The sequence below is a fragment of the Vitis riparia genome, chromosome 12 (assembly GCF_004353265.1).
Source record: "Vitis riparia cultivar Riparia Gloire de Montpellier isolate 1030 chromosome 12, EGFV_Vit.rip_1.0, whole genome shotgun sequence".
NCBI classification, from domain to species: Eukaryota; Viridiplantae; Streptophyta; class Magnoliopsida; order Vitales; family Vitaceae; genus Vitis; species Vitis riparia.
In genome coordinates, this window is record NC_048442.1 from 16,558,864 (window position 1) to 16,630,558 (window position 71,695).

At 32.9% G+C, this 71,695-nt stretch overlaps 6 protein-coding genes across 12 annotated transcripts in view; 4 read left to right on the plus strand and 2 right to left on the minus strand.

Moving 5' to 3' along the window:
• Positions 1-7,655: 7,655 nt before the first annotated feature.
• LOC117926968 (MYB-like transcription factor ETC3) lies at positions 7,656-8,580 on the plus strand. The gene is made up of 3 exons (XM_034846313.1): positions 7,656-7,943; positions 8,099-8,183; positions 8,268-8,580. Exons 1-3 carry the CDS (start codon positions 7,826-7,828, stop codon positions 8,353-8,355), a joined length of 291 nt encoding a protein of 96 aa, XP_034702204.1. The 5' UTR covers positions 7,656-7,825; the 3' UTR covers positions 8,356-8,580.
• Positions 8,581-13,415: 4,835 nt separating this feature from the next.
• Positions 13,416-16,550, plus strand: LOC117926152 (isocitrate lyase). Its single transcript, XM_034845231.1, has 3 exons — positions 13,416-13,445; positions 14,736-16,338; positions 16,447-16,550. Exons 1-3 carry the CDS (start codon positions 13,416-13,418, stop codon positions 16,548-16,550), a joined length of 1,737 nt encoding a protein of 578 aa, XP_034701122.1.
• A 2,289-nt stretch (positions 16,551-18,839) lies between these two features.
• Positions 18,840-23,781, minus strand: LOC117926334 (syntaxin-132-like). Its single transcript, XM_034845426.1, has 14 exons — positions 22,869-23,781; positions 22,187-22,799; positions 21,389-21,502; positions 21,258-21,314; positions 20,771-20,819; positions 20,437-20,525; positions 20,253-20,326; positions 20,103-20,145; positions 19,964-20,024; positions 19,809-19,834; positions 19,647-19,724; positions 19,477-19,557; positions 19,337-19,402; positions 18,840-19,221 (listed from the first exon to the last, which is right to left on the minus strand). Exons 2-14 carry the CDS (start codon positions 22,202-22,204, stop codon positions 19,063-19,065), a joined length of 915 nt encoding a protein of 304 aa, XP_034701317.1. The 5' UTR covers positions 22,205-22,799; positions 22,869-23,781; the 3' UTR covers positions 18,840-19,062.
• Positions 23,782-29,914: 6,133 nt separating this feature from the next.
• Positions 29,915-31,280, minus strand: LOC117927044 (vascular-related unknown protein 1-like). Its single transcript, XM_034846414.1, has 3 exons — positions 30,585-31,280; positions 30,420-30,485; positions 29,915-30,277 (listed from the first exon to the last, which is right to left on the minus strand). Exons 1-3 carry the CDS (start codon positions 30,930-30,932, stop codon positions 30,116-30,118), a joined length of 576 nt encoding a protein of 191 aa, XP_034702305.1. The 5' UTR covers positions 30,933-31,280; the 3' UTR covers positions 29,915-30,115.
• An 18,305-nt stretch (positions 31,281-49,585) lies between these two features.
• Positions 49,586-56,160, plus strand: LOC117927010 (homeobox-leucine zipper protein HDG2-like). Of its 6 annotated transcripts, none has more exons than XM_034846367.1 (13): positions 49,586-49,812; positions 49,901-50,372; positions 51,155-51,366; positions 51,485-51,602; positions 51,831-52,019; positions 52,150-52,590; positions 52,703-52,804; positions 52,955-53,155; positions 53,275-53,437; positions 53,597-53,868; positions 54,574-54,669; positions 54,764-55,150; positions 55,707-56,160. In XM_034846367.1, the coding sequence occupies exons 2-12, from the start codon at positions 50,268-50,270 to the stop codon at positions 55,127-55,129; spliced, it is 2,265 nt and encodes a 754-aa protein (XP_034702258.1). In that variant the 5' UTR covers positions 49,586-49,812; positions 49,901-50,267; the 3' UTR covers positions 55,130-55,150; positions 55,707-56,160. The 6 variants fall into 6 exon arrangements, with proteins under 6 accessions (XP_034702258.1, XP_034702257.1, XP_034702256.1 ...); XM_034846366.1 differs by having other exon boundaries at positions 49,587-49,812; positions 53,275-53,449; positions 54,574-54,663; XM_034846365.1 differs by having other exon boundaries at positions 49,588-49,812; positions 53,275-53,449.
• Positions 56,161-64,795: 8,635 nt separating this feature from the next.
• Positions 64,796-71,695, plus strand: part of LOC117927012 (FHA domain-containing protein DDL) — a 10,833-nt gene continuing 3,933 nt past the window's right edge. The window contains exons 1-5 of one of the 2 annotated variants that reach the window (XM_034846374.1): positions 64,796-65,181; positions 66,901-67,452; positions 68,784-68,815; positions 69,418-69,478; positions 69,702-69,759. In XM_034846374.1, coding sequence (XP_034702265.1) covers positions 66,910-67,452; positions 68,784-68,815; positions 69,418-69,478; positions 69,702-69,759 — 694 coding nt within the window. In that variant the 5' untranslated portion in view covers positions 64,796-65,181; positions 66,901-66,909. The remainder of the gene's footprint in view (positions 65,182-66,900; positions 67,453-68,783; positions 68,816-69,417; positions 69,479-69,701; positions 69,760-71,695) is intronic. The other variant, XM_034846373.1, reaches the window with a different exon arrangement.

Here is a 71,695-nt window from a genome sequence, read left to right on the forward strand (position 1 = left end):
ATCAAAGCGGTGTTTGAATCCGGTAAGCTAATTTTATCCAAATCGGGGAACTTTGTGGGAAAGGGGTATTCTTGTGATGGGATGATCAAACTTTGTACCAATGACAATATCAATAAAATGGCGTCTACGTCCGCTTATATGTGGGATTCAAATTCTTTATTTTTGTGGCATAATAGGCTTGCACATGTTGGTTTAAGCACTATTAAAAGGATTGTGAAATGTAGTTTGATTGCTTGTGATACCAAGAAATTTGAAATGTGTGAAATATGTGTTAAATCAAAGATGATTAAAAAGCCTTTTCATAGTGTTGAGAGATCATCTAATTTGCTTGATTTAATACATAGTGATATTTGTGAACTTAATGGCATGTTAACAAGAGGTGGAAATAGGTATTTTCTTACATTCATAGATGATTGTTCTAGATTTACCTATGTGTTTTTGTTGAAAAACAAAAGTGAAACTTTCAATGCCTTTAAAGTTTACAAAGCCGAAGTTGAAAATCAACTAGGAAAAAATATTAAGGTGCTTAGAAGTGATATAGGTGGTGAATATTTCTCTAGTGAATTCAATTCTTTTTGTGAAGAATATGGCACAATACATGAGTGCATCACACCCTATACACCTCAACACAATGGCATAGCGGAGAGAAAGAATAGAACATTCTTGGAAATGGTGAATGCTATGTTATTGCATGCTAAATTGAATTTCAATTTGTGGGGTGAAGCTTTGTTGACTGCTTGCCATATTTTGAATAGAATTCCTATGAAGAAAAATTAGATATATCCATATGAGTTATGGAAAGGAAGGAAACCTAATATAGGTTACTTCAAAGTGTGGGGGTGTCTTGCTTATTGCAAGATAACGGATCCAAATAAAACAAAATTGGGTCCAAGAGCCATTAAGTGTGCATTTGTAGGCTATGCCTCAAATAGCAAAGCTTATAGGCTATTAGACTTGGAGTCTAATGTGATAATTGAATCAAGAGAGGTAGAGTTCTTTGAGAATTTGTTGAGTGATAGCAATTCTCAAGTACCTACTAGTGTTGGAGAGTCTCAAGAGGAGACACCTTCAAAGGTTGTTGAGCAACCCATTGTGCCTCGGAAAAGCCAAAGAGCTAGAAAAGAGAAAGTGTTGGGATCGGATGAGATTGACTCTCAAAGAATTTCCTTTTACTTAGTAGAAGGAAATAGAGAAGATATTATAAGAAAAATTCCTATAGTACTTCAAATAGAGGAGGATCCCAAAACATACAAAGAAGTTATGGCTTTTAGAGATGTTGCTTTTTGGAAAGAGGCTATCAATGATGAAATGGATTCAATTATGTCCAACCAAACATGGGAATTGGTAGACCTTCCACCAGGATCTAAACCAATAGGGTGCAAGTGGGTATTTCGAAGGAAATATCACACCGATGGCATGATTCAAACCTTTAAGGCTAGATTAGTAGCTAAGGGGTTTAAACAAAGAGAAGGTATTGATTATTTTGATATCTATGCGCCGGTGGCTAGAACAACATCGATTAGGATATTGTTTGCTTTGACATCAATTCATAATCTATTTGTTCATCAAATGGATGTCAAAACGGCATTCTTGAATGGGGATCTCAATGAGGAGGTCTACATGGAACAACCGGAAGGTTTTGTTCTACTGGGGAATGAAAACAAAATGTGTAAGCTTGTCAAATCATTATATGGTTTAAAACAAGCTCCCAATCAATGGCACGAAAAATTTGATCATGCTATTTTTTCAGATGGATATAGACACAACAATGTGGACAAGTGCTTATATTCTAAGATTTGTGATGACTATATGGTCATAGTGTGTCTATATGTGGATGACATGTTAATCTTGAGTGATGACATGAAAAGAATAATAGAAACGAAAAAGTTTATATCCTCAACCTTCAAGATAAAATATCTTGGAGAAGTTGATACTATATTGGGTATCAAAGTGAAAAGAAATAGTGGGGGTTATGCTTTGAACCAAACCCACTATATTGAGAAAGTAGTTAGCAAATTTAGTCATCTCAAGATTAAAGATGCTAATACTCCATTTGATTCAAGTATAAAACTTGAAAAGAATGATGGTAGATCGGTGGCTCAACTTGAGTATGCAAGTGCAATTGGAAGTCTTATGTATGCTGCTCAGTGTAATAGGGCTGACATTTCATTTGCAGTTAGTAAACTAAGTAGGTTTATTAGCAATCCAAACATGGAACATTGGAAAGCTATTGGTAGAGTTCTTGGTTACTTAAAAAATACCAAAGAACTAAGCCTCCAATATTCAAAGTTTCCTGCTATACTTGAAGGGTATTCAGATGCAAGTTGGATATCGAGTGTGAGAGATAATTTATCTACCACAGGTTGGGTGTTTACACTTGGTGGTGGGGCTGTCTCTTGGGGATCCAAGAAACAGACTTGTATATCACACTCAACCATAGAGGCAGAGTTTATAGCCCTAACTGCAATTGGAAAAGAAGCTGAGTGGCTTAGGGATCTCATGATGGACATCCCTTTTACTGCAAATAATGTGTCAACAGTGTCGATAAATTGTGACAGTCAAGCCATTCTAGCTCGTACGTACAGTGGAGTGTACAATGGGAAGTCTAGACATATAAGCATTAGACATGAGTATGTGAGACAATTGATTCAAAATGGAATCATCTCAATCTCATTTGTGAGGTCAAGTGGAAACTTGACGGATCCTTTTACTAAACCTCTTACAAGAGATTTAGTAAGGATAACATCTAGAGGGATAATACTAAAACTCCTTAAATAAAATTCACCAATGATGGTAACCCAACTTAATACTACGAAATGACTAGTCTTAAGTTCAATAGGTAAAAACAAGTCATTGATAAGTGGGTTGTGGCAGCATTAAAACATGTGAGTTCCATCTGTGATGATTAATGTTGGTTGTTACTGTTGGAGGGTTAAGCTTAAAGCTTTTAATGAAATTCAGTCTATGTGTGACAAGCATCTTAAAGGTAACAAGGATGCTGGAAGAATTTCACCTATGTGAACTTAGGGGTGGTGCCGCCTCTCATGAGAGTTGGAGTTTCTTTCAAGAAAGTTCATGAATGGATTGAGCACATGGTCATAAAAGTGCTAAGCAAGAAAATAATGGGCACTCGTGTGGTTAGTGGAAGTGTGTATGTTGTTACCGGTTTCGTTACAAGGAATAACTGGTTCAATGCTATAAGCAACTTGGGATTTCAACGGAGCTTTGTGACAATTACACTAAGGTAAAATTCAAATCGAAAGATATTTTATTTTATGCATTTTCACTGTTGAGGTTATAAGGGTTGATGTTTATTTTTAACCAAATGGGAGATTGTTATATATATATATATATATATTGTTGGTTAAAAATAAAGTGTAAGAAGAGTTACACTTTTGAAAAATAACTTTTGAAAATAAAGTGTAAGAAGGGTTACACTTTTAATGTGTGAATCAAACACATGATTAAGTTTTGGAATGTTACAAAACTTAAGAGGTATTTACACATATGATTAAATTTTGAAATGTTACAAAACTTGAAAGGTTAAGGAAGACAATGAGTCTTCTCATCTTTGTAACTTTATAAAACTTAAAAGGTTAAGTGTAAGAGAGTTACACATTTGAGATTAAATCATGTTTAATGTGTGAATTAAACATATGATTTAATTTTTTGAATGTTACAAAGATGAAGAGATTGAGGAAGACAATGGGTTTTTTCTCATCCTTGTAACCATTTTTCAACCCTAAGAGTGCTTTATATGACTTTTCTTCTTTTTGAAATCTTATGCAGAAAAGTGAAAAGGCTTGATCAATCCCAAGACTATTTCCATTAGTTCCCTAAAAATTTCTAAAGGTGGGAGGAAATAGAGTCTTTGGACAAAGTTCCAAGAACTTGTTTGAGCCTTTCTTGTGTTCTTCTTCTTGTTCTTATTTTGTAACTTTGAGAGTTTTATTGTATCAAAGTGAGTGTTTGAGAGTGTTTCTTTTCTCCATTGTATCCAAATTTTCAATCACCACAGAAACCATCCGAGTGATCAACCGAGAAGCCAACATCGACTGTGGTGCGGCGAATGGGTTTTGATTGGGATGAGAACCAAAAATAGTGGAAACAATGAAAACAAAACAGAGCACCAAAGGTGGAAGAAAAATGGACCAACAAAAGCCACATTTCAAGTTTCAATCCATGGGCTTAAACGAGTAAAAGGTCTTAAGGTGGAATAAAAAAAAATCGATGCTACATAATATGCCACATAATGAAAATGAAAATAGAGATCCATTGAATCCTAACCATGCCAAACAAAACAGAGAATGTATCAACAACAAAGAACATGCAATCAAGTCAGAATCATCAAAGCTCCAGATGGCTAAGCATAGAGAAATCAACAAAAGTAGCCCGAATTGTAGGAAGAAAATATAAAAGACAATGATAATGATGGAAACTCAAGAAAAATAAAGTAACCTTACCTGAAAATCTCTTTTCTCTATCTTCTCTGTTTTTCTTCCTTTTACTTTTTTTTCTTTTCCCCTACACCTTCTATCTCTGTTTTTCTTCTGAAAAATCCCCCTCGAATCCCTCTATCCCCCCTCTGCTATCAACTTCCTTTACCTTCTCTTGCAAGCTTCCAAGAGCTTCACTGCTTCAACTCTCAGCAAGTCCCACTCCTCAACCACCACCATGGCCATGGTCACATCCCTCACCACACGTCCTATGCTGCTCGTTTGTCTCCAGAAAGAGGTCCCCCTCACTTTAGAAAAATGAAAAAATTCAACTCTCCCGGATGTTATGCCAGCGAAAGTTTTGATGCCAACAATGTTAGTTCAAGAACACAAAGATAAAACAATCACACATATGGTACATGAGGTTTTAACGTGGTTCGGCCAACCATGCCTACGTCCACAGATGAAAGATAATGATTCCACTATACAATAGAGAATATTATAGAGGACAAAACTAGATACAACTATTGGGTTCTCGAAACATCCCATGTTTCCCCACTTCTTGTATCCATACCTTACTACAAGCATTTTCGCTCCACCGGGTACCTCCGTTCTTCCTCACATCTCTATCCACCTCGTATAGTCTCTACAAGCCCATCTCCATCTCATATAACTTTTTCCCCTCATGACCTAAAATATTTATAGAGATATTTCCAACAACCTTCCTTATTTTATAAGGAAGTCTAATATTACAATAATATATCAACCTAGAAATATTCTATATAATATTCTTTACAAAAAAAAGAATCTATACTAATTAGGAATTTGAGACACTTCCTAACAATATAAAATATTTTTTACAAAAAAAGAATTTATACTAATTAGGAATTTGGGACACTTCTTAACATCGGATGGTCCCAAAACAAAAGAAAAGCTATTGGTTTTTAAAATGGTATATAAATATGCCCCTTTTTGGTAGAATTCATATGTGTAAGGAACGTGAACATTAGAGTGAAAAGAAAATATGAATAGTAAATGTAACATATTTGACAAAAAAAAAAAAAAAACCTACAAAAAAATTAATAACCTAGGAAGCAAATGGTGGGCCCAACATAAGAAAGGGACATCTTTCTATTTTTTTTTTTATTAGTAAAATTATTTTATGATTCATGTGATGAAAGCTACCCAAAATCATTAATAATGAAGGGGATGTGGGTGAGTGCCTTATCCAATCATAGCTCATGTTTCTTTAGAAAACCATGAGAAGTCAAAGCGGGTTTTCCACCTGTCCCTTTCCACAAATCACAAGGCGGATCAACCTTGGATGATCCTGGCCCTCCATTCATATCCTCATCATCAATCATCATGTTGGTCCTCCACCTCCCCATCTCTCTCAAGCAGGTGTGCTAATTTGTCCACTCACCCTGTGGGAAAAAAAAAGCCCACAAAATTAATATATATTCTTAATTTTATAAAATGAGTTATAATTATAAATACCATAATAATATGCTTGAATGACACTTCATTACTTAGTAAAATAAGTGATGAAAAATACATAGAAGCGATGAAATATATAGCGATATTCTAAAGTATAATTGTCTTATTTTAAAACCGATATTAAAAACAAGAAAATTATTATAATTTTACTTCATCTCAAAATACTCGGGTTTTGAATATAAGATTTTTTTCTTTATTTATCTCTTTTTAACCTAATATATTATAAATAATAATGGACATAACTAATTGTATCGTTCATTTGATTATCATATTAAAGTATTTTACTTTATAAAAATGATTGTCTAATGTTTCTTAAAATGTATTTGAAGATAATTTTAAAAAGCATTTATAATACTTTTATTATTTAAAATTTTTTATGTTTCAAGTATTAAAATATTAGAAATAATTTTTTAAGATTACAATAAAACAAAACGCACCCACCTCTTAAAACTCCATAATTAAATAAAAAAAAAAAGAAATAGAAAATTAAAGAAAGCCCATCTCTGTCCAGTAGTTTATAAGCATTTTTTAACTTTATTATATTATTATTTTAGGCGCGTGAACATCACGCGCTGATGAGGCGCGTAAGTAAGGAGAGAGAGAGAGATCTTTATCTAGCATGTACTTGTCCGCTGTAAATGCTGAATTAGTATAAATTGGGGCAAAGGGCAATTATTAGGGTGTCTCACAGTCACAGCTCCAAGGGCATGTTTGTTGTTTGTTTGATGTTTGGCGTTTACTCAATTACTACTTTCAACTTAAACACCCTTAATTATCTTATCTTACTATTGAATGCACCTACCAACATTTTCCATTTTCCACCCACTCCAACCACTTGGGTACAACACTCATACCCCTACTCACATCCTACCATGCCCTCCTCCCTCCATCAATCCCATCAATCCTAAAATATTCTCTTGGGGTTTTTCTTTTTCCTTTTTTTTAAAAAATTTATTTATTTTTAAATTTACTTTAGAAGTGAAAGTGAAAACCCAAAGTCAAAATCGTAGTCAAGAGAATAAAATTTCATCAAGCATGATTTCTTACATGAGTCAAAAGAGAACAAAATTAACCAAACAAGTGTTGAAATTTTTTTGAACTTCAAAGGAGATGTTTTTGACTTACCAAAAGTTAATGGTTTTGGAACATTCATTTTAATGACTTTATTTAAAAAGTAATCTAGAAGATTATATGGGTTTTTGTAAGGTACCGTATCAATATTTTGAACTTATGGTATTTTGTTACAAAAGACATTTTGTCTGCCTTTTCTGACAAATACTAGCGTATACTTATAGAAAATCCACTTCATCGGAGAGTGGTCATTTTCCTAGGCAGAGGTGTGAGTGGTCATACGTAAGATGATCCTTATCTCCAAACAACTCTACCAACCAATAGTTTAAGTGTTCCCAACTACCTCTCAAACTTGGACTACCCAAGTCCACAACCCCCTCTTCCAACTACCATTCTTCTTTCACTTTAACACCCGTTCTTCCCTGCCCACAAGACCCCCCTTATTTCATAGGAATGTCCCCCTTCCTCTATTAATACTACTTAAGCATTTCATTTCCACCCACATTTACTTCACAGGCCCTCTTCTCTTACAAGCTTCACCTGATAGAATTTTTGTTCTTCTCTGTGTTGTCTTCTGTGTTTTCAAACCTAATGGCTGACTTGGATCACTCCTCTGATGGCAGCTCTCTGGATTCTAGAGGTACCCATCTGAAGGATTTAATGGCTCTTCTGCTCTTCCCCATTTGCATGTCACCTTCTGGTTTTCTGAATGTTTTCTACTAAAGATGTGTTTTTTGCCTTCTGGGTCTTCATGTTTTGGTATTGGGGTTCCTGTTTCATAAATACCCAAATCATTTTTGTGATGTTAGCTCTCTGGATTCATGTGTTTTTATGGGTATTTTCTATCAAAAATGTGGTTTTGCCTTCTGGGTCTCTCTGTTTTTCTATTGGGTGCCCTGCTTCATAAATTCCCACATCATAGCTCTCTGAATTCTAGAGGTACCCGTTTGGAATTAGTGGCTCTTTTGCTGGTAACCTTTGTGTTTTATGGGTATTTTTGGGCTGGTAACCCATATGATATTTTGCTTCTTTTGCTATTATGCCCACAAGATACTAACCAGTTTTTTTCTCTTCCTTGGTGGTTGTTGCTGCAGAGGGAAGCAGTCAAGATTCCAAGCTTGAATTCTCTGAAGATGAGGAAACCCTGATCACTAGGATGTTCAATCTGGTTGGAGAGAGGTGTGTGTCTCTGCTTCTTTTTCTTTTCCTTCTCTGAAACTTTTGAATGAGGCCTTATAATAAGGGAAAATGATGATCCTTTAGGTGGTCTCTGATTGCTGGGAGAATTCCTGGAAGAACGGCAGAGGAAATTGAGAAGTACTGGACTTCAAGATATTCATCAAGTGAATGAAAGGCCAGAAAAGAGGGGGTGGTGTTTTCTTGGTTACGGCAGGAAAATTTTGGGGGTTGTAAGAAAGTTTAGCTGTTTGGTATTTATCACTTTTCTTTGATCAAGAGTAAAAAGAGAAGTGTAGTGTGGAGTTTTAGCTATAATTAGTGCTTGTACAATGTTTTCTTGATATTTCCATGGTGGTTTGGTGTTTGGATTTGCAATCTTACCATCTCTGATGAGCAATGAAATATTCTGATCATCATCATCAACTAAAACCTGAATCCATGGTGAAGTTTCTTAGCTTCCAAACACACATTTTAAGAAGAACACAAAGTTCAATGGTAAAACCCTGAAAGAAAATCTGAGAAAAATGAAAATTCACTGAAAATCAAACCCTTTTGGCTGCACTTTCACTGACAAATTCTGAGTTGATTCCTCTTACAACAATCTGGTCCTGGGTGTTGATATGAAGAAGCCATGTTACCAACTGCTCAGACTGTAGCCTGCAACCGAGAAAATGCACCTGGAATTTTTTTGTCGTTCATTCGGAATCCTAAACATTATTTTATAATCAACTTCAGTATTTTTCAGCCGCACCTTGGTTGTTTCAACGAACCATTTCTTTTATCTTTTCTTTCTGGAATCTTTGGACGGTGGCCGAAAATACTTTTCTACTTTTTCGAAACAGTTTTTTCATTTTTTAAAATTTCAAAATCAAGTTTCATAAATTTTTAATTGAAAACGGTTTTTTTTTTTTTATAATTAATTTCTCCTCGAATTTAGCCTGGAAGCATATCTTTTAGAATAAATTAAGACATCTTTTTGAATAAATTTGAGGTGTTTTAGGTTGTCTTATTTATTTATTTATTTTATAGAATGATTTGAGTAACAAATGAAATATAAAAAGTATTTTATGAATTTTTGTATTGCACATACAACACATCTGGGAAGAATAAGTGGTTAAAATTTCTCCTAGATAGAATTTTGTTTTTAAATAACAATTAAGAACTATTTTTGGGATCTGTTTTGAGAATGTTTTTTACAACTGTTTTCCAAAAAATATATTTTTTTAAAAATTAATTTTTAATTGTTTTACTTGATAAAATTCAATATGAAACTCAAGTATGAAATATTAGAGCCTATTTGATCATATTTTCTAAATCTTATTTTTAAAAATAATTTTTGAAGATAAATTTTAAAAAATGTGATCAAATGGGCCTATATATATATATATATATATATATATATATATATATATATATATATATATATATATATATATATATATATATTATTTTTAAAATCGGGTGAAAACAATTCTCATTTATTATCTATTTTAGTTTGTTTTTAAAATTTATTTTTAAATAATAATGACCAAATAATATTACATTTTAAAAAAAAAAAACTGTTTTTAAATACTAAACAAAAAATATTATTGTTCTGAACACTCTACAAAAAAATATTAAAAAAAAAAATTATTTTAAAACTGTTTCATAACAAATTATTGTAAGCTTGTTCCTATCAAAACTTTATCAAACATATTCTGAGTTAGAAAAATATTTTGTACAAAAAAAATGGTCCATAAAAACATATTTTCAAAAAAAACTATTATAAAATTATTTTTAATCAAAATTTTACTAAACATTTTTGTTGACTTAGAAAAATGTTTTTGTTTTAAATAACGTAAAACTGTTTTCAAATTTCAACAACAGTAACCAAAAAGAGTCCTCTTTCTTTCTTTTTATTTATTTTATTTTTTATTTTTTATTTTTATTTTGGGGTAGATCCAACATCCAATTACTACAATGGGGCCCTTAATTTGGACAGAAAATCTGGGAATAGTTCCCAATGGCCCCAATTTGGATAAACTTTACTAGTACGCAACTGTTGTCTTATTATTATTATTATTTTATTTTTATTTTTTTCCATATAAAATTTAGATGTTGTTTATTGAAAGTTGGACTTTGTGATTGTCGTGGGTCAGTGGGTCAAGGGGAAAAGGGGTCTCATTTCATGCTATATATTACTATAAATTAATATGATTTTTTTTTTTTTTTTTGTATGATTCCAAACTTCATAATGTTCCTCTTAGAAGACCGTGTTTCAAGGGGTTATGGGTCCACATGGGTTTGGTCTTGGGCTCTTGTAGACTTGTAGTGTGCAGTCAAGCTCATTATTTCTTGATAAAATGAACAGGTTTGAGTTCAAGGCCAAGCCCATTCAAAGGAGTTGAGAGCCGAACACATTATGTGCATGGTTTGGATCATGTTCGTGTTGTGTCAAAGTCTAGGCATATGTAGTATAATCTATTTAACTCATTTAATAATTAAATTATTTTGTTTAATAATTGAATTGGATTGGTTCTTATTTAGGTTTATATGATTAGTGATTTAAAAATAAATTAAAAATGGGTCAAATGTGAGGTTAAATAATTGAAAGTTATTATTAGTTTTAATTAATATAATAATTACATGAGTCAATTCAAATTTGTATTATTCAAGTTAACAGAAAAAACCACTTATTTATTAAACAATTTATAGGGGTTAACATTAATTTAGCCTAAACCCGATAATACAAAGAGAAAATAAATATTTTTCATAAAAAAAAAAAGAAAAGGAAAAAGAAAAGAGAGATGAGGAAGTTGTATTTTCTTGAAATGCTCAACACCCAACCACACCTGCATCACAATCAAGAATTGAAAGATCAGTGAGATTCAGAACACAAACCCTCAGTCCCCCACACCCTTAACTGGTGAGCCCATTTTCTTTATATATAGTTTTGAAGATCCCAAGATGAGAGGGACTCCTCTCTCTTCCTCTCTCCAATCCCTTTTGTTTTTTCTTTCAAACCCCCCACCACCACCACCACCTCCACCACAAACCACCTACCTCTTTGGCCACCCAAACCCACCATCACTTTCTAGAAACTCACATAAATGGATATAGTCCAAAACCCACCCTCATCCTCTCATGTATATTGACGGTGGAATAATATACACACCCATGACGTCTCATCCCCATCCTCCCCCCATACCCACAACCAACCCAATTCATACGTTACATATTTCCTTCATTTGTATCACAAAGTGTGACCGTGACTTATTCAAATTATATGTAGGGTTTGCTTTCTTGCTTTACATATGTGAAGGATAAAAGTTTATGATATTATATATATATATGCATTTTTTTAAAATTATATAAACATGTTTTAAAGTCAAAAAAATAATTAAATATAAAAAAGTGAATTATTATAAATAGTATTAGAGTTAATCCTTAATCCCGATATGAGACTTTATTTAATTCTACATTGAAATCTTATAAAATTCCATTCAACACAATCGGAAAATATTCACATGGATCGTTACTTAATATGGAATGACATTGGGTGACATGGAATTCATGAAAATGAGTGGACCGAGAAGGTGTTTATGAGGTGGGCAGTCATGGCAGGGAAAGAGATGAGATTTGGAGAAAAACTTGGAGAGGATATGTGGAAAATATATCATCATATGTAGCTAGCTAGCATGAGAGTGAAATTTGCAGATAGGCTTATCCTTCTTCTGTTCCTTGGGAGTCCAAACTTCAAACTCTTCTAACCATTTCTATCGTCAGCAGTGTAACCACCTTCCCCACAATAAAAGGAGAACACCCACACACAATATATTGAATCAAATCCCCATATAGTAATTCCAAAAAAGAGTTCAAAAACTTAAGCTAAATGGATCAACTTTAGTGTGTGTTTTTCAATAGATAACTATTAGAAATCTTCAAGTACTGTATATCCCATATCCATTTTAGCCTCTACACCATTGTGACACGTAAAACTTCCATCCAAAACCATCCCCACAGGTGTTGGAGCTCTGTGGTGTCCACATGGATTGAGGCTAAGTGTCTTACGTACACATCTTTGCTTTCACCATGCCCTAAATGTATAGAGATTGAGCCATAAACATTTGAGGGCTCAAGGTGAGTGAGCCCATTTCAATGATTTTTGGAGGTTTTGGGGTGAACCCAAATATCAAATGGGAGCCCCAGAGGCTCCAATCATGGTGGAGTGAAGACTGTGAAGTGGGTCAATCAGGAGGCAGAGATTGTGTGGGTCCAACATGGGTGCAGCTCCTATGATTGGACCAATATGGAAAAGTGGCTTGTGGGTCTGCCATTTCTGGCCCCTCTACATCTAGATTTGCCTCTTGGGGCTCGGATCCTTTGCAATCCTAGGCCTTGTGTGGTCTGGATAAGTGAAAAATCTTCTAAAGTGGCTTTACATGGGCTTTTAGTTAACCTAAAGTGATCTTTGGATAAGAACTTAGAATCCGTTAGTTAGAGGATTTTAAAAAGCTAGCATTTTTAACTTTTTTTCTTTTTATATTTAATTTTTTTTTTTTTATCTTTTAAGTATTAAAAATATTAAAAATACTTTTTAAAATCACTCTAACTACTTTTATCAAATGGACTCCTACATAAATGTTTCTTAAAATCATTTTTTAAAAACATTATTAGAATACTTTTGAGATATAAGCACTTTTGCTAGGATTACTCCCAAATCTATCCTACCTAATTCTAGTGGCGCAGAATTTGTGTAATAGTTGTAAAACAAAGAAATGAAGTGGAATCACTTTCTCTTACATGGCCTGAAGGCCCTGAACTCACACAAATCAACCAACTCAAATAAATAAAAGAAATGGAAAAGAAAAATAAACAGAAAAACTGAAGCAGTTAAGCAGATAATAAAAAAGGTGACATCATGGAAAAGAGGAAGACGACAAGCATGGTTGATGGAAAGAAATGCTCAGGATGGTTTGTGAAGCACCATAGTCTACGTGCCTGCAACTGCAGCCCTCAAAGGCCATGTTTCAACCAGATAACAATGGCAAAATTTAATTCCACAGTTAAAGCGTAAATGAGAAACACAGTGGAAATTTCTTGGATTTTGTTTTTTTCTCACCTTAAGGGCATCACTTTGATCTCCTCTCATGTTATAAATAGAACAACTTGGAGGAGCCATTGCCATGAACTTCATCTCCTAGTTGTTTATACTCATCTCTTTCCTTTTCTCTGTCAAATTCAGTTCTTCCCATGGCTGCATCTTTTGGAGTGCCTTCAATGGTAAGCTCAAAGACACCCCTTTCTTCTCAAATTTTGGCTTCATTTTTCTATGTGTAGATGAATTCAAGCACTTCATGTGTGTGTTCAAAGTAGCATGGGTGTTAACATTTTTGGTTCAGAATTATGTTTTACAGTTCTTTTTCTCAATGAGTTCAGGTGAAGTTCTGTTTTGAGGCCAAATTGCAGTGAAACACACCTAGCTATGAAGGGGTGATGATGTACATTTGACATGAAAATTTGACAGTTCTGTGTTGTTTGCAGTGGCATTTTGGTAGTGGTAGGGTTTCATCCAGAGAGACTCAAGAGAGGAGCTCAGACTTTGCTCTGAAAGAACAGTGCATGCACTGGGGTTTTTTCACTTTTCGCATGATTCATGGCTTCCAAACAATGCATTAATTGAGCTCTCCTGATATGTCTAATGAATTGGGATTTCATAAACTATGTGTTCTCAAATCTACTAGATTGTGGCTTACTTTTTTTCTTTCTTCTGTTTTCAAGGGAAGAAAACAAAGAAAAAATTGCTGAAAATAGCTTCAGCAAGGATCCAATATTTTCTAGTGATTTCAACCTTTACTTTTCTCTCATTTTCTTTCTCCAAAATCCAAAGAGGCTGGAGAGAATTTTTCAAGACACAAGAATTTTAGATTTGAAGAGATATGTCTCTCTCAAGACATGAAATGTTGTTTTCAAGAACCAACTAAAAGAATAAGGCATATCTGAAAATTTCTTTCCCTTTTGGGATGGTCTGAAATCTGGATCTTCAACTCAACAACATATTTTGAGAATGTCTCTTCCCCTTTAAGAAAAACCATAGCCTGATGCTTCTTTTTTCAACCATATAAGATGTCTTTTTGTCTAAAAGAAGTGTTCATACGTAATGCATCCACCCCATTTTTAAGCAATATTTGATTTCTTTTTCCATCAGTTCACTTGCTTGTTTGGCCTTTTCTGGGTGATCTAAAGAAGAAATTGCATGTGGGTTTGTCAACATATATATCCATCTAGCTGACATGTGCAGCTCCAAAAATGTCCACTTGGCCACCAAGTCCAACTAGCTGACACTTACCCTTATTTTCAATTCTGATGAAAAATCATTAGATCATGCAAGTAGTGTAATTTCCCTTATCCTATTTTTGCTGAAAAATTAATAAATGGAGTTTGACTTGGGGCATGCCGTTGTGTCTTGGGGTCTGGCCTGCACTCAAATTTGGTCCATAAGCTTTGCCCAAGCCCAGCCCAAGTAAATGTGCAGCCTCCCCAACAGCTAATGATTTAGAATTTTGTGGACAGATACTGGAGGAAGAAGGGAGGTTTGAAGCAGAAGTAGCAGAGGTGCAAGCATGGTGGAACTCTGAGAGGTTCAAGCTAACCAGGAGGCCATACTCAGCCCGAGATGTTGTGGCTCTCCGTGGCAACCTCAAGCAAAGCTATGGCTCCAATGAGATGGCCAAGAAGCTGTGGAGAACTCTCAAGACTCACCAAGCCAATGGCACTGCCTCCAGGACGTTTGGTGCTTTGGACCCAGTTCAAGTTGCCATGATGGCCAAGCACTTGGACACCATCTATGTCTCAGGCTGGCAATGCTCTTCAACACACACCACTACCAATGAGCCAGGCCCTGACTTGGCTGACTACCCTTATGACACTGTCCCAAACAAGGTTGAGCACCTCTACTTTGCTCAGCAGTACCATGACAGGAAGCAGAAAGAGGCTAGGATGAGCATGAGCCGCGAAGAGAGAGCGAGAACGCCTTATGTGGACTACTTGAAGCCCATCATAGCTGATGGGGATACTGGGTTTGGTGGTGCAACTGCCACTGTTAAGCTCTGCAAGCTGTTTGTGGAGCGTGGGGCTGCTGGAGTCCACATTGAGGACCAGTCTTCAATGACAAAGAAATGCGGGCACATGGCCGGGAAAGTTCTTGTTTCAGTCAGTGAGCATATCAATAGGCTTGTGGCAGCAAGGTTGCAGTTTGATGTTATGGGGGTTGAGACAGTGTTGGTGGCCAGGACTGATGCAGTTGCAGCCAATTTGATTCAGACCAATGTGGATTCTAGGGATCATCAATTCATTTTGGGAGCAACCAACCCGAACCTTAAGGGGAAGGGCTTGGCCACTATTCTAGCTGAGGCAATGGCCGCTGGTAAGACTGGGGCTGAACTTCAAGCCATTGAGGATAATTGGCTCTCAGTGGCACAGTTGAAGACATTTTCAGAGTGTGTTGTGGATGCCATCAACAATCTGAACATAAGGGAGGATGAGAAGAGGAGGAGGCTGAATGAGTGGATGAATCATTCAGGGTACGATAAGTGTCTCTCCAATGACCAAGGCCGGGAGATTGCTGAAAGGTTGGGGCTTCGCAATCTGTTCTGGGACTGGGACTTGCCGAGAACCCGAGAAGGGTTCTACAGGTTCAAAGGGTCAGTAATGGCTGCAATTGTCCGTGGCTGGGCTTTTGCTCCTTACGCTGACCTAATCTGGATGGAGACCGCAAGCCCAGACTTGGTTGAGTGCACCAAGTTTGCAGAAGGGGTGAAATCAATGCAGCCAGAGATCATGTTGGCTTACAATCTCTCCCCTTCTTTCAACTGGGATGCATCAGGAATGACGGATGAACAGATGAGGGACTTCATTCCACGGATCGCCCGGTTGGGCTACTGCTGGCAGTTCATTACATTGGCCGGTTTCCACGCCGATGCACTCATTATCGACACGTTTGCGAGGGACTTTGCTCGCAGGGGAATGCAGGCTTATGTGGAGAAGATCCAGAGGGAGGAGAGGAACAATGGAGTTGACACACTTGCACATCAGAAATGGTCTGGTGCAAATTATTATGATAGGGTTCTCAAGACTGTCCAGGGAGGCATCTCCTCCACTGCTGCCATGGGGAAAGGCAAGTCACCCCTTCCCTCAATTCACATACAATATCTACAAATGAACATAGCCCTTCATGATAATTAAAACTTCTGATTATTTTCATGTCAATTATATTGTTTTGCAGGAGTAACAGAAGATCAATTCAAAGAGACATGGACATTGCCAGGAGGGATGGGGATGGGGATGGGGGAAGGCAACACTCTGGTGATTGCCAAGTCAAGAATGTAGGAGAGCTACGGTTTCCAGTGGAATCAAGGGGTGGGGTTTGGGAACTTTTGTCTGGTTCCTAATATTTTATGGAACTGAAGTAAAATAATGTGGCAATAATCCCATATATGACTGGGTTATTTTGGGCAATTTTGGCCACAGATCGCATGTTAGTAGTAGTACCTGTTGGATTAGCTCTCTCAAGTCTGAAGAGAAGAAACTTGTTTATGTTTAACTACTGTCATTTCGTTTGTTTCCATCAGTTAATATCATGGAGTTTTTGTTCTGGTTTCAAGTTCACTTCTAATTAAGCTCATAATGAAAATGTTTGTCCTTGAATTTCATGTATAATGCAGTGCTTTTGTAGTGTTGTTATGGTGGTGGGTTGAATGTCTTTTGTACTACACGATGGTTTTTTAAGACTTAAAAAGATATTAATAGTTGGTGTGACAATGTTTCTACACAAAATGCTTATAATGAAACTGTTTTTTTCGAAAGCGTTTTAAGGAGAATCACGTATAAAATATTTCTTTAAAAAATATTATAAAGTGATTTTTTAACTTTATAAATAATTTTTCAAAATTTTAAAGGCATTTACTTAATATTTTTTTTTTCAAAAATACTTTTTAAGTTAAAAACATTTTTAAAATTATTATTAAATGGGTTTTAAGACTGTGTTTGACAGAAGTATTTTATCTGAAAATATTTTTAAGAGAATCTACTATAAAGTGTTTCTAAAAACACTATATGTGATTTTTCATATTTTTAAAAATATTTCCTAATTTTTATCAAATACTTAACTAAAACTACTTTATAGAATTAGTATTAAATCGTACTCTAAGTTATTATTTAAATTAAAAATTAATAAATTAATTTCAATAACAGAACATATATTTAAATTACAAACCTTAAAATGGGAAAATATGTGAGATAAAAACAAGTATTAATTTAGGAAATTTCTAAACAAATTTTAGCAATTAAAGCATAATTAAAAATGCTAATTATTATCTAATTCCAATTTTCTATTAGTCACATAATTAACTATTATAAAATTTTTATTATGATAATTATAGGGAAACAAGCTAATTAATCCCATGGTGTACACCTAAGAGAGGGGAGGGAAAAAGGGCTAGAATTTGATGTTGGTCTCTAAAAGTTTAGCAATGTTAGATATAAATGATAACATTTAAACTAATTGCATGTAACATAAATAGACAAAGGACATAGAGGAGTAAACAAAGATTTTATAGCGGTTAGAAAACCTTTCCAATAGAAAATAGATCGATTTTAACCTTGGTTTCTTTTTGGAATAGGGATGGCAATAGGATGATTTTTTTTTTTATATTCACCCCACCCTACTCCTAATGGGACGAATTTGAAATTTAAATAAATGGGTTAAGGGTGGGTTTGAGATTTTTTAGAAAACCCGAGATGGGTTTAGGGTAGGTTTAAGTGTTACCTTATCTTGTCTAACCTCGATTATATATAAAATTAATTTTAAAAATTAAATTAATTTAATTTTTATTTTTCTATTTTAATATATAATAATAATAATAATAATAATAATAATAATAAAATGTTTTTCAACAATATAAGTTATAAAAATTATAATATTTTAATTATTTATAAAATATATTTATTTTAATATAATTAAAAAAATTAAAATATAATTTTTAAAAAATTAAAATATTTTCAAACTAGATAGGGGATGTTAGGTATAAGAAATTTGCATATCCACCTCGGCCCCATCCTATTTAATTTTTTTAATAAGATAAAAATAATAATTATTTTGAATAAGTAGGATAAGGATGGGTTGACCCATCGTGAACCCACTCCACTACCGTCCCTACTTTGATACAAGTTTTCATCCAATTTTTTTTTAAAGTAGTTTAATTTCACTTTGATGACTTATAGTGTCTTAAACAAAATGATATGCATTACTAGCCTAGTGCACCTAATCTTGCGTATGGTTAACCTAAATTTAGTTTTCATCTTTGATGAAAACTCTATGAAGCTCACTTTGATTGTCCTTAACTACTGTTGGATTAATATTCTTATAAAAATCGAATAAATTATGCTAAAAATATAATTAGATCAAATTTCTTTGTTTTATAATCATTAAAATTATTTTTAAGAGAAATTTTGGGCTAGCAAAATGTGAAATTTTGGGATTTTATCAGAACACTTGATAAACCTAAGCTTTATTCATATTTAAATCAAATTTAGATCTGTTCTATCTCTTGACAAAAATGAATATTGGATCTAAAGTAATGGGAAGTCTGAGAACATTGTGATAGAGAGAATGAAAAGTAACCCAAGACTCAAAGGTGAGAATGCCTTGCAAAATTGTTATTCTGCATTGTTCATAAATTTTGATTAAGAAAACTGAGCAGGGAAGCAAAAATACAAGGGGATGAAGCAACCGCAACTCTTTAATGGCTGTTATTTGAATGGACACTCTGGTAAATAAATAACAGAAAAGAACTGAGGAAGAAGAAAATCAAATTCACCATTCTTCAAATTCTTCTGCAGACTATTTCCAAGGTTTCAGGACAGAAAGAGTGATAATGGCTGCAATAATCAAGATGAGGATGATGGCAAACATCATGCATTTTCTTGACTTCTTTTGCAAGCTCTTTGCTGTTCTGAGAGCATCTGTTCCCCATTGCACATGGTCCACTGCATTTGTCACCTACAAGCATTGGAGAGGAGCAGAATGAGAATGGAGTTAAGAACAATAATATGCCTCCAATAATAAACCAAGCTCACAACCCAAAGGAAGAATGGATGTAAAAGCAGAAGCAAACCTGGTTTTCAATGTTATTTAACAGGTCTCCTTGGGCTTCCACTAGAACAGCCATATCAAGGTAAATCTAACAAATGAAAACACAAAACAGGATTATACATTGTGGATGTTTCAAGCTTTAGTTTATGGGTGCAAATATACCTGATGCAAGTCAAGGAGCTTCTTCTCAATTTCCTTCACAGTGTCATGTCTTTCCTGAATTTCTTCCAGTGTGGCCAGCACCTGCAACCATGGCTCACATTTAGGACTAAAGGGAAAGATTCAAGGCATCTGTGTATTTGTAAAATTTCAGCTCCCCAAAGCTAACACACCTGTCCTCTACCCATCTCTTGAATTGCCTTCTGGAAGATTTGCTCGCTGTTTCCAGTTTCTATCAGGTTGTCTATTGTCTAGAAAAGTCATTAAATTTTGGCCAATTATGATAACAGCCATGTCCATTATAGCTCAGATTCTAATGGAGGATTCAGACTCACCTCTTCATCTGGTCTGGTTCCAGTAACTGTTCAATCATAAAAACATAACACAAAGTGCAATTTAATGGATGGAAACTAGATCATTGAGAGCCTAAAGTCCTAGAAAGACCATTAATTTGTGGTTTTTTTCATTCTTTGAGAGTTTTCAGGCTAACCTGTCATGACCCTTCTCTCCACAACCTCGCGGTACTCATCTTGCATCTTTTGTCTGAGGGCCTAAATCATAAATACATTGATGAGAGATTGAAAGAAAACTAACAAAAAAAGGTAACCCAGATTACAAAGTAGACAAACCTGAAAGTCTATCATTAGGTCCTTGAACTTCTTTGTCAATGCACTGAGATTCAAGAATTGGTTATGACTAGCAAGTTACTAAAGTTCTACTTTGAAAAAGAAAGGTTGCAGTAATCTAGGAATCAAATTTATTTTGCACTTGCAACATACTTTGTCATGTTTGTCCTTGATCGATCAACACCTGTTCCCTTTTCACAGCCAGGCTTTTTTCGATTGGCTAAGTTCTGGAGAGGGAGAGGAAGGAATCAGAAAACAACAGCACAAGCATAATGACAGGCTGCTTAGCCTCATGGAACATGCTGGTGTATCAAGCTGTAGATGAGTAAAGTAATACATCTCTGTTTATTGCTTCTAGTTTTGCTTTGACATTTTGTGCTATCTTTTGCACTTCATTAACATCTTTCTCCATCCGCTTCTTGATTTCTGTGAATGATTTATCAGTACGTTTAGAGCAATTGAAGTAGCTAAATAAGGAAGTACACAATAAGCATAAAATATGAGTAGCATGCACCCAACAGCACTGAGCACCCAATGTAGCCAACTTGGTTGCGCATGAAGCCATACAACATTTTCATAGCCCATTTATTGGGAATGTAATAGGGTTGAACATCTAATTGAGATTACAAGTTCTCAACAGATGAGTAAGGGTTGAAGGAGAAAAGCTTTACCTTTCATGGCAGACGCTTTGGTAACAGACTTCGACTCCTCGTTAGCATCCTGCAAAGAGCTTACATTTTGAGTTTCTGGAGTTAAATTGTGGCTGTGACTGTAAGCAATAAAACTACCCTGCATCATTGGGTTAGTAATGGGCTTTTGCCCAAAAGTCCTTTTTCAGTTGAAAATTTTTGGTTGTCCTACTGGTCAGTATGATTTTTGAAAGATCCTGTTTCAAATTTGCCATTTTGCCAGAGACAATGAAACAAGGGAGCTAAATGCTGTTTCAGTTATCTTCAACCTCCATAGAGAGAAAGTTAATGACTAGTGACAAGAGAATTTTGAGAGAAAAATCTGTAGGAACTGATGACTTGATCTTCTGATATGACAGTATATATTCTCCATTTACTTGAACCAATACATTGAGATTTCATTTCATCAATCCTTATAAATGCCTCCATGAATCCCTAAACAGAGTCCAGTATCAGCACTATTCCATACCTTAAGTTTCTTGAGTAATAATGTGAGCTTATCCACCTGCTTCTCAACCTCTTGTATCTAACAAATAAAGAGAGAAATGTTTAGTATACAGACATACATATAGAAAAATCAAACAACTCGAGTATCAACACCTGCTTATTGAAAGCTTCCAATCCCAAATCTGAGTTAGTATTCAGAACCCGGGTTCCCATTTCAACGTCTCTTTCTTTGGGAGGCCGAACTTTGGCATCTCCAACAAATGAATCCTGAAAGTGCATGCAGTTGCAGACACAGTAATTATAGTCTTCTGAGTATGAGTTCAAAGAACAAAGCAACTATATGATCATCTTTGAACTAAAAATTGAATCAGTGCCAGAAAATCCCAACAGTCAGAAACAAGACAGCTGCTTCAGTTGAGATGAACCAATTCAATTCATTGAAGTATTCAACTGAAAACTTTCTAGAAAGTTTTCACACCAGGACTAGCATAAACATAGCATCCATTTGGTTGCTGAGAAAAGGTAGGAAATGAAAAGAAATCCCATGTGGACCATCATCTATAAGCTAAGAAAAACTTAGCATTTTAATCATAGCTTCATACAATTGTTTGGCATAGTTTAGAACTTGAGATGATTTTCTCTCTTTTCCTCAATTTTCTCAGTGACCAAACTGGTATGATTCCAGAGAAATCACAGATAGGTAATGGGTTTTCTTAAAAAGGTCCAATTCTACATCAAATTTCACAGAAAAAGGCATCTCCCATCAAAACCATCACAATTTACAGATGCATTTCCATACAACATGAACCACCAACCCCCTTGCAAAAACAACAAATGAATCATTAAATTCAAAAGCAAAACTCAGATAAAGCCAGTCTACCATTCCCATCAACAATCAGGCATCCAAAAAGTACAGAAACGGAACTCCTTAGCAGAATACATCCAACATACCGTGAGCAGGTCGTTCATCTTGATGAAATTACAGAGAGGTTTAGGGAAGAAAGAACAGAGAAAGAGAGCCTAAAAGGGAGACGACGAGAGGATTATGTGATATTGGGAACAGTTTTGATATGTTGATGTTACTATGATGGCCGGCCATTATACTATTTGGAACACCAAAACGACAAGTAACTGCCCACAAAATATCGTTACAAACAATGAAATTGTGTTTATTTCACCACCCATGATTCAACTCAAATGGCAGCTCAAGGTGATTTATGTTTGTATTTGATGGGTTTTCCTTTTTAAAAATGGGGAAGATTTATACCATGTATGTGATTGGAGAAATAAATTCACAGATACTCTATGCTTCCAACACATTCAAAATCCAATTTCCTGCATGGTTTTTTCTTCAACCCAACTAATCTTCTAGCCAAACAAACGGGCCCCCAAGAAAAATTTTCATATGCGAAACCTCAGGCTCCTGCAATGGACTGTTCATGGTGCGAAATCATCGAAGATTTCATCAACTTCCGACCCCCATTTCTGGGTCCACCCTCGTCCACGTAGGCACCGTCTGCTCCGGCGGTCCCTTGAACTACAAAGGAAAGGAATTCTTCCAAGCCTGGAAAACAATTGATCACTTGCTCTTCAAGTTAGGGTTTTCAGCTGCGACGTTGAGAGAGCTGCTTACAGTTTCATTATCGTTGTGAAGGAAAAGGAGGTGGGTCTTCTTTGCTGCAATGTCCAGTGGAAGTGTTTTTGACCTCCGGATGGAGGCTGTTTCCGGTGATTGCGGCGGTGTTGGTAATCGTCCATAAATGAATCAAGTTGATGTTCAGATCAAGAATACGGCGAAGGAAATCAATGCAAGTTGGAGATTTTGGAGGCTTTTCTGAGAGTTGGGCAAACATTTCCCTGAGGGAAGATGTTACTGGTAAAAATACAATGGAGATGAAGATGGGTGGAACCATGGGGAAAAGGGGAGGAGGGGTTTGAGGAAGGAAATTTAATATGTGGGTGTGATGGTTCTAGTGTGGAAAATGATTCTGGGTATCATGATAGGAGAGGAAAGACAATGCTGCTAAGATTACGTTATCGGTCATTGCTAATTCGGGCGTCATAGATGATTTTGCGCTGAACACAGGATGATCTTGACTCTGAAGATCTTGTTATCGAAACCCTCCTTCATCAGGTGAAAGTGGAGCAAATCAAGAAAGCCCATTACAGAACCTTATTCTGTATTCAGTTTTGCTTTTAGCTCTGGGAATCTGTGAGGAGTTCCAGCATGAGGGCTTAGTGGCAACTGCATGGTTGGAGAGATGTTATTCAGCAGGTTTCTTTATTCAAACTCTTTTAATTTCCTCTTGTATTCTAGAGGTTCCGTGAGAAAATGACTGGATATTTACATTGAATTCATCTCATATTAGCATTACAGCATACCGACTTAACAAATCATGGTTTTATATGCCTCAGCCAATGGAGTCAAACAGAAAATATTAGGTTTCAGCTGTAGGTTTTTCAATGGAAGCTCCAGAATTGCTGTTTATCCAATTGTGCTTGTAGTACTTCATATTGACGGTTCATGACACCCTTCTGCTTCTTTATAGCTACCCAAAGGACAGTAGAAGTATGGAGAAATGTAGCTTACAGCCTAGCTTTATCCTGTCCCAGTCTTGGATCAAGAAAATTTGGTAAAAGGTAATAAACTCAACTCCTCATGATTATATAGTTATTTGATTAATTCTTCTTGTTTCCAATTTCTCAGAGAGAAAACATTATAGATGAAGTATTTGCTTTTATGTCCTTTCTTCAAGGCAAGAATTATGCTCTGGCCTACCACCATCTGCGATTCAAATACCTTATCCATGAATCTGTATTTCCTCCTAGAATCCCTTTGAGATATCCTATCAAAGCACACCCTTAATGAGAAATGGTTGACGATTAAAGAGCTGCAGCCAACTCCTGGTGAACCATGAGTACCAAATACTTTAGACACGTTACTGGCCAGCAGCAAATGCCTCAACTGGAGAAGTCTTGGTGATGCCAGCTAGGCTCTTGAGTTGAATTTTGTGGCCATCAACAGTTATCTAATTGACTGGAGACCAGAGCATTAGTTCCCTTCTTGATCTGCTGTAGCCATGTGTTTCACCTTCTTTTCAGGATCCACATGTAGCCGTGCTCCCAAGAACTGTGATTGCCATTCTCATTGCCTCTACATGCCTCTTCTTGACTATTCCTCCTTCCTTCTCTGCCATGACTGACAGAATTCTGAAGTCTTCTTCTTGGAATTTATTTACTTGGACGTAAGCAAAATATTTTATGTTAAGTGACCAGACAGATGAGACAAATTCTATTGGAGAAACCAAAGTGAGTGGCATTATATTAAACACCAAACTTCTGATTGTTTGCTTTGATTTGTCCTCATCTTTGTCTAAAACCTTAACCACTAGTCATGTTTTTTCCCCTGCAAAAAACTTCTAGAACTATAGGGCTACAACTTTTTCAACCATGGGCCATTTGCGTGCATGTTCAAACAAGGCTCTAATATGCAACCTTCTACGCTAAATCAAGCCAAACAAACACTTAAATCCACAAAAATGACTCAAAGAAGGTTCCTATTTTGTCCACAAGTCTTATTAATCATCAACATTCCTTTAATGTTCTGAAACAATGCAATTTTTTAACTCTTCATCTTCGAATTCCAACTATCAGTGAACATGGCTGGTGTCAAATCTTCCTGCAAAGGATTCAAAATCTACTTAGCCACCACCATACTGCTAGTTCTTGTCATTCTAATTGTTTCATTGATCTTGCTCTTCACCATGCTAAAGCCTAAACAACCCCAAGTCACCTTCCACCCTGTAAGCCACACATTAAACTTGAAGTCTTCCCCCAACTTACAACTAAACATCACATTGGGAGTAGTTGTTAGAATAAATAACCCAAACTACGGAAGCTTCAAATTCAAGAATTCATCTTTTGTGAATTGTCATGAGACCATTGTAGCTGAAGTTCCTATTGAACATGAAACTGTCCCTGCACGCGGTACACTTAATATTTACACTTCTGTGGAGATCTTTTGCAGATAAGTTGATATCAAGTCCCTACTTTTTGGGTGGTTTGAAGCTGGATGCTTAAACTTGATTTCCACAGCAACTTTACATGGGAAAGTGGGAGTGCTAAAGATCTTGAAGATGGGTGCACGGGCTTTTAGTTTGTGCAATATCTCTGTTTTTATTCAGACACAGTATGTTGAGTCCAAATGCAAGTCCAAAATCAAGTTATGATTGTTGTTATGTAATCATTTTGCCTTGTATTATGATTCAAATTAGCTCAGATTGCAGAAATTAAATTTTAATGATAACATGAAAATTTTATTTCCTGGAAATGATTGGAACTCTCTCAGGATGATCGGTTAAAGCCCTTGGTCCCTCTCCTTGTTTTTGCTTCCTACGTTCAAATGTATGATGAGTTAGAAGCACAAATATTCTATACCAATGGATCACTTGATGTTCCTGTCTTGTAATTGTTATGATTTCATCTTCTAAAAGGGTGGGAAAAGGAGAAATGCAAAAACTGCATTTCAGCTCAGAGAGCAGAAAGTAGAAAAACAGAAATACTATTTTGATGCAGGAAGGCAGATACAGTTTGTTGTACAATTTTGGGCATATATCTATATATAAATTGTAATGATGTTCTCAAAATGGGTTCCCCTAAATTCTCAGATGGTAAGAAGGATGGTTATCCAATGGGTGGGTTCTCCTCTGACTCCATACTGTTGTAGCCCATGAGTTGTAATCACTTGGTTCTCAATGCAATTGGCTATGGAGCTGCCCAGACTTTCCATGAAGTTGTGAAGGGTTGTTAGATGGCAATTCTACAAGATTCAAAAGATTTTTCCCTGTGGAAACCGCATCTATTGTATCCTAGTTGTGACTTTTAGAGTTGTTTTGATTGCTTGCATGAACTTTCCTATGCAGGTGTTCCACGAGTGATTTCAAATTACTGTTTATAAGCACTCAAACAGCTCTGGCTATGGCCTATTCAAGCAAGACGTTTGCCAAAATGTTGGGCACGTAATTCTTGTGCCGCAATATCCTGATAAACACATGCTGCTGAATGTGCTTCTGATGCAGATGGTACTACTGCAGACCAGAACATTTAACAAGCTGTGGATGGGAGTAGTAGACCTAATGCACTGCATGCAATACAAGTAAATACAAATTTATCTATATTCAATGCCTGGCTTTCTAGTAAAAAGATTATGATGATCTTGAGCCAAACCTTTTTCAAATTCAATGTGATCAACTAATAGTTTCTGGTAAAAGATCATGATCATTCATTCAAAAGAAGAGTGTGTGACTATAAACATAGATGTCCTATTTTCTGAAGCAAAGACCATATATATATATATGCCTATGACTGATATGCATCTAGTCTTCCTATAATCTACATTTTATATGAGATTTAGTCCTTGATTTTATGCTCTTATTAATCAATATTTGTTAGAACTTAGAAGCCTCTGCCCATATGATCATAGTATAAAATATTTTTTTTTTTTGAAAGAAATCAGATTCACCGGCGCCACTAATTGTTCTAATCAAGCAAGAAAGAGCAAGGTTCACCATTAGAAAATGATCAACATTTCTCTATAATTCCCTCATGTCACGGGGTTATTGATAACTTAATTCCTTCTTTATACATCACGGGTATCATGGATTGAATATGTGCTAGTAAAAAATCACCTATTGCTAAAAAGAAATGGTGAATGACTCATCTCAGTACCACGAGGTTTCGCTCATCCATCAATCAATGATCATTTGAGTCCTTGACGGCCATGATTTCAAAGTTCAATCACAACTGTCGCTATCAGTCTGCTACTCTCATTAGGGTGACCATGGCGGTGCTCGAATATTTTGATCGATGACCCATCATCCAGGGCTTGAAATCTTGTAAGATCCTTTACTATTTTAGCCTAGGCATTGTCTTATTTCAGAAACTTGGTGTCAATACTAATCTAGTATTATTTTACCTTTATGTTTAATCACAAATTTTACAACACTCTCCACTCGGTCATGTGTCATGCTATGATTGGACGAAGGATTTGAGTCCTGCCCACCTTGCTCATCATCAAGATATGAATTGGTAAACTGAATCATATCAAACTTTGGCTGTGTTTCATAGCCTAAGTCTATGGATAGAATTGATTTGTGCTCTATTGGGTTGTTGAGAAAAGCCAAAAATGGTAGCAGCAAGATGGAATCTCACAACAACCATTCGATCCAAATAAGATTTGATTTTCTCTCTATATTCCTGGCTACCAAACAGGACCCAGTGGTACTCATTTTCAGCCACAACCCATGGAATTTCTTAGGACCACTAGCAGGGAACTTTATAACATATTGGGGTCCAAAGTGGGCTGTTGATAAGTCCCAAGTTTTTCTATTCTTTTTCCCACAATGCCTTTACCTGAAGCAATGAGGAAATGGGTCGGTGTGAAACCGATAGCATGACAAAATGACGTATGAAATTAATGTTTCAATTATATACACAACTTCCCTATTTGAGGGTCCACTTGACTTGAGGTTGAACAACCCCCTTGTGAGGGCCTACCCTAAAGAAAAGTTCAGTACTCCCACAGTTCATTAGACATTGGTTACCATTCAAAATGCCCCACCTCTGAAAAAAAAAATGAAGGTCATCATTTACCATTAATTTGGCGAGTAACCTCAATTGAATATTCCTCTTTCAAGTCTTCCAATTGTAGACAATTCAAAATTTAACAGTTCATTCAGTAAAGGAGCCAAGCCTCTAGCCCCACCCTTACTGCTGGGTATGTAGAAATGATCAGAAAGTTTCCATTAGAAGGAAGAATTATGAGGGCTAGGACTAATTTTTATACAAGGATTAAGTAATCTAATAAAGTTGCATACCAAAAGCCGACATATGAATGGCAGTATGAATTATATATGATCACTAATCAAACAGTTAACCAGGCCCTTTACATTGGATAATGATGTGATGATACAATATAATGGAGGGCCAATATGTGAACGTGTGGACATGTTTATGTGAAGGAAATACCCCATTAATTAGGATAAGATAGACCCAAATTCATTCTTGTTCAGAAGGTCGATAAGAGTACTGTAATGAGAGACGAGTAATTCGTCGCGATGTAATTGTTTCAAGCTGAGTTTGAGCTAGACCTGTGATCTACCACCTCTAAAATTCATAGAGCATCATTAGAGGTTGTTAACTATTTGATTGATCACCTAACTTTGATTTGCTAGCATCAATCTAAAGACAATGGTTCACAGAAAAATCTAATTATATGCTAATGCCTATCCAATCAAACATGGTTTATCTCATTGGTCTAAAATTCCAACTCTTCATATCATAATTCTTTGATCTATTATTTTGCATTACTGAACATCTGCTACAGCCTTTTCCCCACTTAATCCATTGAATAATTCATGATGCTGATGTGAAAATCTTGACATATGGAGCTTATCCGTAAAACCATCATACTCGAGGTCGATAAATAAGGTACTCATACATTCATTGTCCTGTTCATTAGCGTATAACTCAGTCTATATCTATTGAGACCAATCAATCAGGTGTGGGCCATTTTCAAAATAGTGTACTCCCATTATCTCCTTGCTGCTCTTACAGGCCTCATACATGCATTTCTTCAATTCAATACAACTATCCACTAGGTGTCTTTTTCTCTCAACCTTTTCCCTCACTTTCTTGCAAAACAATCAATGTTGTGTATTAAAAATGTTGGTTGTGCTGAATCTTTAGTACACATGAAAAAAAAATGCAGAAACCCTTCTTCCTTTTTTTTTTTTTTTTTTCTTTCCCAACCTAACAATTATTCCTTTACACCATAGTTGCATATTAGGTTTAGCACTCATTTTCTTGGTATCTTTACGAATATTGAATGGTTGGTGTAAGATTAGTTACAGACTTTGAGCAATATTCTCTTGCACTTTTCATCAATCAGACCGCATATGACGGTATTATGTTTATTGAGCTTTTGTATTTGTTGTATGATTATTATACCAAAAGGAAACAGGTGGTTAAGACTTAGGAGAAGATCTAGAAGAATGTGAGGAAGAGAGTCAACCCCAAGAATTAATTGTGGGATTTCTGCTCAATGCCCTTAACAACTCTGATGGTCTTCTGTGCTCGCCTGCCTTAATGTCATGCACATGGAGGGGTCTTCCATTGCAGTCCTTTCTGAATATTTTAAATGAAAGGCCTGCAAGAGGTTGAAGATGAATTAATTTTTAAATTTATCAATCTACTTTTTTTCTTTGTCATACATATTGTTTTCTTTGTGGGTACAAGGAACTTGTATCCTTATGGATTCTGTAATTATTCTCATACCCCAAATGAATACAATATCAGAAAAAAAAAAAAAATCATAATTAATGTTATCTCCACCAACAATTATTATTCATCTCGTTTGAGGTTTGTTAATTAAACAACATTTACTTTTTCCCTAATTTACGAAGATCAAGGAGTGCCCATCAATAATTGAGTTGTAAAAATGATTTAAATGCATTATTTTGAAGGTACTTTTCTTACTTTTGAAAACAAAAACAAGACGGTGAATCACTCCTCTCATCTTTTTTCCATCTATTATCAATGTATGTGAATTAAGTTAAGCTTTTGGCAGGTTTCTAGCCTCAAAAAAGCTTTATAAATATAGCTCTCTTGCTATTGAAAAGATGATATGAAACTTGTCTTATTTTCTTGTCATTGAATATATTTGGCATATATAGAAGGCTTGAAGTAGATTCATTTTGCAGGCTGAGAAAGATGGTGGGTGTTGATACATTCATCAACATATTATATATCATCAGGAGTTTTTCCTTGATTTTCAACTTTGACAAGTCCTACTACACAGAAGATGAGAAAGAAAACCCAAATTCAACCAAGATAGCTCACTAACATGGATAAAGGAACCAAGCACAGCCCCCTTTTCTTCAAGTCTGTACAATCAATATTGTTCTTCCCATTGAAATCATTCATTTCATTTCTTTCATTTCCCTGCAGTTTTGAATAATGATCAGCACTGCCATCTCCTTTCCCCTACAAAACCATCAGAACCCCGAAAACTGAGTTAGGTAAAATCTCAATTATCAAACACCAAACACCCTCCACTGAACAATTGATGATTCATGGACATCACTCCCCCAACCAAACAGAAAAAGAAAGGGGAAAAAATGTTTACCTGAGAATTTTCCATGTGGGAATCTGTCTTCCTGGGATTCATTTCCATCTTCTGCAAGGTGCTGGTCTAAGATATTTGAAAAGAAGGCATTCAACACAGAAGGCTAAGAAACAATACAAAAGTTGAAGAAAGATGGGGTTCGTATCTATAATATCAATATCAGACCTTGGGACTATTAACAGGAGAGCTTGCAGTATCCTCCAAGGAATCATCATAAGAAATTTCCCGGGCTCTCGTCTTCTTGAAACTCAATTTCCTAGGAATCTGAGGAGAACCCGCGATCGAAGAGCATGCAACCACATGATTACCAGTGGTGGCTTTCCATGCAGCACCAGAAGCAGCATCAGAAACCAAGGAAGAAGTATCACAGGCACTGGAATTTGAACCATGCCCTCTACTGATTGATGACAAATCTTCAAAGTAGGCAGTCCAACCACTCTCTTCAGGGCCGTCTTCTGCTCCTTTAAGGGCAAAACCCTTGTCCACAAAAGAACCCAGAGAATCCTCCATCATCAAAAACCAACCAACCAACAAGAAGAAAAATAAAGAAAAGGAGAAGATATATATACAGGTAGCTAGATTTTTTATTGGTCTTGAGCCTGGCTTTGAGGCAATGGACTACCCCCGTTTCTCAACAGATTTATAAGAGAAGAAAGATGATTGAATATAGAGAAATAGGGAAGCCATCATGTAGAATCTTGGTGTGGGGTATAGGGAGTGGAGGAAGTTAAAAATCAGCCGTTAACAACACAAAAACAAAGAGTGGGAGCTCTGAGAGATAGAGATAGAACGTGCAAGAAGAGAACAAAATGGGAGGGGTCATGGCTTCTTGGGGTTGACCTTTGTGGGGTTTTCACTCAGCAAAGATAGCCATTTTTTTCTTTCTTTGAACCTGAACTTTTCAACCAAAGACTTAATAATCCAAATAAATTTTGGAGACTTTGGCCTTTGCATAATGGCCTGCATTCATTAAGTGAGCTCATAATAAGAGCCCCAACAAGCCCAGTATTTGACTTAACAGACTTTTTCGATTCTTGTGGCATGTGCACTTGTGGAAAAAAAATTGATAGACCCCTTAGTAGTTGATTTATAATTGTTCTGGCCCACCTTCAGTGTAAATACTTTGAAATAATGGTCAAAAACTAGCTTTGATGTGTTTTAATCTTTTCTTGTCATCGATTTTCTTCAAAGGACATATTTGAATCTACTAAAAGCAATTTGAAAATTCTAGCCTTTAATCTGGTACTTGTCCACCAGCCGTTAAATGTACATATGAAATTTAAATCATTAAACAAAGGTATATATAAACAAATGCGACAAAAATATAGAAGAAGAAAAAAAGACTAGATATAAATTAATTGAGTCGAAGTATTAAAGAACAAAATTAAAGTACAAAGAAATGAGATGTTGAATAAAAAGTAATGAAACCAAATTATACACACGACATATTATACTTGGTTCTACTTTAGTTTATTTTCTTCACAAAAATTTCACTCACTTTCCTTAAGGTTTAGACTAAATATATTTAGCCAGTATAAGTTTAAAATTTCAAAAAATATCTCATTTATCATTTTCATTTATTTTCACTCAATTTCACTTTAATTCAAAATCTATTCTTGCTTGTCATTTCCACTTATTCTCATTTAATTAAAAATAAGAGAGATATTTGATAAAATTTCAAAATAATGAAATATATACAATATATTTAACCAAAATTTGAAGGGAGGTAATTGAAATTATATTTTTTCCTTTTTCATTTTCATCTTACCTTTTCTATAAATAATATTTTTGTAAAAAATATAATATTTATATATATTATATTCATAGAAATTAACTTTGATGAGCCCAACTTGGATCTTCTTTAATTTGACAAGCCTATACATGTAAAGCTTGATAAAGTTTAAGTTGGCTGGGCTGGCAGTGCCAACTCCAACAAATGGCTGCTCCTGTGCCTGGTAAACAATCTACTATAGAATCAACTCTGGCCCAGTTACTGGTGGGAATAGAGGTATCTTGCTTCCCATGGTTGTTCTCTTGGGACTTCTGAATTTTCACTGAAAAAAGTGGGTAAATGTCTGTCCAAAAAGTAACATTGGGCTCTTAGATATGGGCTTCTCTTGGCCCATTCAATGGCTACCTGTCACCCTGTCACCTTAGTGGAAGCCCACCCAGTAGAATAGCAGGCCTGCAGTGAGAGAATCCCATAAAAAAAGATGATCATTTCATGAAAACTTCAACCCATTTTACACCATCAATTGTGGATATGGGTCTCAAGTATTTTTTGAAGAAAAATTAAAAATCACTGATAATATTTTGTAAAATGGAGAAGTATACATTGAATCTTGTTAAAGAGTATGGTTTAGAATATTGTGAAGAATGTAGCATTAAACTTTGGTCCACTTTGATTGATGGATTTGATCCTACAAACACCATATAAAAATAATGAAAGGTGCCCTAAATTTTATTCCTTTGTCACAAATACCAAATCCAATGTCTAAAGAAAAGTGTTAACCAATTCACAAACAATGGAATCATGTCCAAGTTCACATGAAAAAGTATCTTCCATCACTTGGAACTTGGAACTTGGAATAGAATAATACCCTTGAAAAGTTGACTACAATGTTTTTATATCATAAAGACAAGATATTCTAAATATGGCAATTATGCATGAACCCAATTACTTCATTACATCTTTGTCCTTTTTCCTTTGTATTTGTTATGTTGGATGTGAGTGGCAATTTCTATTTGGTCATCAAGAAAATAGATAAGAATTAGACAATATAGAGAGAGAGAGAGGAGGAGGAGGGAGAGAGGGAGGGAGAGAGAGAGAGAGAGAGAGAGAGGAGGAGGAGGAGGAGGGAGAGAGGGAGAGAGGGAGAGAGAGAGAGGCATGAGCCCCATTGCAGATTCTATATAGTTTTAGTTGGATTATGTTTGGTCATTCTCTCCCATTTCCTTTGTATTTGGGCCCACTGAAGACTCCAGAAGTTTTCTTGTTCAGGAAGAACAGCATATTGGACTGGTTAAGCCTGAGGCCTAAACCCATCTACCCCTCCTACCAACTGGGCCTATTGTTTTTAGGCTCAAGCTTAGGGTGTACCCACCCCATCCTTAGCCCAAATAATAAATGATCCCATAATACAAATTTTAGCCCAAGTATAATAAATGATCCTGAAGACCAGTTTGACCATAATTAACCACCTAGGGCTATGAGATTTTAAACATGGTTTTTTTTTTTTTTTTTTTCCAATTTTGATAAAAGTTGAAATAAAACAATAATTTTTATAGAATAATATCGTTATTATAAATGTTTCGTTAAAGGCTTAATAACTTATTATATAAAGCAAAATAGAGTTTTCAGGAGAAACAATATTTTTTTTATGTTTATATATATATATATTTTTTAAATTATAAATTTTTTTAATAAAATTAAAGAGAATCAATTCATATCGGCCTATTTCAAATATAACAACTCAATAAATTTTGTGTAGCTACTAATTTGACCTAAAAACTCGAATTTAATTTTAGATGATATACTAACAATATTTAAAATAAAGCCCATTCATGCATCTTATGAATATTCTTTTTTTTTTTTTTTTCCTTGTCTATATGACTTTAATAAAATAAATAAAATAAACATTTGGGTCTCTCAGTATGACCAAGTTATAATACCATATTGAAGTACTGATTGACCCATTAACTTAAATTCTTACATAAAGAATAATATAATATACATCAAGGTTATATAAACTAAAGTCCAAACAAAATTCAATCCAACTTCCCCATCAACTTAATTGTAGGGCACTGGCTAAAATTTTGGCCTATTGGTTGACCTTTTGGGTACCATGAGGTAAGCCGATTGTCCCTTTCCATCTTAGTGTCCATTCATATAATTTAGGACCACATCTGAAAGTGCCCCTAAAATGGCAATTGTGGCTTATTCAAAATGGGGCTGCAAAGCATACAACCCATCTTTTGATTGGATCTGATAATGAATCCAAAAAAAATATTTTTCAAAAAAAAAGAAAAAAAAAGGAAGGAACCAAAAACATCAGCACAATTAATCCATTGGACCCACATATTTTGTAATTTGTGTTTTTTCCTTACTTTTTTTCCTATTGTATGCTAAGGCCCATTTTCCACCAAAAACTGCCCAAGCCCTGTTTTTACTTCAAAATATTTAGTGCATGAAAAGGAAAGCATGAGACCCTACTCCATTAAAGCTAAGGTTGATTCACAAGGTAAGAAATGGTCTGGTTTTCAACCAACTCCACATAATAAAGGAAAAACTTTCAATTCTTTCATATTGACTTATTCGTAGCCAAGAACACCTCCATTTCCATAGAAAGGCTAAGTATGAAAGTTTCTGCATTTTAGAAACTCAATTGACTTCATACCCATATGACCATTTCAAGTCCAAATGGGATAGGATGACATGCAAAAATCCATATAAATGAGGTCAATGCCCTCACCCTAATTACTTTGGCCTTAGTAATAGTTCTTATATTATATTCTTGTTAAACGTTGAACGTGTCTTTTGAAAATGTTTGGATGAAACTCTCAAACCCGAGTCTCATGTTTTTTAATATGATTTATTAGCATTTTGTAAAATTTCATATTTTTACTCGAGTGCATATTTTTATTTTATTAATTTTTAAAAAATATTATAATTATGTTTATCTTTGAAAAAAAATATTTTCAAAATATAACTCCAAAATGTAATATTTAATCCTTGTGTTGCTAATTGGACTTGCTTATGCATACTTCCGTATTTTAAAATGTTGCATGAGAACCTATTTTATTAAAATTTATTTTACAACATCATTTATGGATAATAAAAAAAAAAACCAAATAAGTATTTTGGAGTGTGTTAGATAGTGTTTTTAGTCAAAGTATCTTTAACGAAAGTGTTTCATTTAAAAGTGTTTTTAGAATAATCACTTATCAAATGTTTTTTTAAAGAAAAAAAAAATACTATAAGTGATTTTTTTAGATTTTTAAAGATGTTTCCTAAAATTTATCAAATACCTAACTTTTTAAGTTAAAAGCATTTTTTAGAATCATTTTCAAATGAATTTTAAGAGTATGTTTGATAGTGATTCTAAAAAGTGTTTTTAATATTTCTAACATATAAATTTTTTTATCTTTCAAGTATTAAAAAAATTAAAAACATTTCATAAAATTAATATCAAACTAACTTTTAATTATATAAAAATAAAATGCAGAATATGTGATTCAATCAACTTTATTTTGTTCTATTTTTTTTTTTTCAAAAGTCTTAGCTCTCCTTTTTGACATTTTCAAAAACCACGAGAAGACTAAGTTTTTTCAAAGTTTTCCATTTTTTTTCCTCTTTATTTTATTTATACCCTTGATTATCAAAGTTGATATGATTGACACTTACATAAACAAAAAATATGTATAAATGAAAATTATTATCCTAATTCCCAAGGGGTGACTAGGTGGGCTTGATTTTTAAATCCAAAAATTTAAATTTTTTTTCTCTATTATAAACTCTTTAATCAGAATGTGATATTCAACTATTAAAACAATAATACAATTATACATGGAAAATATGATGTGCATGGAAAATTATTTATAAAATGTATCAAAAACTTTATAAATATAAAAATTATGGGTATTAGTCAATACATATACTTGTCCTTGCGGCCACGACAATGCATCTTGTGCTCCTTAATGAACTCTTACATGACTTACAAAGATGCAGTCAACCATCACAACTCAACCTTGAAAGCGAGTTAGACACTTAAAAGTATTGAGAATATATAAAAGATTAATAACAACGGTAATTTAAGACACATATATGTGAGTTTTCAACATTACAAGGCACCCTAACCAGTCGGTCCAATCAGCTCCGATAGCTTCAATTATGAAAAATGGATTTTCAACATCTAAAGAAAATTTTTCAAAAATCGCCTCACTGCTTGACAGCCCGCAAGGGAGCTTGGAGCACCCCTACACTTGAGTGCTGCTAAAGAAAACTTTATTTTTCCACCTATTAATTCCATACAAGAAAAATAAATCAAATACACGCTTAATCATACTTAAATTATCTTAAATCAAAACTAATGATCATGAGCCTATAAAGATTAAAATAAATTTATTAATCTAAATTTATTAATCTAAGTTATATATATACAAACAAATACTCTAAATCCTTACACTTTTCATGTAAATCTCATAAACTTTAGAGATACCGAGATTCTATGGTGAAAGAGTTAGTAGCATCGGAAGGTATAAAACTTGAACTTGCTCCTTCATCCCGGTAAGTGGATGGGGAAATCGTATGGGCATTGGACCTGAAGATGTTAAGTCTGGGAACATGTTGCTAGTGCTTGCAACGGGTTTTTCTCAATAGTACGGTAATTTAAAAAAATTATGTTTAAATTATTATAGTAGAAGAAGTTATTACAAATATATGATAGTTTTTGCCACCTAGGAGAGAGGAGAGAGTAGGAGAGAGGAGATAGGAGAGAGGAGAGAGAGTAGGAGAGAGGAGATAGGAGAGAGGGTGAACGGATAATTTTTTTTTAAACCAAAATCATCTTTTCAAATTTCAAAAGGCGAAATTAAAAAATTTTCAAAAGGAACTCGTCTCTTCAAGAGACGAGTTCCATGAAAAAAAAATATAGCAAAAAAAAAAATTCCTTAAGGGAACTCGTCTCTTGAAGAAAGGAGTTCCATGAAAAAAAATATATTTTTTTTTTATAAAAAAAATTCCCAAATTAAAATAAAAAAAAAAAAAAAAAACAATTCCAAGAGACGAGTTCCATGAATATATATAAATTCCCAAATTATTAAAAAAAAAAAAAATTCTCAAGGTAACTCGTCTCTTCCCATGGAAAAAAATATATATATTTTAAAAAAATTCCTAAATTAAAAAAAAAAAAAAAAAAAAAAAATCCTCAAGGGAACTCGTCTCTTCAAAAGACAAGTTCCCATGGAAAAAAAAATTCTCAAATTAAAAAAAAAAAAAAAATTCCTAAAACAAAAAAAGAAAAACAATTCCTCGTCTCTTTTTTAAATCTTTTTGTTTTAAATTTTTTTTTTCAAGAGACAAGTTCCTTGAGGAATTGCTTTTTGCTTTTTTTTTTTTTTATAATAATTTGGGAATTTAAAAAAAAAAAATTCATGGAACTCGTCTCTTGAAGACACGAGTTCCTTGAGGAATTGCTTTTTGCTTTTTTTTTTTTTTTTTTTAATTTGGGAAATTTTTTTTTCCATGGGAACTCGTCTCATGAAGAGACGAGTTCCTTGAGGAATTGCTTTTTGTTTTTGTTTTTTTGTTTTTAAAATAATTTGGGAATTTAAAAAAAAAAAATTCATGGAACTCGTCTTTTGAAGAGATGAGTTCCCTTGAGGAGTTGTTTTTTTTTTTTTTTTTTTTTTTTTTAATAATTTGAGAATTTAAAAAAAAAATTATTTTCATGGGAACTCAAGATACGAGTTCCATTGAGGATTTTTTTTTTTTTTTTAATTTGGGAATTTTAAAAAAGAAGGGACGAGTTCCCTTAAGGAATTGTTTTTTTTCCACGGAAAAAAGACGAGTTCTGAAATTTTTTATGGAACTCGTCTCTTCAAGAGACGAGTTCCCTTGAGGAATTTTTTTTTTTTTTTTTTAATTTGAGAAATTTTTTTAATATATATATATATATATATATATATATATATATATATATATATATATATATATATTCATGGAACTCGTCCCTTCAAGAAAGAGACGAGTTCTTGAGGAATTTTTTTTTTTTTAATTTGGGAATTTTTTTATAAAAAATATATATATATTTTTTCATGGAACTCATCTATTGAAGAGACAAGTTCCCTTAGGAATTTTTTTTCCTTATATTTTTTTTTTCATGTTCCCTTTTGAAAAGTTTGAAAAGATGATTTTGGTTTAAAAAAAATTTATCCGTTCACCCTCTCTCCTCTCTCCTATCTGCTATCTCATCTCTCCTACCCTCTCTCCTCTTTTTTATCTCCTCTCTCCTAGGTGGTAAAAATTACCATATATTTGTAATAAATTCTTCTACTACAATAATTTAAGTATAACTTTTTTAAATTACCGTACTGTTGAAAAAAGTCATGCTTGCAACACAAGATGGATCATAATTCAGAGTTGGGTGCTCGAGGAAGGCAAGGAAAAGTTGAAAAGAAGGGAAAGCTTTAATGAGACCGGTGGGGTGTCATAGCATTCCACTGTGAGTCACATGAACATAGGACCCTTGTCTTGGCCTTGCTTGGCATTCTTATTTTGACTTCTCCAATGGACTTCTGTTTACTTGGTATCCACTTGCCTTGGAAATATTAATTCTCTCTTGTGACGTGGCTCTTGGTCAACACGAGGTAGATGCATGGAACTTCCATGAACATTAATTTCAACGACTTTGAAAATATGAAAATGTCATCGGCGAAAAAGTTATCATATTGAAATTTTAATATGAAACATTAAATTTTAGCACATGATATAAATTTTAGTATGTAATATGAGTCAGGATGTGTTATTTGCATTTTATAACATAATCATATTCTTCTTGTACCAATCATATTATTTTATTGGTATGGTATTAAATAGTGATGTTTGATGTTAAAGATTGGTTACCTTATTGAATGTATGGATTCATAGATAACAGATAACATTTAAGAATATCTAATTTAACTCTTTTATGTTATTGTGAAAGTTACTTTAAACTTTCAAATTCTACAAGGATATGTGATTGACTCTTATGTTTAAAACGAATGACATAATGTTCCTCGAGTGGTTAAAAAATGGAATCATTAGATTCCTTGTTTAATGAAAATATCAAATTAAATTTTGATGGTTCAAGAATAGACTATAGAAGTGCATTAAAATGAGTTATTAGAGATTTTAATAACATTTATAAAAATGGTTATAAGTAAGCATATGAATACGTAATACCCAAAATTGTTATTATCCTCCCTAAAAATGACAAGGTTGGACTAATAGGCTAAGAGTTGTATGTGTTAAAAGTTATCCCTTGAACTAAACTATTGGCTCCACAACTGGTAATACGTTAATGATTATTGTAAAATGTATAATTTTTAGAGATGATGGATTAATTGCAAAGAACAATTGGTTCTTAAATATAAAGATCGAAGGTGACTAAAAAATAGTGATAAAATATTATAGTAAAAAAGAAGAAGTAATATTTTTAATTCTATTATATTATTAATAGAGGATATTTGAAAAATAACTCAAAACTTTAATATTTATGTAAAAATGGACTAAAAACAAATAAGAGAGTTTGGGTATAATAAAAACAAAAAATAAATATAATCTATGGTCTCTTAATTGATGGTTGAAACTTTTGCATGTGACCCACTCACCTGCTTGTACATTTCAAGCTATGGTGGTATTAATAGATATCACAAGGATCACAACTTGTTATTATTATTATTATATTATTATTTTTCTTTCGTAAAGTCAATAATTAATTAATGAACACAATAAATATAATAGTTTAGAAAGAATTAATAAGTATAGTTGGTCAAAAAGTTATTCCCTAAAAGAATAAATAAAAGAGACCCACATAAAATTATTGATCACAAAAAACCTAAGAAGCAAAAATTTAAAAAGGTGCAAGTTAAGGAAAGCTTGTTAGGTTGCAAGGACAAGGATTGATGGTGTCAACTGTGGCACGTAGTGTGCCCTAAATGCATGGATAGAGTGAGACATGCTTACATTCTTTCAACCCATCAAAACTTACTTAGGCAAACCAACATTCTTTATTCTAAAAATATAATTTAATTAATTAATTGGTGAGTATAAATATGATTTTAGAAATGCTTCATCATTTCAATGATTTGTTACCTCAATAGAAATAGGAAATTATTATCAAAATTAAATTGCTTTTAACATGAATTAGGATAAAAGTTATTGGGTTGGTAATATAAATATATAAAATCCTTTTCATTTTTATAAAAAAAGTCACATAAAATTCTCAATCTAAAAAGTAATTCTGTCTTTTTTTTTTCTTCTTTATTGCTGAATTCAAAATAAACATATGATATGAAACTTTGAATTTCATGTAGAGTAATTATGGGTTGTTTTCGCAACTGTTTTTTGTCTTTTAAAAAAAAAAAATGTTTAACAATTAAAACTATTTTTTGTTTTCTATTTTTAAAAACAAATAATATAGTATTTTCAAAAAACGTTTTTTAGTTGTTTTATGTTGTTTTCACTTATTTATTGAAAGTTGTTTTAAAATATAATTATATAAACATATAGAATTATTAAAAATAAAATATTAGACATAAAAATTATTTAATTTTTAAAATATATTTTAAAATATTTTTTTTTAGATTTTCAAATAAACTTGTGTTTTACAAAACATCATAAAACAATTTTCAAAAATTGTTCTCAAAAACTGTTTTTGAAAACAATTACCAAAATACCCTATATATTCTACTTAAGTGTGATTCAAATTCTAATCAAGAATTTGTCATAATTTCTAAAAATATATATAATGTGAAGAAACAATGTAATAATGAATAATAAATTTAAAGAATCTATGAGTTTGCAATTCATGAGTAGGACTAAGACATTATTTATTGAGTTCAATAATTATCCGCAGTCACGGTTTTACTTCAACCACTGTGATAAAATTCACAGAAATTAATTGAAATATTTCCAAATAATTCAAAAATATTTAAAAAAAAAAAAAATGAAATGAAAACTTCCATCATATTCAGTAATTAAACAAAAAAACACATGAAATTTATATCTATGTTTGGGTGTACAAGAAATCAATAAATAATCATAGTCACTGTCTAATAGTAATGAATACATCTTGCTTTTTTAGTGTGAAAATTAATTTTCCACAGCCAATTGTGTACCCTCTTTTAAGGAAAAGGATATTCGTGGCCATAGGCCCAGGGTGCCATGGTCGCGTCTCAATCAATTCTACAAAGGGACATTTTTTTTTTTTCCATTCAAAATTGAAATGTCAATTTTTGAATTTACTTATACACAATACTCATATTATTTTAATTTTTTTTTTTTACTCAAAACAATGTTAAAAATTAAACACAACTTTTAAAAATATTCAGACAAAACTTTCGATGATGGATTTTATTTAATTAAAAAAATCAAAATATTATAATTATAATAATATTAAAATAATCAAAATGTTTGGATATGAAATTATTAATGTTAATAGAGATGCAACACTTCAAATTTTAGTTGCTTCAATTCTTTTTGGGAGGTATTGATGGAGGTTAGTCAAAGTAATGTAGGTTTGAAATTAAATTAAAAAGAAGTAAGTTTTGGAAATTAGTCTTAAATTGAGAGAGGGAAAAAGTAATTAACCAACTTGTAATGCCATTAAGCCAATATCTCACTCACATTTAAAATATTTAAAATATAAATAATCTTTATTTTATAAGAATTATTATTTCACATTATCCAATGCATCAATGAAGTTGCTTTATGAATCATTTCTCAATGTGATCTTATTTAAATAATAAACAACATAAAAAGTAGATGGAAAACCAAAAAATAATACTTGAATTAATAGGTAATTAACAAAATGCAAAGCCCATATTCATCTAATTGTATGGTTTTACTATATTTCAATTTTTCTCAAATATTAAATTGTAATTATTTTATTAATTTTTCTCAAATTTACTTAATGGGTATATTAATTGAAAATGCTCTTATTTTATTTAAAAAATGTTTTTTAAATTATCTTCCAATCTAATTTTTTTTTCTATAATAATTTCATATGTTATTATTTTTATAAAATTGCACAAAAAAAAATAATCTCAAGTTAGTTTGCTTTTTGAGTAATGTCATTTAATTTCCTTTCAAAATTTATTTCCACTAAATATTGATTATGGAAGAAAATGGACGTAAGTCAACTTTTAGAAACTAGACATGATCAAACACCCATAGTTCTATTCTACTAGGTCTTACTTTTATGAGAACACAACACCCAAAAAAATTATTCTGGGTTTCTAAAAATAGTTTGGAAATTGATTTTAAAGGTGGGGAAAATTACCCTTTAGGGTGGATTGGGGAAAAATATGACCAAGAAGGGTGAGTAGATTTAATAATTCTTTTGAAGAATAGGGTGAAATTATGATAATTATTTCAAATGTCTTATTTTATTTAAATGTCAAGACTACCCTTAATAAGTGAAAATCAACAAAAATAAAAAATATTCTTTAACTCAGCTGCAGCTTGTCAGTATTGAAGAAGAAAAAAGGGAAAGATGAAAAAGTTCCAACACTTCAAATCATGATCTGAAACCGTCTTCACAAAGCTTGTTTTTTTGTGTGAATTTAACAAGAAATCTATTAAAGGTAAGATTTAAAAAAAATGACAAAAAAACAAAAATACGTTAGTTTATGCAAAATAAATAAATAAATAATTTAAAAATCAGATTGAATGAACGAAATGTTAATATTTTTAATAATGTAGATATAAAATATTAGATTTGAAATATTGAAGGAGGTTTTGAGAAAGAAATTACATTTTTTGTGTAAAATGTTATTTAATTTTTTTTTTTTTATATTATTTTGGTCATATTGAAGATGTGCTTTTATTTTTAATTTATTTTCAAGGTGAGTTGTTTGATATGATTATTATTAATTTCCATTGAAAAGGTTTGTACTTTAGATTTGTTTTTGAGACTTTGACATGGTACAAGAAAAAAATTTCTTAATTGTTTCATACTGGTTTGGGACTACTTTATTTGTGTATTTATGAACATATTTAGATTTTCATTGAAAAATGAAATCCCTTTTGTATGGACCACTTGGTCTTTTATTATGAATTTTGTATAAATATTATTTTGGTATGATGTGTTAAATGCGTAGTAGTTTAAAAGTTGTGTAAAAGAACCATTACTTCAATTATAAAGTACAAGTATAATACAAATGCAATATAGTTACAATGAAAAACATTAACATTATAATACATTATAATATACCAAAATGATAAAATATTGAATTCATTTTTTACTGAACTAGCATTTCTAGGCTATCATGTTGTATTTTTATCATAAAGCTTCCTTACAAGCCAAAATTATAAAAAGACAACAAAAATACAATATTGTAATTTCAATACATGAAGTTGTTGATGGTAATCCAATGATGTATAAAAAAAAATCTATAAAATTAATTTTTTTATATAAAAATATAGAGGTACAATAAAAATACACTACAATTACAATACAAATATAATAACATTACGATAAGGCAAAATTTTGAAAATTTCAAATTTCTTATGAAACTAGGCAATTGTGGGTTTTTTTGGCATATTTCTAACATGTCTAATATACTAAAAATATTGTTCTTTATTATATAAAATATGTTTCAATTAATTATAATTTTTATTTGTTTATTTTGTATTTATTGTAAAAATTTACTTGGTTGTAATATTGTGAAATAGATTGATTCGATTATTGGTGAAAGAATATGTACTTCTCAATTAATAAATGGACTTGGGAAATTCAAGGTAAATTGGTCTAATAAAAATGTTAGGCCTTCAGAAGAATTATCAAATCTACCCACAAATCTTGATAATTTTTTCCCCATCCTAACCTTAAGGGTAATTCTCCCTTAAAAATATCATCAAAAAACATAAAATAGTTTTTGAAATTCTAAAACAAGGTTTGATAAATTTTTAACAAAAACAATTTTTTTTAGAACTTATTATAAAAATAATGTGTTTATAAGAACATATTTTGATTATTTTTTGGGAATTTTTTAAATAATATATAAATATGAAAAATAATTTAAAATAAAATAATATTAGAGATAAAAGTTATTTTTAAGAAATATTTAAAAATATGAAAAATAGATTGAGAATGTTCAAAGCTCTCTAACATAATTTTGTTTTAAAAAAACATAAAACACTGTTTCTAAAAATTGCTATAAAAATTGTTTTTTAAGATGTTGTAAAGCATACCCTTACATATTTCAAATAGGATAAATCCAAAAGCTAAGAAAAGTGTAGTCCTACATGTATTTTCAATGTTAGAAATTGGGAGTTCAATATATGCGTGATTGGTACCATTGTTTTTATTATTAATTAATTGAATATGCAATGTGAAATATTTGTTTGAATATACTCAATATTATCTTGGATTTAATAAAAAAAAAAACATGATAAACACTTCAAAATTTGAGTATTTTTTTAAATTCAAAATATAAGCATTAATAAATATTATTGGTGGTTTAAACTTAATTACAAAAAATGAAAATTTAGGTGGAGGTAAGTAACGTTTTTGCCCATGATTTAACTTTTTTTTTTCTTAAAACTTTTCCTATATAAATACTTTTGATGTTATAGAATGTATTGTGGTATCATGAAATTAAGAAAATTTAATATTTCTAAATTTTAACTACAAGCAAAAAGGTTAAGCAAAAATTGAAATGTAATTAGGTCTTATTCTTAAAGAAGTAAATTTTGGAATTATGGAAGTTTCTTTGCATGAAATTTTTTTCTATATATACTAAAAATCATATTTTTAGCCTTATCGAGTTAACCCAAATGCCACTTCCTAAAAATGTTAGAAAAAGTTAGGTTATGTTTGATTTCTAGAAATCACTAAGGAAAAAAAAGAGCTAAGAAAAATTATTTTCTTATTTTTAGTTTATCTATGGAAAATACAAAAAAGAAAAAAAATTAAGTATAATTAAAATTAGTTTGAAACTTATATATTTTAAAAATATTTAATTTTTATATCAATGAATTAAAATAAGTAAAATGAGTTTGAAATAATATGAAAAATAATTTATTGACTAAAAATCCATTTTTTATTTTCATTCACTTTTTCTTTCTTTTTTACTTTATTTTTATTGCATTTTCCTTCAATTTTTTCGAGAACTAAATATAGTTTTAATTAAAAAAAATATTTTAGAAAATAAAGTACTTTGTTGTTGATTTTGGTTAGAAGTTCTATGTGAAATAAGAGTGGGTGCCCAAGTAAGAGAATGAATATTGTAAATAAATTCTTATTTATTAAAAGGATTTTTGCATAAAATATGGACTCTGGGATTAGGATCTTTTTAATGCCATAATCCATATTATTGAGAATAATAATTAAAAAACCTTACTTTCAAGTGATTTGCAATGTTAAACAAAAACTCTTATCTAATTTTAATCCAAATACCTCCTTAAATTACTATGTTGAATAAGAGGGTTCATATAAGCACTTCAAAAAATCCCCTTAAATATAACTTTTAACTCCACAATTAGCAGCATTATTAGAAATATCAAAACAAAAACAAAAAACAAAGGATCGGTTTGGTTTTCAAAAATGGTTTTATGTTCTTCAAAACAAAAAAATAAGAAAATATTTTTTATTTTTAAAAACAAAAAATAAAATATTTTTAAAAAACATCTTTTAATTGTTTTCAATTGTTTTATGATGACTGTTTTAAAAAAATAATATACAAATATGAAGAATGATTAAAAATAACTCACTACATATAAAAGTTATTTTTAAAAGATATTTAAAAATATAGAAAATAATTTTAAAATATTTTATATTCTCAAACATACATTTGTTTTATAAAATATTAGAAAACGGTTTTCAAAAATTATTTTTTAAAACTGTTTTAAAAAACAATTATGAAATAGGCTCAAAATTGAACTCAAAATAACAAAAATAAAATAAAAATGACTCTTAAAATCCAATTACCATTACCATATCCTTAAGCATGCCAAAATAAAATAAAAAGGCATTCAAAGAAGCATTTGGACAAATTATTTTTGTTGTTCTTTCACTGGTAGGGGTTGAAGAGAGATGTTAGCAAACATGGGATATGTGGTTGTGGGGGGGGAGGGCAAGGCAAGAGAGGCATGAAGGTAGTAAATGGGGTTTGGCATGCAGAGCCTGCATGACTCAGAGGTCATTTAATGGAAGAATGCAGAAAGAGGTTGTAGGGGGAGGCCCGGAGGGTGTGCAGTTGAGCTTCAACTCAATAGGAATCCAGGGAGAACACCCTATTTATAAAAAACGTACAGTCGCTACCCCCTCAAAGTGCCAAACTAATCAGTCTAATACTCTAATGGTATCCCCTTGTTGCATGTTTTTCAATCTAGTAAGAATAGGAGCTTAATATTTGTATTTATCATCATATATTATAGAAAAATAAATAGAACAATAAATTGTTTAATTCAAAATTAAAGGTATCTGTAATTTGGAGTTTTTTTATTTGAAAATTAGATTTTTCTAAAAATGTTATAATGTTTGATTTTGGAGATTACTAGATTCTTCCTTCAATCAAATATATAGATACTTTATTTTGTAGTTTCTTTCTATTAAGAATAAAATCTAGTATAACGGTAAAAGGAATTATGGAAATGTTGTTTGAGGATGATTAATTGTTTTCCTTAAGAAAATAATTTGGATCTATATATACTCAAAATAATACTATTAAAAATTATTAGTTGGCAAAATAAAAGTCTTGTTTGGAAACTATTTTTGAAAATAGTTTTCTACTCTCAAAAACAAAAGAAAAAAAAAACAAAAACCCACACGTTTTATGATTAGAAAATAAAAAATGGTTTTTTAGTTCTTAAATAGAGAACATATGAAATGCTAGAGATAAAAATTATTTAAAAATATATTTAAAAGTATAGAAAAAATCTTTAAAACATTTTAAGTTTTTCAAAAGATTTTAGGTCTATAAAACATTATATAGCAATTTTTTAAAATTGTTCTTAAAAACAATTTTTTTAAATCATTTTTAAAAATACTTTCGCTGATATCTTCTTATATGCTTTGAAAATTATATAATTACTCACAAGAGGAGCTTATTATATACAAAGTTAGAAAATTCTCACATGACAAATCTTTGAATTATTTAGAGTCGAAATTTCTTTTTAACAAATTAACCTATTAAGTCCACGTAAAAATATCAAAAGTGAATTGCTATTCTCAATCAAGAAAGTTGGACATTTTCACGCTATGTTGCACATATTTTTGGTCACAAAGACGACCACACTATCATATCAAACAATATCTTATCTTAATTGAGAACAAATCTTTTAGAAAAAAGGAATGAATTTGCCATATATAGGTTGTGGTTTAGTGTTCAAAAAGGGCCCAGCATCACTGCAATATTTTCTTGAAATTTAAATTCTCACAACCATTTACTTTGAAAAAATTCAAATGATCCCTTTGTGCCTCCTACATAAACTTGACATTCCTAGCAGAGGTAGATGGAAGAGTGGGCCAATGAGCCCTTCACAATTAATATTCAAGGTCAGCATTTAGTTTTTCATTCCTTAGCATGGTGGCCTACATTCTCATCCTTGCGTATATCCACAATTTTTTTATCCCTCTTTATAATAATGAATGCCTTATACTTAGGAAGAATAATGGTTAAATTCATTAATTTCTGATTTGTATTTCAATAAATCCTTTTTAGGGTTCATTAAATTCAAAAAATACTTTTGAGTTCAAATTTTACACTTTAGAGAAGACTCAAAAGAGTTTATATTTATGAAATTTTGCATGGTATTAGCTCAAAAAATAAGAAAAAAATTTTACACAATTTTTTTAATCCTCTTTATAATAATGAATGCCTTATACTTAAGAAGAATAAGGATCTAATTCATTAATTTCTGATTTATATTCAGTAATTTTTTTAGGGTTCATTAAATTCAAAAAATATTTTTGAGTTCGAATTTTACACTTTAGAGAAGCATCTAAGAGTTTATATTTTCTAAATTTTGCATGGTATTAGCTCAAAAAATAAGAAAAAAATTTACACAGTTTTTTTAATCCTCTTTATAATAATGAATGCCTTATACTTAGGAAGGATAATGGTTAAATTCATTAATTTCTGATTTATATTCAATAATTTTTTTTAGGGTTCATTAAATTCAAAAGATATTTTTGAGTTCGAATTTTACACTTAAGAGAAGCATCAAAGAGTTTATATCTTCAAAATTTTGGATGGTATTAGCTCATAAAACAAGAAAAAAAAAATCGATACATGTTATGGAAAAACCATTATCTCAATATTTGGAATCGATTTTTTTGAATTATTTGCTCCGGACCGAAAAAACATTATTCTTGTTGGAAGAAGATGCATGCAAAATGCTCATATAGAATGATCTTAAAATGGTAATTAATCTCTTTTGCCATCATGCCACATGAACTATTAAAATTTTTTCCCCTATATGTCATATTTTTTCTTTGTTAAAATAAGATTTTTCATCGCAAAATCCAACCTCTTGTTCCTCAAACTTTTATGGTATTTTGGAACAAAATGAGAAAATTTTTGCAATTTTTGCAATTTGAACTTCCTAAAAATGAGACAAGTGCCTGAATTTTTACTCATCTTTCATCCCTAATTACCTTGAAGTTAACAATATTGAAGAAACCTTGTAATAGTCCCATGGAATACAACTATACTATACATGAAGCTTTGACAATAAGACACAAATTTTCAATATGTGCTGGTTTATCTTAAATGTGGATGACTTCTTGCATACCATTTTTTTCCTCAGATTTCAAACAAGGCAATCAAATTTATTAAGAGAATCCTCCTTGATACAACCCATTAATTAGAAATGGCCAAAAACCAGATAATCAACCACACACTTAGCATTTAAAAGACATGGAATTTAAAGTAGCCCATGAACTGTCTATATAAATCAAAATATGTATATATATTTTATTTTCTCATGAATTTATTGACACGAATTAATACAGAAATAATATATCATCTTGTAAAATTCCATATATGGAGTCTCACTGTGGGTGGGTGATGTGTGATTTTGATTAAAAGTATTTCTAGTTTGTAGTGTTGAGAAGAGGCTCTAAGCCTTATAAATTCGATCAAGAACACCATCTGGGTCTATGGATATTTTCAAAACCTAGTCAAGAAAAAAATAAGTTTATGTTAAAAGGGAGTGATATTGAAAGTTTTTTGGAGGTGGAAAATTATGGTGTTTGGTAGCCGTCATTCGTTTCATTTCACCATATACACTCGTAGAGGAAAATTAAATATCAGATGCTCGCTCTTTCATCTCTCTTACTTCTTCTCTCTCTTTCATTACAATTACACCTCTCCACCATAAATGCTATTGCACCATCTCTATACCCTCTGCAATTACTCCCCGCTGCCACATATTTCTCCATCTGTTCCCCCTTTCTCCTTCTTTTTCTCCACCTCTCCATTGCCTCCTCTTTCTTGATTCTCTGTCTTCTTCTCCCCTTCCTTCCCTTTTCTTTTCTCTCTCTTCATCTCTATCCCTAGCGGTCGTTGCTCTCTCCATAAAAGCTCCAGACCTCACATCCTGAGACTCTCTTCTGGATCCATAAACACTGGTTTCTCCGGCCACGCGATGGATCCGGGGCCTTGTCTGCTCATGGGCTGTTTTGCAGTAAGCCTATATTCTATCTTCTTTATTTTTGGAAGTTTTTTCCTTCCATTTTTACTCTTTTTTACGTTTTTTTATGTTTTCTTTGCAGATATTGGGAGGAAGAGAGAGAAAGGGAGATTAGGGCATAGTTGGATTCTCCGAGATCTTCGTGGGGGTTACATTTTTTTTTTTCGTTTTGTTGAAATTAGTCTGGTTTTAGACTGTCAAAAGCCGTATAAAAAAATTGTCAACCCTACTCGCTTTCTGGTGGGCTGGCACGTATTAAGAGATAGACTTTGAGACCTCTTTTTCAAAGGCAAAAACCATAGTCAGCACTGCCTGTTTGTTACTTGTAATAATCCCATTTGCTTGCTCAGATAGCTGCAGAGAATCTCTCAAAGCACTGCCCTTAAACCCACTATAACATAAGAGAAAGTCCACTTATTGAGGCTGGTTAGGGCTTCTGGGTGTGAAATATGCCGGCGGGAATTATGATTCCGGCGACCCATATGCCGTCAATGATGGGAAGAAATGGGAATGTTGCTGCTTATGGATCTTCCTCAGGACTCAGTCTTGGCCAGGTCAGGCCTCAACTTCTCTCTTGCTGTGATTCTCATATGGACGGGAGTTTAAATGCCCTTTGATCTGGTTTTCTGCTCTTTTCTCTCTCTGATTCTTTGACAAATCTACTTGCGTTTTCATTTTCTAGGACGGTGGTGGTTGTTGCATTAATGGGTTTCGATTCACTTTTATCATCTCCTCTCCTCACAACATTCCACACAGCAGATCTTTTTTCCAACTCTTCTTCCATTACAGTGAAAGACTTCAAAACAAAAAAAAAAACAAAAAAAAAAAAGACCGATTATCTTAGTGATTATCTATTAGCAAGACTAATTTTCTATTTCAAGCAAAATCCTTCTCGATATTCGAAAACCGCTTAAAAGTTTTCTGCACACACACAGAGGAAAAGTGAAAGAGGGGGAGAGAGATTTCAGACCTATAAATATTTCTTCTTCTTCATTTTTTCTCTGGTGGCTCATTTTTTTTATAAATATATTGTAGCATATGTTTTTAAAATAAAAATAAAAATTGAAACGATGTATAGACAAATAGAAATATTTTTGCCCTACAAAATCAGGTCGGTTGCTTTGTTTTCATGTAGAGATATCAAATTAGGGTTTCCATCTGCTTGCCTTCCTTTTTGGTCTTGGCTTCTTCTTATATCTGCAGATCTTCATCTCGTTTATTTTATGAAGTGGAGATGTTTTTCGTTTTGCTTTCTTTTGAGTGGTAATTTCCATTCTGTTGTTAGATTGAAAAACCATAAGCTTCGGAATCTTAAAGATCTGTAGATATGTTCCAGCCAAATATGATGGACGGCCAGCTTCACCCACTCGACATGACTCAAAACACATCGGAAAGTGAAATCGCCAGGCTCAGAGAGGATGATTTTGACAGCAAATCTGGCAGTGAAAACCATGAAGGTGCCTCCGGAGATGACCAAGATCCCAACCAACGCCCCAAGAAGAAGCGCTACCATCGCCACACTCAGCATCAGATCCAGGAAATGGAAGCGTTAGTTCTAAAACTAAAACCAAAATCTACCAACTGATTCTATTTCTTCTTCTTTTTTCTTTTTCTGTTTTTATGAAGAAGGATCTCTGATATTTCATCTTTTTGTTTTTGCACTTAGTTTCTTCAAGGAGTGTCCACACCCAGATGACAAGCAAAGGAAGGAGCTGAGCCGTGAATTAGGGTTAGAGCCCTTGCAGGTCAAATTTTGGTTCCAAAACAAGCGCACCCAGATGAAGGTATAGATTTCCTTCATATTCACAGCTTGTGCTGTCCTAATATAACTCTTCACACACTATTTACGATATGATTTTTGCACCTTATCTTGTTTCAAGGGGCCGTTACGGTCTCTTTGTAGTTTTCTGTAATGGAAAGTAACGGGTTTGCATTAGTCAACCCAGCCTAGGTTTCTTTTTTGTGCTAATGGGTTTTATACCTTCTTTTGTGATTTCTATATATTCTCACAGACCCAGCATGAGCGCCACGAGAACACACAGCTTCGCAGCGAGAATGAAAAGCTTCGTACAGAGAATTTGAGGTACCGGGAAGCTCTGAGCAACGCCTCCTGTCCTAATTGCGGAGGCCCGACTGCTATAGGAGAGATGTCATTTGATGAACATCATCTGAGATTGGAGAATGCTAGGTTGAGGGAAGAGGTATAGAATAGAAGGATTTTGGAATTTAGTTGATTCTGTATCTGTATTTATAGAACATTTTGTTGAGGTTCTAAAGCTTGATGTTTCTTTTCTTTATTATTATTATTATTTTTTTTGGTTTGGTTTTCAGATTGATCGGATCTCGGCAATTGCTGCAAAGTATGTTGGCAAGCCAGTAGTGAACTATCCTCTTATTCCTCCTCAGGTTCCCACCCGTCCCCTTGATCTAGGGGTTGGAAACTTTGGGGCACAGCCAGGATTAGGAGGCGAGCTGTTTGGAGCCAGTGACCTTCTTAGGTCAATCAATGGACCGACTGAAGCTGACAAACCAATGATAATTGAGCTTGCAGTTGCAGCTATGGAGGAGCTATTCCGAATGGCTCAGATGGGGGAACCTTTGTGGCTTCCAAGCCTTGATGGCACAACCACCGAACTAAGCGAAGATGAATATATCAGGTCATTCCCAAGGGGAATTGGACCAAAACCTGCAGGATTTAAGTGTGAAGCCTCGCGAGAAACCGCTGTTGTTATCATGAACCATATTAGCCTGGTTGAGATTCTCATGGATGTGGTAGGTTTTAATTTAATTCCTTTTATTGAAGATTATGTAGATATTGAATGTTGAGCAATCTTAGTCCTTATGCCTAATTCACTTTTCCAACTGTTTGATATTCATTCTTCAGAACCAGTGGTCTACCGTGTTTTCTGGCATTGTTTCAAGAGCTATGACCCTGGAAGTACTATCAACTGGAGTTGCAGGGAACTATAACGGAGCCTTTCAAGTGGTAATTATAATATAGAACTTGAATGTTTTTCCGCAATCATCGCTTGTAACAAGCTTAGAAGGATCCAGGAAAACAAAGAAAAAAAAAATGAATCCCAACATATGTACTCTTAAAAGATTTGTTTTTAATACATACTTGTTTTATTTCCAGATGACAGCTGAATTCCAAGTACCTTCACCTCTAGTTCCTACTAGAGAGAGTTACTTTGTGAGGTACTGTAAGCAGCATGCTGATGGAACTTGGGCAGTGGTTGACGTTTCCTTGGACAATTTACGTCCTAGTCCGGTGGTGAGATGTCGAAGAAGGCCATCTGGATGTTTAATTCAAGAAATGCCTAATGGATATTCAAAGGTAAATAAATGATCATAACTAAATTCCACTAAAAAACTACTCTAGCCAGTACTTAATTTCAACACATTAATACTAATTAGTTCTCTCATTTAATTTTCTGATGGCCTTTTATGCCTTAGGTTACATGGGTTGAGCATGTTGAAGTGGATGATCGAGGTGTTCATAATATATATAAGCAGTTAGTTAACTCTGGTCTTGCATTTGGGGCGAAAAGATGGGTCGCTACTTTAGACCGCCAATGCGAGCGTCTTGCAAGTGCCATGGCAACAAACATTCCTACGGGTGAAGTTGGTGGTAGTAATTTTATTTTGTTGTATTTTTCCCACATGAAATTTATATCATAAAGACCAATACCAATGAATTTCAATTGAATTTTAAGGATTTAGGCAACAACATATGTAGAACGATTATTACTAAACCTATATAATTGTCACTGCACAGTGATAACAAGTCAAGAAGGGAGAAAAAGTATGTTGAAGCTGGCTGAAAGAATGGTGATAAGCTTTTGTGCTGGAGTGAGTGCCTCTACAGCCCACACATGGACTACGCTATCTGGAAGTGGCGCTGATGATGTTAGGGTTATGACCCGGAAGAGCGTGGACGATCCAGGCAGGCCTCCTGGGATTGTGCTAAGTGCTGCTACTTCATTCTGGCTTCCAGTTCCGCCAAAGAGAGTATTTGATTTTCTCCGTGATGAGAATTCTCGCAGCGAGGTATGATTGTCAGAGATTATATATGTTTGGGATAATTGGATTCCTAATTAACTTGATGTTTATCCTAACTTCATTTTGTACAATCTTGCACAAAAGTCATTTGCATTACTCCTTATTCCATTTAGTCTTTAGTTGGCTTGCATATGCAAATTACTAGCCTATTAATAAATATCTAATATAGATCACCCTTATAATAACTTGATGTCATCTGGCCTCAGGAAATTAAATGATTAGTATTTAATGGTACTGCAGTTTGGACAAATAAAATAAGTGTCCTTCCAAGAATTTTTAGCTTTTGATCAGTCAAATTTGCTTATGATCATACTTTGAAAAAATGCCATATCATAAGACATTGTCCATTTTAAGCTTTGGAATTGAATATATTTCAACATGACTTAACTTTCTAATAAACATAAGTTTTTATTAACAGTTGGTTAATTGCTTGCTTCCATGCTAAATAGATATGCAGCAGACAATTAATGGGCAACAGTCAATTATAGAGAGAAGCCATAAATAGTGCATTTGGACTTGGGTCTAATTAATAGTGAAGAGGATAATGTAAATTCATTTGCTCTTAGATTTGGTATATTTAAATTGTTCATGTGCTTTTGCTAAGTAAAAACAAGTTCAGTGGCATAAAATCATCTGAAATAATCTTGGTTTATTGATTTTTTCTATTCACTACTTCGTGTCTTATATCTGCAGTGGGATATTCTCTCAAATGGTGGGGTTGTTCAAGAAATGGCACATATAGCGAATGGTCAAGACACAGGCAACTGTGTATCTCTGTTACGGGTAAATGTAGGTTAATATTTCTATGTTTTTCTAGTTCTTGTTCTTATTTTAGTGCTTGTGTCCTTCAACCAACATGCTTAACCATTGTGAACATTTCTAGAGTGCAAATTCAAGCCAGAGCAACATGTTGATATTGCAAGAAAGCTGTACTGATTCAACAGCCTCTTTCGTGATTTATGCTCCTGTCGATGTTGTTGCCATGAACATGGTACTGAATGGAGGGGATCCAGACTATGTTGCTCTTCTTCCCTCAGGATTTGCAATTCTTCCAGATGGAACCACAACTCATGGAGGAGTCATAGGTGAAGTTGGGTCTGGAGGATCTCTTCTAACCGTCGCATTTCAGATATTGGTTGATTCGGTTCCAACGGCAAAACTCTCTCTAGGGTCGGTTGCGACTGTTAACAATCTCATCGCTTGCACTGTCGACAGGATTAAGGCTGCAGTCTCGTGTGAGAACGCATGAACTGCAAAGCTTGAAATATTGGTGAGTTCTGGATTAACTTGTGAAGCTTTATGGTGCTATTTCTTTTAATCTTCTTCCTTGAGCAGCTAATGTTCTTAGGGTTCTTAGGTAGACAAATATTTCCCTCTGAGATTTGAGTGCACACTTAATGCCTTTTCAGTGTTAACTCAGACTTCTGAGATTTTGATAGAAAATTTTCTGGAGTCCTTTCTGATTTACTGAGATTATTAAGCCTGAAAATGCATCAATTATGAGCCTTTTTGTAAGAAAATGATCATCTCTTACAAATTTTGGTTATAATGGTGTTTGTGCCCTTTGAAAAGTAGGCCATGCTCTTTTAGATTTCAGTTTTTGGTCTCATAAGAACACCCTTCAGTGACTTCACTGCTTCCATGGAAGTCAATTATATAATTGATTGAGATGCAGAAGATCAGAAAAGAAGTGGAAACCCACAGGAAATCATTAATATTCCCTCACATCTTGGCATTCATTAATGCATTTATTTCACTATCACTGAGCCTTTATTCTTCTGTATTTTCAGATTCATTCTCTCAATGCTTGTTTAATGTTGATGCAGTTATGAACTCAAGAAGGAGAAAAGGAAAGCAGGTAAAGAAACAAAGGTGAGGAGGATTTTCAGCTTATAGAAGATGGGGAGAAGTCAAGAGCGCACCTTACACCATCCTATTGTCCCAAGATGGAAAAGATAATTACCTTATTTCATTAAGAATTTGCAAGGATTCGAGGTTCGGGTATTGACTTCCCAAAACAAAGTACAATGAGTTTCATATAAGTCACATAGGTTTGAGCTTCCCCTCACCTTTCTAACTTTGTCAATTAGGGTTAGGGTTAGGGTTTTAATACTTCATTTCTGTCCAACCTTTTTTCCTACTTAAATCTCCTGTTGTTTGTGTGTGTGTTTTTTTTTGAAGTAGTGGGTTGAAGAGCTAACACCCACTAGCAGACATTGGCTTCTTTTTCCCATTTTAATAGCTTTTGAATTGGATTAATGCTTTGCTTCTAGTGTCTCATGTTCTCTTTTGGGTTGCTCTCCTTTACATAAAGTTGATGTGGGGGCTGTGATGAGGTGGTGATGGGAAATGCTAAAGATTGGGTTATTCCTTTCAGTACTGTAAGGTAGCCATGGCCTATAAATTTGAAGTATGGGATTAGAACTTGATTAAGATCAGGAAACATACAGTAACCATGTCTCTTAGAACCCTAATTGCTCCCTGGGAGGATTCATTACATATTCAATGCTAACAATTTGTCATTACATACACATCCAGTATATCTAATTCAACCCAAAAGCTTTGAAGGAGACAAGCAAAGAAGAGAACAAGAAGGATGTTTTGTGTATGTCGTGACATAAGTATAGTAAAAAACTAATTACATAAATTAGTATGCTCCCTTTGTATGATTGGATTGTATTAATATCAATAAAGTAATTGCCACGCAAGTAGAGTGAAAATAAATCAGAATCATGCCCAGAAACATACCCGAAAACCCCATAAAGAATCATTCATCCTTGGAGGAAAACCCATGGAGAATCAATCGTCCTCAGTCTTCTTCTTCAACCCATAAAGAGTCAATCATCCTATGAAGAAAACCCCATGAAGAATCAAACATCCTTTTCTTCTTCTTCTTCCACAATCACTCATCTGGTACTACTGGTTTTGTAGACTCCATAGAGTGAAGCTCAAGGACATATAAAAGATTTTAGAAGAAGAAGAAGAAGAAGATTTCCGAGGACTCGAGGAAACAGTAAAAGATTTTGAAAACCTGAATATCAGGCGGTGATTCTGGAGCAAGTTTGGAAGAAATTGACCAGTTGGGCTTCTAAAGATATTGCAAAACAACTGGAACTGCAATCTAAAAGTTGGTGCCTAATAGTGACCACTGCCTGCACATGCAGTCGATCAGTGTACATATACAGCACGTGGTGGGAAATCATTCATGATATGTCAGTTCTCTTGTCGGTGTGCCCAGATACACATGCATACATAGAAGAAAAGAGTATGCTAAAACACTCTATTTAATCTTTACTTTTAGATTGTTTTGGAAGCAATTTTCAGTAATAATAATATTCATTCTAAAGTAAACTTCATGGTAAATAATAGCTTAAAAAAATTAGCTTAAGTTCATTTAATCTTAATTAAGTCATTTGAATACTGACATATTCTATGAAATGTAATCTATTTTTTGAACAATTTTTTGGGAGGCTTTTTGCTTAAATATCAGTGTGCATAAAGTGCTGTTTGTGTCACAGAATGCATTAATAGTTCTTCCAGCATGAATGGACAAAATGCGACAAATTTATGTAACAAGGTGTACTGATATATACGTGACATGTCCTTAATGTACCAAGAAAATGATGGTAATAATAACAACATAAAGAAAAATATCATTCTACTGCATTTATTTGAATTTTTTAGGTATGATTCATGTAAGTTGTAACACATTTTGAAACATGAGGACTCTACTCATTAAAGGCCCTTCATTTGATTTTCAATAGCATTCAACTTTACAATATGTCAGATTACAACAGATGAGTGTACGATAATACCAGGAAACTTAGAAAAAAAATTAAGGATTTATTTGTCAATTATTTTTTAAATAGAAAAAAAAAACTTAATTGGTAATTAAAAACTATTTTCTATTTATGTTATTAAAAAGAAAAAATGGGATATTTTCAAATAATATCTTTAATTTTTTATTTTATTTTCACTTACTTTTTTAGTATTGTTTTAAAAAATTATTATACAAGTACGTAAAATAATTAAAAATAAAATATTAAATATAAAAATTATTTTTAAAAATGTTAAAAACAAGTTAAAAATATTTCAGGTTTCTAAATAGATTTTATTTTATAAAACATTTAAAAATTATTTTTCAAAATTATTTTTGAAAACAATTACCCAACAATCTAATTTTATTTAACTCAAAAGGGTTGTGTGTATTTAATGTTAGTACAAATCCAGAATTGGCCAATGCATTGGTGCATTAATGTATGAGACAAGAAATTTTCAAGGTAGAATTCAATGAATGAGACAAGAAATTTTCAAGGTAGAATTCAAGTTCCGATTGCCTAATTTTCTAGTTTTCCAAACAGCTTGGCAAAGACAAAAGTGCAGATTTTTTGGCAGCAATCAAATCCAATATGAGAACGTTATTGGTAACAAATATAAATTTCTTAAGGTAACAATTTGAATTTCTTAATCAATATCATCATTTGCAAATTAAATGCCTTCCCTTCTTGGACATGAAAGGCATCGTGATTGAGGATTTCTGTCACCAATTGCGATGTAAAATTGGAAAAAAAGTAAAAAAAAAATAATAATAAAATAAATAAAATAAAATTCGACGGTTTTAATTTAAGATTTGTAGAACATGGGCCTTACATTATTTAATTTTATGATTTCAAATTTCAATGACATTAAACTATATTAGTACATGTATAATTTTGATATAATATTTATGATTAAAAAGTAGATTAAGAGAGAGCCCCAATAGGAATTCAAATCATCCTTTTAATTTTAATTATGATTAGAAAATTTTATTAGAAAACCTTCTGAGTTTAATATATATATAATACAATCTTACTTTCAATTAAAACATTTTCTAACTTTTGGGACTTGTATATATTTAATAAAACTTTTCTCATCAATTATATTTGTCAAGTTAAAAGTCAAAAAACTATTTGAATTCCATAAAAACCCAATTTTGAATCATATAATTCAATTAATCCAATTAATCTTATCATTAAAAATAAGGTTGAATTAAGTATCTTGGATTAAAGGTCACAATGAGTTGAACCTAAGCACAAACTGCTAAATTACAACCATAATTCTATACATTATGTTGTTTCACGAATGTTTCTCTCCTAGATTTCATCTATATATATTACCATTAATATATCTCGCTACTACTCTAGGTTGCCATTTCTAAAGCAACATTTTGGTGAGATGTTGGTAACACTCATCTCTAAAAATCCCCTTGTTACTAGATCTTTAATCCTAATCTCATTGTTTGGTCAAGATAAGATTTATTTCTTTGTTCTTTAATCTTTATTCTTTTCATTTTTCTACCATAGAAAATGAGAGATTACTTAAGGTTGCAACTTAAGATTGGTTTAAAAATCTAAGAATTAGCTTATGAGCTTGAATTGAGGCTTCACCAATGCTAACTCAACTTAAAACCCAACCTTACACATAAATATAATATAATCTAAACACAACATTTAAAATATAAGATTGGGTTAAGAAATATCAACTCAATTTAAAGTTATGTTATGGGCTTGACTTATTAAAACTTAACCTATCCTACATACACACAACTTAATTTGAACCTAACCTTAAAAAAAAGTATAAGATTGGATTAAGAAATCTCAACCCGGTCTAAAGTTAGGTTATGAATCTAAGTTGAGACTTCACTAATCCTAACTTAACATAAAACAAGCACACATGTTCATATTTATAAACAAACACATATTTATATTTATAAACAAATATATTTGTATTTATAAACATACATATATATATATATATATATATATATATATATACACATTTATATTTATTAAAACCTACACACATAAGTCACACACATATTTACATACACATATATTTAATATGTTGGATTAAGAAATTTTATATCTTAACTCCATTTAAACTTAGGTTATGAGCTTAAGTTGAAACTTCACTAATCCTAACTCAATTTGAAAAAACTTTACATAGACGCACACAAAATCTCAATTCAATCTAAAGTTAGGTAATTATGAGCTTAAATTGAAATTAACTTCACTAATATTCCTTGTTAGAAAAAATAGACAAATACAATCTAAGGTAATCACCCTAGAGGGGGGGGGGATGAATAGGGTGATGGTCTATTTTTGCAAATTTAAATAGTATGAATGCAAAAAACAATTATATGCAAATATATAATAAAATAATATAAAAACAATTGCATATAAAGTAAAATAGTAGAGAAGAGAGAATACAAACACAAAAATTTTATAGTGTTCGGCGCAACCCGGCCTACATCCACTCTCCTCAAGCTTCAATCCTAATCTTGAGGTTCCACTAATTTAAGACTTTCAAACCAAGATTTTAAGCAATACAATTGGATTATGGTTTCAATCCACCCTCTTGGACTTTTGACTCCAAATACTCTTTACAAACCTCAAGAGATACCTCACTCTTGAATAACCCCTCAAATGATACCCCACATTTGAGAATCCTTAAATGATATCTCACACTTAAGATTTTTCATATCAAATATTTACAAATGAAGATAATAAAGGATCTCACAAAATCTTAGTACAAAACTTTAAGGCTAAAAATGATACAAAAAAAACTATGATTGAATGGTGCACTAATGATATACAAGTTTTAGAACAATAGTGCACTAAAAAAATACTCTCTAAACGCTCAAAATATATTCAAGAAAAGTTTAGGAGTGTTAAGTTCTTGAAACAATGAAGATTGGAGTCTTTTTATAGAAGAAAAATGTCAAACTTGTCATTCGAGGTTCAATCGATTGAGTTGGGAGTCAATCGATTGACTAGCCATTAGCATCTAATGCTTAGTAGGTGACCATTAGACCTTGACCGATTGAGGTGGGGGTTGACCGATTGAGGTTCAACCTTGATCGGTTGAACAATCGTTCTGGAAAAGAGATAATGTTTTTTTTGCACCCATCAACCGGTTGAGCCAAGGGTCAACTGATTAAGTTAGAGGTCGACCGATTCCTCATCCGGTTCAACCAATTAAGTCGTTTTTGGCTCAACAACCATTTTTTTCAACTTAAAACCTTTTAAACAAGTTTGGAAAACATTTAACACAAGGTTTTAGTTGAACACATGAAATCATCCAATTTTAAAAGATTTAAAATGAAAAAAACTCTTTGATGATTTTGGTGCATAAGTAAATAATGTAATGCATGAAAATCTTAGTGCACCAATAACTTTACAAAGAGATCTTATGAAACTTGGGTCTTGAAAAAACACTTCTCTTTGAGGTCATCTTCTTCTTAATGATTTTTCTTTGGCTTGATTTGTCTTTGTGATTACCACTTTGGAAATCATCTTGTTTAATCACACTTGAAATATTATCATTAGTTCTAAACTTTGTTTTGTTATCATCAAAACCGAGATTAACCAAACTTTGGTTTCACAATCTACCCATTTTTTATGATGACAAAACCAAGGTTGCTTAAAAGCTCCCCCTCAACATATGTTCCTTTGAATTTAGAAAACATTTAAGTTTAGAAACTTCAAGGAGTATATTAAGGGTGCTCAAAATGATATAATCAAACATAAATAACATAAAAAGCAATTTAGCAATTAACAAGATATTATTTTTAAATACGATACAAGCAATTATGATCAATAAAGTGCATTGCATCAATATGGATATGCTTATCAAGTTAGCAACCTATCATTACTTCTTCCACTTTTTCTCATCAACAAAAAGTCTCAATAAAGCATATAAGGGGAATCACATGATATCAAAAGTTAAAAATAATCAATAAGCATAATATAATTTTTCATGAAAATGAATCTCTCCTTTTTTCATTTGAAAACATTTTTCAAATAAAAGATTGTTCAACCTTAGAACATTCCCAATTTAAAGCATGATTTGGAAAAGATATATGAGAGAACATATGCATTTAAAAATATATATAACATGCATTGAATAACACTATTAAAACATATGAGCATATGATCATTCAATTTTACCTAGGTATATTAAAAAAAAATTATTTTTAATCCAAACCTTGGTTTAACAATTATTGCAGTTTTATCAATGTGATACCAAATGTTATATTATTAACAAAAATTATGCCAAGTGTTAGCAAAATGATAAAATAATATTGCAAATTAAGCTTTAGAAGGGATACCATTACCAATATTATCAATATATTTTTTCCAATGTATGCATATCGTTCTTCTTGCATGGATCCCTACAAAACAAATCAAGTAACCTTTGGTACCCATATCTTTTTGGGTCATAAGAGGGTTATTATTTTCTCCTTTTGGAATCCAAAATAATTTAGAGTTTTGAAGAACATGAGAGGATTTCTTAAGGGACAAATATCACTAATGTTATGGGCTTGACTTATTAAGACTTAACTAATCCTACATGCACACAACTTAATGAACCTAACCTTAAAAAAATATAAGATTGGGTTAAGAAATCTCAACCCTAGTCTAAAGTTAGGTTATGAATCCAAGTTCAGGCTTCACTAATCCTAACTTAACTTGAAACACGCACATATGTTCATATTTATAAACAAACACACATATTTATATTTATAAACACACACATTTGTATTTATAAACAAACATATATATATATATATATACACATTTATATTTATTAAAACCTACACACATAAGTCACACACACATTTACATACACATATATTTAATAGGTTGGGTTAAGAAATTTTATATCTTAACTCGATTTAAACTTAGGTTATGAGCTTAAGTTGAAGCTTCACTAATTCTAACTCAATTTGAAACAACTTTACATATACGCACACAAAATCTCAATTCAATCTAAAGTTAGGTAATTATGAGTTTAAATTGAAATTATCTTCACTAATATTCCTAAATCAACTTGAAACCCACGCTCACACAAAATCTCAACTTGATCTAAACTTAGCCTTTGCGCTTGAAGTTGAGACTTCACCAATTCTAATTCAACTTAAAACAACCTTATATAGGCACACACAAAATCTCAACTCGATATGAAGTTAGGCTATGGACTTGAATTGAGACTTTACCCTTCTTAACTAAAATTGAAACCCATACACTCATCCACACATACAAAATCTCAACTTGATAATCTTGTTATGTAAAAGAACACACATATAGACATGCATACACACAAAATCTCAACTTGATAATCTTGCTTTGCGAAAGGACACACATACACACATGAAATCTCAAGTTGATGATCTTGATACTTAGAAGGAGACCCTAAATCGTGATATCTCATTTTACCCTCTCATGCTTTCTCACATCTCATCTAACTTAACATATTAACTTCCATCTCATAACTTTGAGTTGACTAATAATATTTATAGAGTACCACTAAAAATTTTCATTATTCAATAAAAATATATATTTTACAAAGAAGTATCAATATATATATATATATATATATATATATATATATATATATATACACACACACACAATATTCATTACTAGAAGAGATGTTATGAAATTTGAGACATTTGTCAACAAATCTAAAGTTAAATTATAGGCTTAAACCTCACCAACCCTAAGTTAAAACTTGCATATGCATACATAATTAATGCTTGTCACGCGACAAACCAACCAAAGTTGCAAATATTATAGTTTTTTCCTTTTCTTTTCCTCAATTTTATCACCAAACAGCTAAAGGATTCTAAAAGAAATTAAAATTTAAGGATTTTAGTCCCTTTCCTTTCTAAGTGGATTAATTTTGTGTATTTAAAAACATTTTTTTGATGGGCAATTTGAATCTTCACTTGCATAACAGAAATTTGACTCAAATGAACTTATTTAATAATTATACTCATTAAATTGGCTTATAAACAAAACATATTTGACTCACATTTAACACATTTAAAATTTAACCTTGAATAATCATAAACATATCATTTTAAAAGGTTAATCATATTGATTTAAATAAGATTTAATTTGACTTAATTATTAATGGGTCATATGTTACCCTGTTTAAAAAATTAGTTCACATTTAGGTTCATACATTTAACTTGATTATTACTCATATGGTATTTGGGTTGACGTGATACCCATTTAATAAGTAGGTTGTATTTAGGTTCATAATTGGATTGTTATTAGTATCATATTGGGATTGATGTATTTAATCAAGTGTATAGCTTTTGACAAGACATGAACACAACCTATCAACACAAATTGCCACCCTCGGTTAAAACCCAAGTGAAGATTTAAACTAAGTCAAACCAAAACCCAAATCAAACTTAAATCATTCAAGATAAAACTTCTTTGAACCATCGAATTGACGACTTAGAGAAAAGGAACTAGAAAATAGAATAGAAAATGTACTCCTACCATTCTTTTAATTCAATAAAATTTCAATTTGATTACAATTTTTTTTTTCAAGAGAAATGGGTATGTACAATGAAAAACAATTTTCTTACCTTATTCTGTGTATTTATATATAATTCAAAATTTACCTAAACATTCTCTATGCTTTTAATCATTTCTCAAAACACTTTATAAAAACCATCTAAAAACACCTTAAATTTATTCTCAAAAACATTATATTTTGATAACAAGCTTTTAAATAAGGATTTTAGTAAAAAATTTGTCCACCATCTTTTTTCAGTTCGAAAACAATTTTCTATTTTAAACAGTAAAAAAAGTACTTTTAAGATCTATTTCCAAACAAACCCTTAGATGCTTTGTCCCTCCTTACCTTACACCATCGAGCCATGGATTTGGTCCGGGCAGAGGAAGAAATCATATGCAATATGTTTAAGCCCAACTACACAACCAAACCCATACTTAGTTCCGACCTAAGAGAATTTAGGCCCACCATACTTAGTTCCGACCTAAGAGAATTCAGGCCCAGTCCAATTACTTCTCAGCCGAAATGAACTTCGGCCCAGGCCAAAAGCTGGTCCGAACGCTCCAGAAATATCCGAAACGTCTTACCGGAGAGAACCAACTCAATGGCGTCTTCACCAGCAACGACGCTCAGTAGGGTTTATCTCCAATCCAACGAGTAATAGCCAAGCGACGTCGTCTTGATGTCTCTTGCCCACTTTTTCCTCTCAGCCCTCAGATCCCCAATTTCGGATTACCCATAGCTTCGCTTTCGCTGCCGTCACGCCGACCCAGTCCACCTTGCTGCTTGGAGCCTTGGACAACGCTGTCGCGCCGGATTTTTTAGGACAACCGATGACCGCCGTCTCCAATCCCTGCCGCCGTCGCTAATCGCTGGTGCTGTTAGGCTTCTGGGTGTTTTGGTTTTTTGCTTTGTGGCCTTCTGCAAGGAATTTAGTCAGGCTTTGGGGTGAGTATGAACATTGGTTAATTTTTTTTTACTTGTTATTAACCATCATGTGTATCATTCAAAGCTGCATTTCAAACCCAGCTACATTTTTAAGTGCTTTTCTTCTTCCTTTTTTTTGTTTTTTTTTTTTGAAGTGTTTGGTTCCCGGGAAAGAGCAGTAGGAAGGGAAAGGAATGCTTTGAAATGGACTTCTTTTTTCAAGCTTTTTGAAGCATTTCCTTATCTTTCCCGTTGACCAGGCAGAGGAACTTAGGGTTTGAAGGGTGTTTTTAGTGTATGTGTTTTTTCCATTTTTGTTTTCAGAGGATTTTAAATTTGGCTTCTTTCTGGTGTTGTATAAATTATAATGCAGGATTTTTACGCACTTCAAACTGTAGGCTTTTAGTTTTTTTTTTTTTTTTTTTCTAGAAAATTGGTTGATGTATTGATATGGGGAAAAATAATGAAGACCTAAAGAGTTCAATCTCTTTGCTTACTTATTGAAACTATGGTCAGAATCTGTGTTAGAATGTAGTGGGGATGTTTTTATTATTTAGAACATTATGAAGCATAGCGATTTGGAAAAGATTTTATAATTGGCAGGCAATAGTGAAATTAGGAGTTGCTATCACTGAAAATTTCTTAGGTTTGATCATGGACGTGTCTGAAAAAGCTGAAAAAAGAGAAGAGATGATATCGATATTGCAGTAGAATTTATTATTTTTAATTTATTAGGATTATTTTTAATTTTAATATTATACAAGCGTCTGTTTGGATGTGCATCCTGTGTTTTTTTTATTTTTTTTATTCAGAAAATAGTTGGAACATTTTAATAACATACAAGAATTTTTAGAGGCTTACATCTAAAAGGTAATGATTTTAAATTTTATTTAAAAAATTGAGATAACAAAAAATTTTTACTTCCTCAAATTTAAAAATTTTCTAAAATGATTTTTAAAGACATAAAGTAAATCTATATTTGTTGTACGAGAACTTCTATCTTTTATATAGAATTTATTAGGACTTTATGTTTTTTAAAATAAAAAACAAGAAAGGTATCCAAACGGGCACTAAGTTATAAATTTATGATATCATCAATTCGATTGTAGTTCAATTACTGGTTCAATGATTGAACAGTGGAAAAATAACTTTTTTGGTTCTGAAAATAACAAAATCCAAAATTGCTAGTTCTTTTCTTTATCTGCATTTAACAGCTAAGCTTAACGCCATTGCACGAAAATCACTTCGAGATTGCCTTCCAAAACAACATCGTAATTATCGTTTCAATCGATCCCTGGTCTTTTCTCCTCCCTTCCTCTCTTGCTAATGCTAATTATGCTTTCTCTTCGCTGCTGATTGTAGCATTGACATTTGCCTTTATGCTTTTGAAGGTACTGTTTGGTTGGCATTCCTAGAAAATGTTTTTCTTGGTTTTGAAAGGAAAAACAAATGAAAGAAAAAGGAGAATAAATCTTTGGATTTCTTTGTGTTTATCATTTTTAAATTGTGTTTATGTTGTGCTTGGTTGTGAAGAATGAAAAAGAACCCCAGCTATGCTAAATAGTTAAATTAGGATCAGTTGAGTGGTTTTCTTTTTTCTTTTCCATTTTCTTACATTTTCTCACAACAACATAGACATGCTGCATGTCTAACCATCTTGATTCAGAGAATTTATTCTTTGATCACTGGATTTATTTTTCCTTAATGTATTCTATAAAGAAAAGTTCATTGCTTCCCTAGATATCATCAATGCCAAGACATTCATCAGACCGGTCAGCTTCTCCAGTGAGGGGACGAGAGTCTCCACACAAAAGGAGTCAATCTCGGAAAGAAAGATCTCCCGGCAGACGCAGAAGCTCCCGGAGATCAAAATCGCCTGCTAAAAATAGTTCTTCTCACCGGACAAGGTCACCAGACCGAGAGAAACGGTCCAGTCATGCTAGGTCTCCTAGGCATGCTGAGTCAAATTCTCCACTGCCACGCTCTCCTTCCCCGCGCACTAGACGATTGAAACGAGCCCAGGCTGAGCGAGAAGTTGAGAAAGTAACTGAGAAGGAATATGAGAAGAATGGTAGTAAGGACAGAGAACGGGCTAGGCACAGGGAAAAGAGTTCAGAAAGAGAAGTTCCTAGGGAGAAAGCTGAGAGGAGGTCAGAGAAGGACAATGCTGGTGGGGAATTTTCCAGATCAAGGCGTGAGCGAGAGCGGTCTGTTTCTCCAACAATTCATCATCATCGGGGCAGACACGGTTCGCACTCACCTCCTAGAGATGCAAAGAATGGGTATGATGAGGTGTGTGTCATTTCTTACTTTTTTTTGTTTTTTTTTTTTCAAATCATTGAAAGAATTCGTGATTTTTTTAATCATCTATTGTGCAATTACCGTATAGATAAAAAAAAGGTCCTGAAAAGCACACATTGCAGGTTGCAGTCTCAAATCCCTTTTCTTATCAGAAATGAAATTTTACTAGTTAAATGTGGATTACAAGGAGTTGAAAGATATTATGCCCTTTAATGAAGCCCCAAAAATCCTAATGTAGTTGCTACTCTTAATTGGGTTCCTTATACATAGAATCATATGACTTGTAAATCCAATTTAAAGATGTTTCACCAGAGGTAAGATTCCATAATTTTTCCTAATAGAGTGCATGCTTTTTGAAGAACATTGAAAATCCTTTTTGGCTTACCAGAACAATGGATGAATCACCCTCTCCTAGAATATGGCATCAGCCCATTCCCAGCTTTATTTGGACTCTCCAACATGCTAACACTTTGCTTTGCTTGATTGTTCCACACATAAGTGTTAGAGGAATTATGCTTAATTGGATAAATGTGATCCTAGAGATGCTGCCATTCCTGAACTGCCCTCTGATGAGATGAGGAAAACAAATCTCTTGTCCTTCATGCCAAAAGAACCAGATAAAAGCCCATATCCATATGGCATACCTTTAAGTCACTTTACCACAACCTGCTCAAGAACCTTGAAAATGGAGTGTCACAGGAAAATATTTGTGGGGAGGAGCAGCCCAACTCAAACTTATTATTCCTACTTGTGCCTAATCAGGTAAGTATTAGAATATGAATGAACACAAATACATGGAGATAAGGTGGCTGGCCTTAAGACAATCCAAAAAACACATGATTTCATTGGTCATGGGAAAAATGTAATGCGAAGGTCAACCTTGAGAACAAGGAATGTGAACTTGGTCAACAAGTGAACTATGAACTCTATACAGTTTTCATGAAGTGGAGGATCTTTAAATAGAAGGAATGATCCTCCCAACAAAGGTCCTGCCAAAAAAAATTTCCCCCCATTATCCTTTAAATTTGTTAATCTTTTATTGTTCCTTTTCCTTTTTGATCCTCTTTTAATTGCTAGATGTAGTCTGCATTTTTCTCATGGTCTGCATTCATAATTTAGAATGAAATTCATCACTTCATCATTGTCAAGTGCTTATTTTTTCTCCATGTAGTTGCCCATCAATAATTCTTTTTTCTCTGTAGTTGATTAAGTGATTAATGTTATGATCTTGACTAATCAAATGTTCTTGTGCTGAAATTACCTATGAAAAAAAAAGTACTCTTGTGCTGAAATCAAATCCACTGACCCAATTCTTTTTTCAGGGTACGAACTCAAGAGGAGCCAAACAACAGCGGTGAGTTGCCTGTTGATGTATTTTTTTCACTTAACGTCTGATTAGTTGTATTGCATGGATGTGTGAAGCTTTTTCTTCCTTTGAACATCAAGATGCTTGACTGGAGCTTAAACTAGCTAGCAAAATTCAAAACATTAATTAGATCTGTTCTAGAAAGTAGCAAGTTAGCACCTTCATTGGTTCATCATTCTCTGTATCAAGAAAAGTAAACATTTTGCCTCTTCTCTGTAATTTCAGTGACCAATTTTTAATAATAAGTCCATGATAATGAACAGTATCTCATACTAATTATTTTCAATTTTGCCACACTGATCTTGTTTTCTGGTTCCACCAGAAGACATTTAGCCTATCCTCTGAAATGTTATTGGAATATTTCCCAAATCATTCATCTTCAGTCTCAACTCTATTGTTAATTGATTTCTTTTATTTCAAATATTTTGATAGATTATGCTAATTTTTATGAATTATTAGAAAATCCCAATAGCAGGGTATGTTCATTATCTTGTTTATACTTAGTTTTCCTTGACTTGCAAAATCTCTGTTCAAACGGCAGCAATATCATTACAGTAGGAATTGTGATGATTTGTTATCTCCTTGTGCAGGGATGATGACTCAATAGCAAAGATGAATGCTGCAGAGGAGGCCATAGAAGAAAAACAAAAGGTAATGATTTGACTTGGTTCTGCCGCTTTGAAGTGTATCGATCATCTGCTGCATTCACATAAATAAAATGTATTGAAGTGTTCAATCACCTGGAAATAAAATCAAAGGCAATGAGTAGGCATATTTCTTAGACACGTAACCGAGCATTTTCATTATTTTAAAGTAAGGCTGTTTGCTGCAGTCTTTCTTTTTTGTTGCCTAACATGTGTGTAATTATTTGCAGCAAAAACCTTCTTTTGAGCTGTCTGGAAAGCTTGCCTCAGAAACCAATCGTGTTAGAGGTGAGGCCCAAAATTCTGACGAAAAAATTTCACACTTTCTTTTCTGTGGGGTACTTAAAGGGCTCTTTATTTATTTATTTATTAAGAATGTATTTCTTTGGAACCAATCCTAGAATCCCATCATCCCCACCCAAACCATTTGCTACTTGAGTCAGGCTCCAGGGCCCATTAAATGGGGCCCTACTAATATGAGGAAAAAGAAGATTTGACAGAAGGTCATCACAATGTTCCAAGTGGTAGGATATGCACCTTTTTACTTCGATGCTTTGTGCTGGTCTGTTGTGAGCTTTGGTAATTTGATATTAGCTCCCGGTATTCTCTTTCATTTATTTCCTTTACTCTTTCTCTCTTCTCTCTTCTCTCTCCTCTCTCCTCTCTCCTCTCTCCCTCCTTGTAGAATATATTGTTCTGTGTCATGTTTAATTCATTCTTTGCTTGGCACACCTCTTCTTTTTTTTTTTTCTTCTTTTGTGATAGGCAATAAAAGAGAATGTATTAATAGTGCCTTAAAAATCACAACAAAGTACACACAAGGTATATAATATATGTCAAAAGGCAAAACAAGGAAAGAGAAAACAAAAAACAACCTCCTTCTCCTTACTTCAAACATAACCAATCTACAAAGCCTATATACAACTTAACCCATTCCAAGAAACTGGCTATAGAAGAATATTTAATAGTTTGCTTCAGCTTCTCATTATCCTTAACTGACCTCCTGTTTCTCTCCTTCCAAAGAGTCCACAATAGACATGAGGGGGCTGCCCTCCAAGATTTCTTCCTTTTTCCCCCTACAAAATAACTGTGCCAACTTAGAAGGTTCTCTCTAACCATGGAGTGCCTCACCCATGTCACACCAAACACAAGTATAGATGCAACAAAATACTTGCTTTGGCACAGTGAATAAGTAAATGATCAACTGATTCTTCTTGTTTGCACAAGTAGCACCTATTTGGCATTATCCATCCCCCCTTCCTATTTATGTATGTGAAGATTGCTGCAACATACTATACAATTATATTTCTATTCCTTCTTGCAAACTTTATGGATGGCTTCTTTCGCACACTTCCTCCTGTATATATGTGAAGAATGGCGCAACATGCTATACAATGATTGTTATAGTTGTTTTTCTCCTTTATTTCTTTCATTTCTTTTTCATAGTTTGTGTCTGCATTTTGGATGGAGGTTCGGTGTTTGGCACATCTCCTCCTATTTCTGTATGTAAAGAGTGGTGCAGCATGCTATATGATTGTTGTTCTAGTTGCCTTTTCTCCTTTTGGTGGGGGTGGGTTTACATGTAAGATCAACCTCCAAATGCACGGTCACACAACACATCAAGTGTGCTGAAGCACCACATGGTCCACACCCACACCAGAGATCCAGTCCAAATCATGATGCTCGTTGTAGTTTCAATTACTTCTCTCTCAGGATTTAGCCTTCTTCCACACCATGAAGGGTCTTACCATATGTTGATTTCCAGTGAGAGCTGTTTCATAGAGAATTTGCTTACCATTATAATGGCACATATGTCTGTTGACTCAGTTTCTGAAAGCTTTATGCAGTTTTGGCAGGTGTGAGCTTCATTCTAAAAACTAATGTTGTGTTTGGCAGAGTTTTCCACAATGGAAGGTCCTTTTAGGGAAAGTTTTAATGAGAATTCCAAGAAAGGCATCTAGCAGAGAAACAGTGTTACTTGAATCTTAAAAGTCAGCTCTGTTTTCCATTTTGTTTTCACATCTTAACAGTAAACTTGGGCACTGTATTCCTTACAGGGTAAAAATACCCTGGAGGACCTTCCATCCTAGACGGTTTTTATCGCTTCCTTACCCTCAGTCTCGTTTACAACTTCTAAATGATTAGATCCTTCAGGATTCAAATATATATAAGTGGAGATGGATATACTGCTTTATTAATCTCAAAAATGATTTCCCAGGTTGTT

Coding starts and splice junctions, on each gene's coding strand:
- LOC117926152 (XM_034845231.1), top strand. CDS start 13,416: ATGGCTGCATCTTTTGGAGTGCCTTCAATG. Junction 13,446..14,735: donor CTTTTGGAGTGCCTTCAATG/GTAAGCTCAAAG, acceptor TTTTGTGGACAG/ATACTGGAGGAAGAAGGGAG. Junction 16,339..16,446: donor CACTGCTGCCATGGGGAAAG/GCAAGTCACCCC, acceptor ATTGTTTTGCAG/GAGTAACAGAAGATCAATTC.
- LOC117926334 (XM_034845426.1), bottom strand. Junction 19,725..19,808: donor GAACCAGACCAGATGAAGAG/GTGAGTCTGAAT, acceptor TGACTTTTCTAG/ACAATAGACAACCTGATAGA. Junction 19,222..19,336: donor TAAATAACATTGAAAACCAG/GTTTGCTTCTGC, acceptor CAATGCTTGTAG/GTGACAAATGCAGTGGACCA.
- LOC117926968 (XM_034846313.1), top strand. CDS start 7,826: ATGTGTTTTTATGGGTATTTTCTATCAAAAATGTGGTTTTGCCTTCTG. Junction 7,944..8,098: donor TAGCTCTCTGAATTCTAGAG/GTACCCGTTTGG, acceptor TTGTTGCTGCAG/AGGGAAGCAGTCAAGATTCC. Junction 8,184..8,267: donor TTCAATCTGGTTGGAGAGAG/GTGTGTGTCTCT, acceptor ATGATCCTTTAG/GTGGTCTCTGATTGCTGGGA.
- LOC117927044 (XM_034846414.1), bottom strand. CDS start 30,932: ATGATGGAGGATTCTCTGGGTTCTTTTGTGGACAAGGGTTTTGCCCTT. Junction 30,486..30,584: donor CTCCTGTTAATAGTCCCAAG/GTCTGATATTGA, acceptor CAAATATCTTAG/ACCAGCACCTTGCAGAAGAT. Junction 30,278..30,419: donor CCCACATGGAAAATTCTCAG/GTAAACATTTTT, acceptor ATGGTTTTGTAG/GGGAAAGGAGATGGCAGTGC.
- LOC117927010 (XM_034846365.1), top strand. CDS start 50,268: ATGCCGGCGGGAATTATGATTCCGGCGACCCATATGCCGTCAATGATG. Junction 51,603..51,830: donor ACAAGCGCACCCAGATGAAG/GTATAGATTTCC, acceptor ATATTCTCACAG/ACCCAGCATGAGCGCCACGA. Junction 52,020..52,149: donor ATGCTAGGTTGAGGGAAGAG/GTATAGAATAGA, acceptor TTTGGTTTTCAG/ATTGATCGGATCTCGGCAAT.